The sequence below is a fragment of the Bidens hawaiensis genome, unplaced genomic scaffold (genome assembly GCF_021521415.1).
Source record: "Bidens hawaiensis isolate Kalapana, Puna unplaced genomic scaffold, B.hawaiensis_p1.1 tig00010472_1, whole genome shotgun sequence".
NCBI classification, from domain to species: Eukaryota; Viridiplantae; Streptophyta; class Magnoliopsida; order Asterales; family Asteraceae; genus Bidens; species Bidens hawaiensis.
Window position 1 is genome coordinate 644,760 of NW_027491800.1, and position 72,089 is coordinate 716,848.

The window sequence follows — 72,089 nt, forward strand, 5'->3', positions numbered from 1 at the left end:
AATATTATGAACATTGCAGATCCATCAGTAGTGACACATTCATTCATAAGAAGACCTTGATACTTCATGCCATGCATTGCTGCATAATAACACAACAATTTTTATACTTATTAATAGGAACATTCTAAACTCTTACAGGACAAACCGTAAGTAACCTACTTTCACTTCATTCATAAATTTGTCATTTCAGATATTTCTAGTAAAATTACCCAAAACAATCAATTTGAAAAGGTATAGTGATTTAGTAACAAATTTTGAAGTATAGCAGCCAAATTGTAAGATTGTAACAAAGTGACAACTGACGACACATTAAGGTGATAAGTTATGTACAACCTTCAGTCCACTCACTTTTCCAATGCATTGAGCAAGGCCCATTTTATTGATCTTCTTCACCTAAACATCAAACAAATATCTTTAGCTAAACATCGCACTAAAGAATATTGTTATCTCAGCAGGTTTGCTTGTAAAGGAGCTAATTTAACTTTATTTATGAATGGATGAAACCTCCTAAATCATTTTATTCAGAAAATCGATAACTGTTAGAAATAATAAAATATTTGGTAATCATATTTAACATAGTAAAGTTATCCGTTTTGCTCAAGCCCAATTTGGCCCAGATCTTTATCTAACACACCCGCTTCCCACCTCCAGCCAAAAGTTTCTTCATGAAAGTGTAGAAATCTAAACTTTAAATAATCGAAGTTTTATATAATTTACTATAAAACTTTAAATTACTCTTATCCATTCTTCTTGTAGCTCAAAATTCGATGCATATTCTCTGAGACGGGCTAAGAGGTTAATATTACAAATCTAAAATTCTATTCCGAGAATGCATTTGCTTACAACAATCAAACAATCCAACGAAGCCAAAGTGCAAAAAAAAAAATAAATAAATAATAATAATAATAATAATAATAATAATAATAAGTTTAGCCATTAGAATTATGCCAGCATATTAGCTATGATACAATTCGGAAAAAAAATCATATTAGCTATGGACTATTACCTCAGTTGCTCCATTCGTTTTGTAGTAAAATTTCTCAAGCCATAGCTCATAAAATTCCTGCAAAAAAACCATGAGTAGCAGTTTTCTTATTCACTAAACATTGATTTCTCAAAAACAACACTAACACATTAAGTTTCAATTCAAGAAGAAAAAAAGAACGCTGGCATTAACATTAATAGTTTCCATCTAATGACCAAGATATTGATGCCTTGTAAATTATGAGGCAGATTTAACAGCGGCGGTGACCGATTGTGTAGCTTCAATGGCCAATTGGACGATGTGATGGTATATTGGGCGGCGGCGATGGCTTCCCCGTTGGTGGCAGTGACCGATATATGAAGATTCAGGGAGTTGTGGTTCCTCATATTTAGGTAACTGCAGTATAATGGGAGAGAGAAGACTGAACTTCCACGAACCACCCCTTCTAGAAGGTTTTTTTAGTATTTTGAATGGTCAGGATCTAAAGTTGAAGACTTTAAACGAATGCGATGATCCAAAAATACAGTTAATATTAGGGGGAACAATATATTATATAATTAAAGAATAAGTTAGTTTCATTGTATTTTCAGGCGTGTACCTCCCAATTCATTTCCATCTCATTCTTTATAATTTAGAAAAGGGAAAAATTTCTAAAATAGTTATTTTTAAAAATAAATTTCAAGTTTTAGGTATTATTTGTAAATAATTACAAAAATAGGTATTTTAAACTAGTCGTGACGACTAGATTCTTGGTGTCAACGAATAGTTTACAAAACTAGTCGCGACGACTATTTTAGGCTAAGAAAAATTCAGGGGCGGGTATTTTGACGCCTTAAACTTGTCAGGACGACTAGTTTAGGTAAAAAATAGACTGTACGAGTTTATATGAATTTTTTTGTATTTTTCTTAATATTATATTATTATATTAATTAGTTTTCTTTTATAACTTTTAAAATATAAAGTTTTACTAAATTCAAATATACCATTGTTACGTGCTTTTTTTTATCTACCAACTTATTCGTTACCAACATTTATAATCATTGTTTTTCACTTTGGTATGAGCTTACGATTTTCTCATGCTTCGACCTCGGTGAAACATATTTTTTTAATATATATTATTAAGGTTTTTAGTTATATAATTACCATAATTAGACTATAGTTAATTGCAATTATGGTTCCTATGGTGAAACCTAAAAACCCAGGTTTTAACCCCGTGGTGGCATTTTCGTAAATATTGGCCCTGTGGTGGTCAATTTTTTTTTGCAGTAGGGGCTCTGCTAGTTTGTTTTTGTGTGAAAAGACCATAATACCCTTGCAATGTGTAACCCGGTGGTTTTAAATACATGCAATTTGGACCCTTGGTCTATTAAAAGATTTTCCTCCAAATAAAAATAATAACAAAACTGTGCATCATGGGTTCCGAACCCAGGTCTAGCCATACCAAGTATAACAAACGCAATCAAGTGAACTACAATGATTGTTGATAAAAGTTTGGTTATGTTTATTGAAATACACACACCACATATTCATCCCAAATTGAAATTAACAAGAAATTGAAACTTATTATCAATCAATCGAATATGAAACCACATATTCTAAACAAGCAGCAACGTTCTCACCAAAACTTCACCACAAATCAAACAATCTACAAACAAATTACCAATTCACACTGCTCATCAAAGAACTCAAGATCCGCTTCAGCTTTCGAAGCCCTAGAATGCTTCGTTTTCCGCACAGGATTCTCAACCTCTTTATTCTCTTCCTGCTTCGGTTCCAACTCTAGCTCTGGCTGCAGCTGCTGCTTTGGCTGTTCAGTAATGGTGGTGGTGGCGGCTGCGGTGGAGGTGGAAGCTTCATCCTTACGGCTTGATGCAGCGACGGCCTTACGCTTGGTACCTTTCTTGATTGGCATGAGTGATTTGATTGATTGAGCGTAGATCTTACAACACAAACCCAAATTCAAATTCCAATCAATAGCTCATTATCAAGAACGAAGGAAATTGGATTTGTTTTGAGAGATTTGGGGATTAAGGTTTTCTTTAAAGGTGGTGATCGGGTGGTGTTAATGTGGAGGTGGTGGCTTCTGGCTAGTGGGGTTAGGGTTTCAAAGGTTGAAGATTGAAGAAGAAGATGTGAGTTGCGGATTTGGGTGCATGGGGTCTTTCCTGCAAAATGTGTGACAATCGTCAATTTCAGGTTAACTCCGTTAACTCAATTCCGTCAATTCAAACTTAAGATCACTGAATCTATAACACACACTTCATTACATTTAAACTAGGGTTTAAATGACGCTTAACACTTACTACATGTGTAGTCTTTCGGGATTTGCACCGAAACGCAAACGAGTTGACGCAAACGATTGATGAATAAACGAAAAACGTCAACATAATAATTATGTGTTAACATATGTGTTACTTGATTATATTGTGTGTAATGGTAGACAAGAAACAAGAAATAAGTTAGTTAAGTTAGAAAAAAAACAACAATTGAAAGTAGAGGGACTTGAGTGTAACTTGTTGTGTTTATAAATAGATCATTAACAAGTAAACCCTAACTATTATTATTATTATCCCAACCCCGATCGCCCCCCCCCCCCTCCCTTGTAAACCCTTGCTGCCGTCGCCTTCACACACACATTCAACCAAGAAATCAAGCTTGTGATTGAAGAACTAGGTGCTAGGAAGGTATAATTGATTATCCTATACATTCTTGTTGCTTGATTTTGATGTTTGTTGGGTTAACCACAAACCCTAAGCTGCCGATTTTGTGTATGTATATAGCTAATATGATTGTGGTTGATTGAATGATGATTTGATAACTAGATTGAATCTTGTTGCATGTTGATTGTTGTGTATTTGATTTGAGTTCAAACACAAACCCTAATCAAGTATGTAATATGTAATTGATGTGCATGGATGGTGTCTATGGAGTCTAGAGGGTCATATGAATGCATGATAGTTCATAGATTGTTAATATGTTGAGTTTGGATGCAAACAGTTTCTGGACAGAATGTGTATTTGATGTTTAAGTGACTGTAACGAAGTGTAAACGTGAAAATTGGTTGAGATTATTGGTACTACAGTAAACTAGGTTGAGTCTAGTTTCTAAAGAATATAAACTTGTAATTTTTGGACAAGTAGAAGTTAACTTTTATGATTTTACAAAAACGTTGTGCAAAGCTGAGCTGTTAGACCTGCTGTTAGGTTGTTTTGTAAATGTTGTATCTCATGAACTACGAGACCAATTGGGTTGGTTCCACTTCTGGAAGTTGACTCATTGAGTTAGAAACCTAGTCCAAGTGGTCTTGCATTTATTGGAGTTTTCGTTTAACGGGAATTGCAAACAACATTCTGTTGCGCATGAATTTGACTGTTATGAGTTTGCTGTAATGATTTGATGATTGTGAGAAAATTATGTGGAATAAAAATATAATTAAATATGTTCTGGAAACCTAAGACATATATGCTTCTGTGAAGATTTTTGGTAAATTAATTGAGATGCTATGATCGGTGGAATAGTACAATCTTTCAAGTAGGATTTCTGTCTCTGTGAAACTAGCTGCTGAGTTTTGTGAAAATGCATGAAACATGATACTTGCTAATTTATTGTTGTGTTTTGACCAAATTGCCCCTGAGGGGAATGATTGCAAATTAATTGTCGTGTTCTGACCAAAATGCCCTTGCGGGGAATAATAGCTAATTGATTGTAATGATTTGACCAAATTGCCCTCGTGGGGAATAGTTGTTAGTTAATTGTTATGAGTTGACCAAATTGCCCTTACGGGGAGTAACTGCTAGTGATGTACTTTATGAATACACGACACGTATATGATTGCTTGCATATGTAATGTATCACAAATACCCTTGTTAAAGTCACACACGATTCACAAACGAAACACGAAACATGTTATGTGCATAGGTATTATGTGCCGGGTCTAGAGACTCGATAATATTCCGACACTTAGAAAAATCTCCTTGTTGTTTTAGAACGCTAGAGAGAGTTTTTCGGTGACGCGCATCTTAGTGATTTAAATTGGGAAATTCTTCGCAAACAGTGAGTTTCACTTTCCCCTCTTTAAACTGTTTTCAAACGTTTTTCACTTGGGGGAGATAACATACTCCACAACGCATTTAAGATTTTGTTATAAATTATATATCACTTGTAAAGGCTAAGTGGCAAACGAAACATTTGAAGTCCTACACATCGAACCGGTTAATATTTAGAATAGCGAGTCACTGTTGAGTAGTACTACTGGGTTTGACAAACCCCACCCAACGCTAAACTCGACTGGAGGTCGAGTGGGTGTAATTTTGGCTAACACGTACCATGGTCTGGAGGACCTGGTGACAAGGCACTTAATAAACGAGTCAGCTTCGGTGTCGAACACTTAGTAATACTTGTTGTATAGACTAGCTACCTATCGATATATAATTTGACATAACACTATCTGGTAACGCAAAACGCAAAACGCTGTAACGCAAAACGCTGTAACGCAAAACGCAAAACGCTGAACGCAAACGCTAAACGATTTATTTTTATATAATTTGTGAACTCACCAACCTTGTGTTGACACTTTTAGTATGTTATTCTCAGGTAGCCGAGGCGGACGCGCGGTTTAGGAACATGCATTGATTGAAAACGCTTTTATTATGCAAACTTATTTTTAACGGTTATCATTGGTTTTAAGTCGTCCTGCGTGACGCAACTTTAGATTAAAGGTTTTTACGCTTCCGCATTTATTTACTCGTAAACGTTTTCATGGTTTTGAAACTTTGTTTTATGGTTTGATTATAACTAATGATTCCGATCCTGTTAGTTCACACCCTCTGACGGTAAAACTCCGTTAGTGGATTTTGAGGGTGTGACAAAATGGGTCTCACCACAAGGGTCAAAACTGCAATTAAGTCTTACTATTATAATTATTTTTATTGTTAAGCATGAAAAGACAACTTTACCCTTGAATTTAACGGTCAACCAAACGTTTAACTGGACAGAAAACCCAAATTGCAAAAAAGGACCACCACTGGGCCCATATTTGCGAAAATGCCACCACGGGGTTGAAACCTGTGTTTTGGGTTTCATCACATGGACCATAAATGCAATTAACTCATTAGAATATATTTTTTAATTAGGTATACTTTAGAATTGTTATCATTATACTTCTATAAATGTTGAATAATAATACACAATATAGTACCTTACATGGTTTCATTATTCTATAGAGAGTGACATACCATTGTAAAACAAATTCACTTCTATCATATTCAATTGAGTTGGAAACATTTGGGAGTAATTAAAGAATCTCGCAGCAGTAGTACCCTTTATTTGTGGGTCGTCAATTCTTGATTGTTCATAGCTAATTAGGTTTCCGAGTCTAATTCTCAGTTGTTATCGTTTGGCGAGAATCATGTACGCCCGTTTGAACTTAATTGTGTTGATGAAGTCTTGTTTCATCTGGTGTAATAGCTTGGGTTTCCTGTTTGTTGAAAAAGAAGTTGTCACAGCCCCCGACCCCTATACCCCGGGAGGGGAGCCGTGAACGTTGAGTGGTGGTATCGATGTTTATTAAAATAATTTGTAGTGGAATATTTCATCAGAACCGTATTTAGGAAAATTAATCAGAGTTATAAAAACACCATAATTCTTATTTAATAAGCTGGGATAAAAACCCATTTTTATACAAACATAAGTTTTATAGGGATAAACCATACTTTACAAAACACGTTTCTTTATTCTGGTGACAAGCCACTTATTTAAGCTGGAAGCACGCAGACATCATTCATCTGTCTCTAACAAGTCACCTGAAACATGTTTAAAAATATTTGATCAGCAGGAAATACTGTGAGTATATTCATTTATAAATGACACATTTTACAGTTACAACATTAAGATGTTTTTACATCTGCTTACTTACAAATTACCGAAAGGTACTCGTCACTCGACCGTATCTGTGACTGTGGTCATATTACTTATTGGCTAACACTTGTCCAATAAGTAACGTGTAATAGCCCAGTAGGCAAGCCTTGTATACAAAACCCCACAATACCAGTAGTAATCATCCCGTAAGTCTATAGAGACTTAATCACTGTAATGTATTTAAAATCGTTTGAAAATATTTGGACTATCTGTCATGAGTTTAATGGATTTAGAAAAGTATCATGACAGCATTGGAAAATCAGTTGTTTCACGCAAATGTGAGTTGTGCAAAAACTCGAATGTCTCACCTTGCAAGTTTATTTTTAACAAGCCTTCTGATGTTAAGCACCTAGATTAAACACAATGTAGTATATCTTTATTAGTATAAACCCATAATTACAACGATAATCACGAGACATGAAACTTTACACGATGGCACAATGTCATACCTTGTTAAGGTAGAGCTTTTGGATACGTGATATAAGTTCCTTTCGATCAGAGAGGTACCGTTACAATTACTCGGGTATAATACTAGTTTTAATAAAACAGAAAATAGGAAATTTTTGAATGAGTTGTGAAGTATAGATTTCTGCCCTATTTATACTTGAAATTGAGCATCTTCGCGTATCGCGAAAGTGCGCCATAAAAGCGCCCGTCGCCCGAGCCCGTGCGCATCGGGACCCTCCGATAGGACTACTAGGTGTGATTTGGCACATAATAATATTATCATGTGAACTTTCTTCCTTATAAAGTGCTTACAAGTTTTGTAATCTAGCGATGTGGGACAAGAGTTAGAAATCCTATTTATACCATGGTGAAAGTCTTCCATTTTCTTCCCTCCACCAATGTGGGATGGAATTTTCCTTTATATTTTTCATTTTTCCTTTTACTTATTCTATTTTCTTTCTCATTTCTTCATTTCTTTCTTTGATTATTTTATTTTTTATTATGGTTTATTATAGAAGTATTTCACTTTATGGATTTTAATAGTAGACAATGGTTTTCCGTCATAGGAAGTTGTACAAGACGTGGAGAATTAGATGGGGCACAACTTTTATAAGTAATGAAAAGACGTAACTGATTTGAAGGTTTTGTGAATTCTGTTGATTTGTTCATATAAGAATAGAAACCAATTTGAATTTTTCTTTCTAGGGGTTTTAGAAAGATTTTCTCCCTTGAGACAATCATAGTATAACTACTGTTGATGATAGGAAAAAACAAATGTCAATTTCATGGTTAAATTAGTAGCCCTACAAGAAGAAAAACCATCACAATAATTGATCTAAATAATCAGCCCATCTACTCAACTTGTACATGCCAACTCTAAAGCTATTCGCTATGGGCGGCAAAGGGGACGGCTTAGGGGAGGAGTTGGGGGCAACACCGCCGAAGGGGGGGGGGGTGCAGAGGTGTTGGAATGGCCGGCGGTAACGAGAATGTTCAACACGCTCTCTCTGATACACACACACATATATGTGTGTGTGCGTATAACGGGGTGGTAAAATGGTTTCGAACCATAGCGGGGCAACATAGTAAGGGGCTTTAAAACTCCCGGTGCTTATGTGATGTACGGTGATGTGACACTATGAATGGACTTTAAAGCCCCCTTCACAATAAACAGCCAAATAATATGAACATGGGCAAAAGAGCAATGAGCCAAGTGGTCCATCTTTTTCTAGTGGAATGCCGTGAGAGCTTCCAATGATGGAAGATTTTGAGTGCAAAAGTCAAGTATGTTTTTTTTTTGGGTATATTTTGATTTTTTTTTTTACTTTTAAGAGTTTTATATAAAACAATTATTGACGAATTACTCAAGGATATTTTATGTGCAAAGGTTCCCATCGAAACCGACGAAGCTGAACTGTTTTGACTTTTTTTTTAATTCTAACGGGCTCCGTCGTCAGAAGTCTATCTGTAATTAATGATGGAATTTCACCATAGGTAATATTCAATTGTGAGACTGTGATACGCATTTGTACGATCTTGATAAACAATTCCAATACTTTAATAATATTATATATATATATATTAGATTTTATCCCCGTATTACGAAGATTGTTTTACATTATTCATTTTTAATATTTATATATGTATATTTGGATTTTAATTTTATTTATTATAAGAAAGTTAATAATTAATATACTTAAGGTTTGATGATGAAATAGTTTCATAAATAAATGATAAGTTATAATTCGGCTTAAAAGCTATCTAGGTTTGGTGATACCCATTACTCATTTATTTTATTTATTATAAAATTGTTTCTTAATTATAAATAATCTCTCTTTTTTTAAATAAAATAGGATATTACTTTTTAGCATATCCCTATTTAATAAGATTTTCATATCAAATTTTGATGAGATTAATTTTTAATATAATAAGATGTTATAACCCGTTTAAAAGCTATCTGGATTTGGTGAGACCTTTACCCGTGAATTCGGGTCAAATGCATGAGAAGCCTTCATTTATAAATAAAGCAATCTGATGGCTTGAGAGAATGATTGTTTTACATTTTTCGTTTTTTAATATTTATCTTTTGGATTTTAATTTTCTTTATTGTAAGAAAGTTAATAATATATTTGGGGTTTGATGATGAAAGGGTTTCATAAATAAATGATATGTTATAACCCGTTTAAAAGCTATCTGGATTTGGTGACTCATGACCCGCTTATGTATTTTACTATAAAATTCGAAATACCAGGTACATGGTATATATATGGACCTACACACGATAAAATATACGCATACACAATTCGAAATACCATCTACATAGTACATATATGAACTTACACAAGATAAAATTTACACATACACAATTCGAAATACCACATACACAGTACATATATGAACCTACACACTACAGAATAAATTTTTTTATTTTTTTATATTAAACTACATATAATAAATAACAGATCATGCTAATAACCTACACTTGTAAAATTTTCACATACACATTCGTGATATCACCTACACAGTACATCTATGAACTTACACAATATTATTTGTGTAAAATAGTTTGTAAAATGATTTCATGAATCACATTATTTATGATATGAAAAACAAAAGAAAAAAAAAAGAAAAAAACAACAAATTAAAGTTATATCGTGATGTATTTCAATATTTGAAACAAAAGAAAAAAAAAAGTCAAACCTTGGTATTAAATTCGGATATGAATATTATGTTAGTTTTAACCATTAAAAGATTTATTAGCAAATATTTAGAGAATTGATTGATTATAACCATTTATTATGGTAGAATAAGACCAAAGTATCCATATTCTAATAAAAGCCTTATAAATGAATTGCATATTTATTACAAGAATGCAATTATGATTATGAACCATAGATCAAACATAATATCAATAACTCATATTTATTTCTCGCAGTTTTTGCTATAATATCACTTCTTGCAAGATCCATCCCCTATATATATATATATATATATATATATATTTATTTATTTATTTATCTCAAATAGAGAGTTGCATCAGATAACCTCTGAGAAGGTGTGGCTACTAATGATTTCCTTTTCTTTGTCACTAGTCCAAACTCATCACAAAGCTCAAAATCATCATCTTTAGGCAAGTTCCATTCAAAAGAATGCAAAAGCGAAGCCAACATATACATTAACATCTTGTCACCTAGAGGGATTCCTGGGCATATTCTTCGTCCGGATCCAAAAGGCAAAAATTTCAAATTATTTCCATTGTAATCCCATTTTTCGTTTAAAAGCCTCTCAGGTTTGAACTCCAACGGGTTTGGCCAGTTGTTGGGATCGTGGTGGATAGCCCATACATTAATATATACGATTGTGTTTTTCGGGATTATGTAGCCTCCTACCTTGCAAGACTCACCCGGGCATCTCTGGATTAAAAGAGGAAGCGGAGGGTGTAATCTGAATGTCTCCTTGATCACTGCATCCAAATATGTTAATTTATGCAGATGTGATTCTTCGACAGTATTGTTCATACCAATAACCTCGGTTAATTCATCTTGAACCTTCCTTATTACAGTTGGATTATTCAAAATCTCCGCCATCACCCATTCCACCTGAAGAAACACTAATCGACCCCGGGCAGATTACGGATAATCTGGGGGTTAAATAGATGTTTCCCACGAGGGGTTAAACCCGGCAAAGATGGTTCTTCTGATAACCTGCAAAACAGACACCGTGAGCTCGTCACTGAGAAGGGGGGGTTCCTCCTTGTGACCACCCTACGGCGTGAGAATCAGACTAGATTGCTCTTGAATATAAGTATATATTAAGAGATTGCTAGAGCAGATATCAGGTATAATATGTAAGATACAAGATTGTATATGATAAGATGAGATGATCATACTATTTGGGGTATTTATAGCCGAAGGTAGGTTTCCAAGAGGGTATAGCCGGCTGAATAGTATTCCTGTTCTACCAACTGTGGCCTACGCACGTGCCATGCTGGTAGTTGGTGGGTAGGCAGCGGCTGACAGTGACCAGGCCTGCTGTGTACTATTCCTTTTCCACCAACTGCCGGCTATGCACGTGGTATGACAGGAGTTGGTGAGTAGGCAGCGGCTAATAGTGACATACAGTACAAGAGCATGCTGCTCGCCATACTGTTGTCAATGAGCTGTCGTATCTCTGGTCAGATCTTTTGCCCATACCTCGTCAGGTACAGTACAAAAGATCTTCCCGTATCGTACGGACTGGCTTATTTGGGCGGGAGTATTCCCCCTCCCGCCTTTGTGCGGGATTGTTCCCGGCTTTGCTCATTCCTTCAGGTGACAACTGAATTATTGAGAGCTAAGTGCCTTGTGCGTGTAGCCTTGCTGCGCGGGTGGCCTTCCCTGATGGCCGGTATCCGTAACTGCGGGAACAGGCGGAGTACCTGAGAACCATTGGTAGGCGTTTCCTGCGGGGACAGCTTGCGTACCACACGTGAGGACGTCACGTCTCTGAGCGTGGTGGGTCCTGCTGATCCAGTTGGTTTCTGCGCAGACGTCTCTCATCAAGGTGAGTCCTGCGGGTCCAACTGGGCTCTGCTGGGACCTACCTCTTCAAGTCCCCCCAGTCCAATGTTCTTCTCTTGAATGTTTAATAAAGTGAGGTGAACTTTTGGACTTAAGCAAAGGGTTTTGAAAAGGGTTTAGTTCTAAGGTTTTCCATGGGGATTCTTCCCGCGGAAGTCCTTATGTCACTTGCAGAAATTCCCGACTTTCCTGCTTGATCTTTGGGTATGATGCGGGTAGGTCTGTAACCTCCTCGCAAGTCAGGAGCGTTGAGTCCCACTTGTGTGGATTCTCCATGAGGTTTTGGTAGTTTTGAACATAGTGATCAATTATGTTAAAACCACCAATTCCATCTTGAAGCTTCAAACAATGTAGTTCTCGACGTTCCCGCTATGCGGGGATGTTATTCCCGTTTCCGCAAGCATTGCCCAGAAGATCCTTCTTGGTTTCAATTCCCTGCGAAGCGCTAGGTATGTGAAGGGTTTTGCCTTAACACTGTACCCGCACTCGTCTTACGGTTACTTTACTTCCAAGGTATTCCTGGCGTCAATTCCCTGCGGGTGCTAAGTATGTGAAGGGTTTTGCCTTGACACTGTACCCGCACCCGTCTTATGGTTACTTGGTCGCCGAGGTATTCTTGGCTTCAATTCCCTGCAGGTGCTAAGTATGTGAAGGGTTTTGCCTTAACACTGTACCCGCACCTGTCTTACAGTTACTTGGTTGCCAAGGTAAGGGGTATTTTCCCGCTTACTTTTGAATCTTTTTGATTTTTTTAAATTCGAAGAGTTGGTGAAAGGATAAGAACAGTCCAAACTGTTGAAACGTCGTGCGACGGTTTCTTCTGACTGTGTCAGGACGTGCAGGAAGTTATGGTGACGTGACAGTACATGGTCATTCCAGACGCTTTTTCAGGCGCGTGGGCGCGATTTTTCGGGCGCGTGGCCGTGAAATTAATGGTACGCGTCCTTTCAACAGCTGTTGCCAGCTTGCTTTTTGCCACGTGTCATAGTTTCATTGCACCTGCGATTTCTCTCTCTTCCGCATTAAATTCATCGCATTAATTGCGATTAGTATATAAAGGGGGGGAGGGTTCTTTGTAATCCACACTTTCACTTTTCTCTTCATCTTCAAAATGATTTCCGGCGAATACTCACCTTTTCAGTCGAGCATTCTCTTGAAATCGTTCTCTTTTTCATACGTGCAAGATGTCTTCTCACGATCTTGAGGCTACAGCCCAGGAGGCTGGGGTGTACGCCGATGACAAGAGTACTGCTGGCGAGTGCCAGTGTGCTCTGCCTGTCGATCTATATCAGTACATCGTCAGGAAGTTCATGCTCGAGTCTCTCGAGCCTGAGTTTCCTGAACCTCATCAGACGGTGTATGATGCCCCCAGAGGCAAGATCGGGGTATATGCGGCATTCTTTGTCTATGGGAATCTTAGGTTCCCCTTGACAAAGTTTGTGTACCGTGTCCTGGAGAGGCACGGTGTACACCTGACCGAGGTACACCCGATGGCAATCGCGAAGATTCGCCACTTCGAGTGGGTGTGCCGGATTCTGGGCGTTGAGCCCTTCGTCGACCGCCTGATGACCTTCTACTCTTGGAGGTGCATCCAGGGGTGGTATACTCTGATAACCCGTATCAAGGGTTTGAAGATTTGCGCAACCGAGCGCAGTCTTCGTTCGTGGAAGCGGGAGTTCTTTTATATCTCCGCTCGCGCCATCCCCCTTGCCATGAAATTTAAGAATGGGCAAGCTCTCCCCAGCCTTCACGCCTCCAACTACCAGGAGGCGGAGTCCAATCTCCAGTTTACCGGTTTGCGGAGTCCGGGATGGTGATGCTCGGGATGAGCCGGGTGTGGAAGGATGCGGAGGCGCAAAAGATCCCGATCGTCCTTGAATACGGTTTGAACTCTGTCCATTACGGTATGCTCTGTCTTCTTTGTTTGTATAGGTTTGTCTTATAACTGTTTTTCTTTTATTTCAGAGGGGAACGACTTGCGGTCGCTCTTGTATCCGCGGGAGGCTGATAGTCCCGCTCGGATGGGTACTCGTGATCTAGATGAGAACGAGTTGCCCATCCTTGAACAGACGGCGGATCGGTTCGTGGAGGTCTACCCGCCAGGCCACGAGATCCTGAGCGCCAGGCGGCCAGGTAAGGCGTTATTCAACCCTCGACCCCTCAATGCTGAAACCTCTGCTGGAATTCCTCTAATCTTGTGTTCTGATGAGGAATCCGCAGATGGTCCTCCGTTGGTGCGAAAGAAGAAGGCTGCCGGCGGGAAGGGGAAGGCGAAGGTGGCCTCCACTGCCGATCCGGTGCCTCGGTCTGATTCAGAGACCGAGAGCGAGGAGGTGGCGGGGAACCCTGGTGGTGATAGGACCACTGCTCCGGAGGCTGCGACGACTGTCACCTCCGGAGAGCCCAGGATGATGACGGTGAGCGGCGTAAAGAGGCCGGCTCCCTCGGTTCGTCCCCGCCTGTTCGCACTTTTAGGCTCAAGAAAACCCGTAAGTACAAACTTCCTTTATTTTTGACTTCATAGCTTTCCATCATTAATACTTATCTTCTTTGTGCAGGCGTGGATGCTACCGCATTCCAGGGTGGAGCGGGGAGGAATACCTCCGGACCCATGACGGTAGGCTTGGTCAGCCTACCTGAGGCGACGACCCAGGCGGCTGCGCCTGCTTCAGTTGGTTCAGTTGCTCATCCCGTTGAGCCAACTGTTCCAACTGTGATGACATCACCGCCGGCTGTCAGTGCCATATTTACAGCATCTTTCACTGAGCCGGCGGTTACTTTTTCTGCGCATTCCGCAGCGGCGACCACGGTTGTGAGTTCACCTCCGGTGAGTTCACCTCCGTTGGTTTCTACCGCGGCGGCCTCCATGCCTCCGACGTCGGCAGCTACAGCCGATCCTTCAGGTATGCTTGGGGCTTATCGCCAACCTCTGCCTCCTTCCCATCTGCCTGACCTCTTGGATGGATTTCCCTTGGGTTCAGGTGATGGGTTTGGCGGCTATCGGCCTGTTGTTGACCCTACAGGTGCGTAGGGTTCTTTTGGCCTCTTTTTTTTTTTTTTTATATATATCATCTTTTCCTAACTGCTTTTTGTTTTTTGCAGTGTCGGATTCCAATGAAGTGTATGTTCCACGATGGAACATCCGCCGAGGAACAACCCTTCGCAACCTGTGGAGTGCGTGGAGTGGGCTCGTCACGCAGCTCCCAGTGGTGCGTTGGGGGAAGCCATGGCTAGCTACCAGGAGGGTAGGCTAACCAATGAGCTTCGGGTTCTCCTGGCCCGGATGCAGCCGCGCGTCGAGCTGCTTTGTCGTGAAAACGACAAGTTAAAAGCAGCTCGCATTCAAGAAGTAGCTCAGGCGCGGGCTGTCCGGGAGGAGAACAAGAGACTTACCGCAGTGGCTGCGGAAAATGAGAAGGCCTTCAAGGCCCTCGAGGTTGAAGTTCAGGCCCGGCTCGAGGCCCGTTCCAAGGCTGCCCAAGCTGTTAACGAACAGCTTCGGCTGGCTAAGGAAACTGCACGGAACGCAACCGAGAGGGCCACCAAGGCTGAAGCTGTTGCTGAGCCTCTACGCCTCGAGAATGAGGAACTTAAAGCCAAACTAGAGGCGCTCCAACAGGCTCATGATGCCTTGGCGATGGAAGACGCCAAGAAGCTCCAAGAGATCTTGGACCAGAGGGGGGTGCTTGACCATACTGAGCGGAAGCTAAAGGGCGTTGAAGAGGCTGCGGCTAAAGAAGTGTTGCTTGCCAACCTCAACAAAAGTGAAGCCGAACGCGCCCGTAACCAAGCTCAAGCTGCCCTCCAGGAGGCTCTGGTTACCAAGGAATGGCTTCTTCGAGAAGCGTTGTCTCAGGTAAGCTTAACTTCATAATGTCTTTACGCTTTTCTTTGTAAATAGAAAAGGTTTTGATACTTGTATTTTCTTTTTTGTAGGTTGTGCATCGGGTCTTCACAGATACATCATACGACGATGCCATGAGCGCAGCCCTCAACGCTTCTCATGAGGATGGGGAAAAGGCCGGCTTCCTGCTTGGTCTAGGGTTCGTTGAGAAAGGCATCCCGCCTTCCAACTTCCCTTTATTTGATGTGGATACTGAATCTGTATACGACCAAGCAGTGAATCAGTATGCCGCCTTCCCGCATTCGGTGGTGGAGAAGGTGAACGAAGTTGCTGCTGCTGATGATGGGCTAGCTATGCTTAAAGCTTTCCTTGAACCGCCACGCTCTACTGATGGTGCTGGTCCAAGTGGAAGTGGTCCTGAAGCTTGATCCTGAAGATCCCTTCCCACTGTTAGGATAGGTTTAGCTTGTATAGATTTATATTCTTGTAGGCGGGTAGTTACCCTGCCATTCTTGTAATGAATATTATGAAATATAAATCTTTGTGCGGGTAAGACCGCTACTTCCACTGGATGACTTGCTTTATAAACGTTATATGACTTGCTCATGCATACTTTAGTTTAAATTAGCAATTTTCCAAGTGTTTAGAATAAGTTAACCTTTGAACGTGGTAGATAAGAGGTTGAAGTTTTGCTTCCTCTTTCGTGATTGTGCGGGTAGGACCGTCACTTGCACTTAGTAGGATGGCTAAACTTTACCTATATCTGACCTGCGTAGAGGTTTTCCTCATCTTTTTAGAAATTTTCTAAGTGTTTAGAATAAGTTAACATTTGAACGTGGTAGATAATAGGTTGAAGTTTTGCTTCCTCTTTCGTGATTGTGCGGGTAGGACCGTCACTTGCACTTAGTAGGATGGCTAAACTTTACTTACATCTAACCTGCGTGGAGGTTTTCCTCAACCTGTTAGAAATTTTCTAAAGTATTTTGAATAAGTTAACCGTTCGACGCGCGGTTGTCAATAGGTTCGGTTTCCTCTCATGATTTGTGCGGTTAAGACCGGCACTTTCATTTAGTTGGATGACCAAAGTTTACCTATGACTGACCTGCGTGAAGGTTTGCCGTTTTTTGGGTTTATGCGGGTTTCGCCGCCTTCCCCACGCAACGACTTTCCACGTAATTATGCGGTGAAAACCGGTATATCAGTGTTGAATAAATTATCCGTTCGACGCGCGGTTGTTAATAGGTTAGTGTTCAGTTTCCTCTATCATGATTCGTGCGGATAGACCGGCACTTTCATTTAGTGGGATGACTGAACTTTACCCTTAACTGACCTGCGTGAAGGTTTGCCGTTTTTTGGGTTTATGCGGGTTTTGCCGCCTTCCCCACGCAACGACTTTCCACGTAATTATGCGGTGAAAACCGGCATATCAGTGTTGAATAAATTAACCGTTCGACGCGCGGTTGTTAATAGGTTAGTGTTCAGTTTCCTCTATCATGATTCGTGCGGATAGACCGGCACTTTCATTTAGTGGGATGACTGAACTTTACCCTTAACTGACCTGCGTGAAGGTATGCCGTTTTTTGGGTTTATGCGGGTTTTGCCGCCTTCCCCACGCAACGACTTCTTTCACACTTATGTATGCGGTGAAGACCGGCATATCCGTGTGGAAAGTTCATAAGTATAAATGTAAAATCATCAGCGTCGATGTTCTAAGGAGAATCATTTCCATTAGAAGTGGCTCTGGGCCTTTTCTTTACAAATTTGGAATTGATCTACATGCAAACTGTGTAATTGAGCTCCCTTCCATGTTGTTGGGATGGGAGTGCCATCGAGCCGATATGCACCTGGTTCGGGATCTCGTTGTTTACGCAGTATGTAGTCTCCAACATTGAAGCTGCAATTTTATTCGTGTTTTCCCCAACTGGGGTTCTACACGCATCAGCCTGCTCAGCGTTCATTGCGCCACGAGGTGCGCGAGCGTCCCATCTCTGACAAATGCTTCGACCATGTCCTTTACGTCTGTGCATTCTTCAGTGTTGTGGCCTTTTGTCCTGTGAAAGTCACAGTATTTGCTCCGATCAGCATTGTGACGATGTCGGATTATTGGAGCCTTTGGCCATGGGAGCTCCTCAGTGGCGAATATCTCGGTGACGCTTTTGGTGAGTGGCGTCCATCTGGAGTTCTGGTTCGACTGTACGTTATCCCTTCTGCCTAACCGATGTTGCAAGCCGGATGAGGTGTCAAAGTTTACCCTTGACTGCCAAATGCCTAGCTTCCGCTTTTTGTTTAGTCGGGCGGTAAGGACGTTGTCTTCTCTTGTTTTCTGGGTGTAGAGGTTTGTGCTCTGGGGGAGATCTCTACCCAGTTGCTTCTCTGTTTCCGCAAAGCGTTTTGCTGCTGTCATGATGGCATCCCATGTGGATGGCATGCCATCTTTACCCGTTAAGGTGCGGATGAGCTCTGGGTCGTTCGCGCCCTGGATGAAAGCAGCGCGAACAAGATCTTCGCTGATATTACCCAGACTTAGCTTCTTTGAGTTGAAGCGAGTGATGAAGTTTGGCAAAGATTCATCTTCCTCTCGAATGCATTTGAGGATTGTCCATTGCTCTTCGGTATACTTTCTTTGTTGGCTGAAGTGTTGGCTAAACTTCTGTTGGAAGTCTGCCCAGTCGTAGATGTGGTTGACCGGTAGACGATCGAACCACGCTCTAGCTGGCCCAACAAGCGTCATTTGGAACATGTAACACCACGTAGGTTCCGTCCAATTACTGACGGTTGCCCCCGCTATGAATCTGTTTAAATGATCGTCTGGATCAGATATACCATCGTAAGTGCCGATGTTGGACATCTGTTTGGCACTTTTCGGGGCGATTGCTTCCGCAATGTCCCTTGCAAATTTGGACGTTCCCGAATTTGCCACAGTTGGTCTGAATGTTTTGGAGAAGTCACGTGGGTTTCCACCCGCGTTTTTTGGTTTGAAGGTTTCTCCAAAATTCCTTCTCGGTTGGGAGTCCGTTTCCTTACGCTTCCCTTTCGCCCTATGACGAGGGTTTGCGTCACTATCGGATTCCTCCGAATCATCGTCAAAGTATACAAATTCATCAGCCTGTTGGAGTAAACGTAAGCGTTCATCCAACTCAGCTTGGAATTCTTTTTGACGTGCTTCCGCCCACGCTTTAATTTCATCGAGTGTTTGGCGGGGGAGCCTCGTTCGTTCTCTCTCTAACCGGGTATCGGTGAATCCCAGTGAGCGATTATTTACTGCACTTGCCCCAGCTTGGGTAAATGGGGTAGTGTTCGTAAAATTTACTGCACTTGCCCCGGCTTGGGTAACCGGGGTAGTGTTCGTAAAAACTGTGTAGTCGCCGGTATCCCCCTGAGGAGCTGGGGTTGTGGTTACCGGAGTTTCTTTAACCATCTTTCCAAAAGTTTGAAAAAACTGAAAAGAAATGAAGTTCTAGCTTTTATGCACGGATGGCGCCAATGAAGAAACACTAATCGACCCCGGGCAGATTACGGATAATCTGGGGGTTAAATAGATGTTTCCCACGAGGGGTTAGACCCGGCAAAGATGGTTCTTCTGATAACCTCGTCACTGAGAAGGGGGGGGGGTTCCTCCTTGTGACCACCCTCCGGCGTGAGAATCAGACTAGATTGCTCTTGAATATAAGTATATATTAAGAGATTGCTAGAGCAGATATCAGGTATAATATGTAAGATACAAGATAGTATATGATAAGATGAGATGATCATACCAATTGGGGTATTTATAGCCGAAGGTAGGTTTCCAAGAGGGTATAGCCGGCTGAATAGTATTCCTGTTCTACCAACTGTGGCCTACGCACGTGCCATGCTGGTAGTTGGTGGGTAGGCAGCGGCTGACAGTGACCAGGCCTGCTGTGTACTATTCCTTTTCCACCAACTGCCGGCTATGCACGTGGTATGACAGGAGTTAGTGAGTAGGCAGCGGCTAATAGTGACATACAGTACAAGAGCATGCTGCTCGCCATACTGTTGTCAATGAGCTGTCGTATCTCTGGTCAGATCTTTTGCCCATACCTCGTCAGGTACAGTACAAAAGATCTTCCCGTATCGTGCGGACTGGCTTATTTGGGCGGGAGTATTCCCCCTCCCGCCTTTGTGCGGGATTGTTCCCGGCTTTGCTCATTCCTTCAGGTGACAACTGAATTATTGAGAGCTAAGTGCCTTGTGCGTGTAGCCTTGCTGCGCGGGTGGCCTTCCCTGATGGCTTGTATCCGCAGCTGCGGGAACAGGCGGAGTACTTCACCATTGGGAGGCATTTCCTGCGGGAACAGCTTGCGTACTGCGCGTAAGGACGTCACGTCTCTGAGCATGGTGGGTCCTGCGGATCCAGTTGGTTTCTGCGTAGACGTCTCTCTTCAAGGTGAGTCCTGCGGGTCCAACTGGGCTCTGCTGGGACCTACCTCTTCACCACCATTGTCGATGTTGTGTCTGTTGCGGCAATTATGATGTCCTGGTTTATTAAAGTTTCCATTTTATGTATCAGTATATTATGTGCTAGACAGAACAATAACTAAAAAAACGTACCATCAGTAAAGCCTTAATTAGAATAATGTCAAGTGACACATCTGTATCTTTCAGATCTTTAAGCTCTAACAGTATCTGAAGAAAATCCTTCCTTCCATCTTCTTCAACCGCCCCGTCGAGTTTGCTAGAGTTAACTTTGATTCTTTTTTCTATAATGTTTTCGAAAATCTGATCAACATATTCGAGTTGCCTCTGCATATCCCGTCGCCTTTTTTGTAGATCAAATCGCGCTAACCATGGAAGAAAATCCGAGATATTTGGTGCTCCTAGTAGCTCCATAATTTTAAATTCAACTTCACGGAACCCATCTCCAATATCGCTAGATTTGCTACAACCCCATAACATGCTTGTCACAACATTAAGCTCTGTGTTGAAAGCAATTTCATTAATATCAACACTTTCGCCTATTTTAGTATAAACTTCATTCACCGTCTTTCGAACTTCATGTGTTCGAAAACTCTGAGAAGCGTTTAGATTTGTGTTGCTCATCACATGGCTAACTAAAAGCTTACGCAAGTTACGCCATTTTTTCTTGTTGCTCCACACGATATCCAAACCACCATAAGTGAGCAATGACGCTGCTATTGGAGCTTTGCGGCCGTTAGCAAAGGTCTGGTCCATGTCATGAGCCACAACCTTTACTAGGTCCGTGGAGTTCACCACAACATGAAGCTTACTTCCGAGCTGAATACTAAAAATGGGTCCATATTTGTGAGCCATATCGGTGAATATTTCATGTAAGTTGGAACCGATAACCGGGAGGTAGCCTACGACTGGTAAGCCATAAGGACCTGGCGGTAAGGAAATTGCGCCCTTTGTTGTATAGAAGGATAACAATTTGTACCATAGAAATACTAGGGTCGGAACAGAAATGGTGAGAATTATGCGAGCGAGTTTGTCTCTCTCGCTGTCGACTTCCCACCACCATGACCAGTAGGTGATCATTTTGAGATAAATGTTGTATACAATTATAGATATCATTTCTACTAAGAATGATATGTTAGCAGTCTGCAGCTTGTTATATTTATGGTTGATTTGAAGTTTGGTTATCTTGACTAAATCACTAAATGATAAAAAACCGCCTAACTAGCTTTATATTGTGGTTGATTTGAAATTTGATATCATTTTTGCTATAAATGATATGTTAGCTATCTTTTTGTTTTATATTTATGGTTGATTTAGGAGTTTGTACCATGGACTTGCCACTAGCTTACGGCATTAAACTTTGAAGTATGGTTATTTAAAATTTCAAAAGAAGCTTTCTCATATAGAATAAAAACAAATATGATTTTTTTTCTTGAGACCATAAGAGTATAACTTTTTTTAGCAACTTTTGAAACTACATCCAATAATCGAGCTGAGTAAGCTTTTCTGAAACGAGATGCATGTTAACAATCCGTATTACTTTCTGAAACGAGATGCATGTTAACATGACTCACTCATTAGCACCATCAAGGAGAAAACCCAATACTATAGGAAAACCCTCTTGAGTTCGGTCTCGAACCTGAGACCTCAAAAATCTCAAACCTTAACCATCACCTCATGCCATTGGTCCAGAAGGACAATTGCACCGTAAGGGCATGACTGATCAAAGGGAAACAAAAGTATCGATGTCTAGACGAAACTAATTATGTGAATTCGAGCCCTACAAGAAACAAAAACCATTACAATAATTGATCTAAGTTTGAAAATATAATTTTTATTTTGAATAATCAGCCTACTCATCTTATACACTCCAAGTACCACGATACAATTTGTTAATATAAAAACAGGTCATGATATATCATTTTTTAATATTTAAAAAACAAAGCATGAAGAACCTATATGGATCAGTCATTCTTTGTAATATTAAAAATTTATAATTAAATAAATTCTGGTCTCATATCGTTTCACATAAATGTTCACGTGAAACCAAGAAAATAAATCTGAGTATCGAAATTAAATTGATTTAGTTTGGCATGATGAGTAAACCCATCTGATGAAAAAAATAAGAAATGAAAACTTACAAAGCCAAAAAACTTTGAATAAAAATAAATGAGAAAACAGCCGTCTAAACCAGTGGACTACAGCAACGCCAACCTAACCCCAGAGTGCGTGTAAAATTCTTTTCATAATTTATCGATGACTTTTTCTACCTAGAATTCATCTTACTGCACTATTAAAGCAATAAAAGGTTTTCATATGGCATAAATATTCGCATAAGCTTCTAATTCATCAATTTTTTATTTATATAATTTTCACATGTTAATTTAATCATTAATTTTAAACATTAACTCTTAAATTGAATAAAGTTTCAAAATAAATTGTTAAAATTATTATTTATTGAGTAATAAAGACAATTAATTGTTTTCATTGTAATTTTTTTAATTTTGAGACTTTGTTATTTTATTTTTTTTGGATTTTGGGAAATTATTTGTGAACGCTTAAAAAAGATGTTTGGATTGAAATTGTGGTTTAAGTCACGAGGTTTGCATTATATTGTTGTTTTATTAAACGCGCGGTTTAATTAAAATTATAATTGTATCTCATTGTTAAATTCATATTTTTAGCATTTTTTATGTTGTGTACTTAAATGTTTTGTAATTTCAATAAAAATAGTTTTTGTAACACACAACTTATGTCACAACATCTACATGTTTATGCTTCATAGTTTACAACATATGACTTCAATAGATGATGAAGTTTTAACTAATATATCTTTTTTATTTCATGGTATTGTGGTTTAAGTCACGAGGTTTGCATTATATTGTAACTTTATTAAACGCGCGGTTTAATAAAAAGTATAATTGTATTTCATTGTTAAATTCATATTTTTTGCATTTTTTATGTTGTGTACTTAAATGTTTTGTAATTTCAATAAAAATAGTTTTTGTAACACACAACTTATGTTACAACATCTATATATTTACGCTTTATAGTTTACAACATATGACTTCAGTAGATGATAAAGTTTTAACTAATATGTCTTTTTTGTTTCATGATATAAGTTAGAAATATACGATATAACTTAGAAATATGCTTTAAATTGTTGTTTTTTTTCTATTTGTCTTTGTATGTTGGGTTATTTTAGTTAAAATAACAATGTGATATCTTAAAATATTAATAATGCTAGATTATCAGATGTTTACATTTCATTAAAATGTATTTAACACGTGCGCGCACGCACGCGCACACACACACACAATATATATATATATATATGAAGTTTTATATATTTTTCGTCCGTGTGTAACACGAGATCCAACCTAGTTTATATCAATCCAACATCTCACTTGTAATCACTCAGCACCTAAAAACAACAAAAAAATTATTTAAAGTGGGCTCCGCTCCATCAAAAGCAAATGTTCCACAGAATAATAAGATACACATATGATAAGAATAATAAGATACACATATGATAAATGCATAATATGTGGTAAATATTAAGGGTATGTTTGGCAAAACTAGCTGGTAGCTGTAGCTTTTTAGATATATTTAGGTGTTTGGCAGAGTAGCCAGAGCTTTTTAGATATATTTAGGTATTTGGCAGAGTAGCTAGAGCTTTTAATAAAACTAATTGGGTGCCGGCGGGGTGCGGCGGAGTGTGCTCGCAACCTGACATCAACTGCATAATCAGTGTCGGTACGTGATTCACTTGATATTAGTGCACGCACAACCTGAATGCAGACGTGTAATTCATGCAAAGGAAGCAAGCGTGTAATCGGTGGTGAAAATCAAGAAACAAAGGTAAAATATACAGTAATTTCAATTAGATAATTTTTTAAACCAACCTCTTTTGATATGAAACCCTTTCCGACCCGACACCGTTTTAATCTGAAACATGTTCTGACTTAGCCCCTTTCGACCCAAAACCGTACCGACACGAACCGAAGTAAATTAACCCTTTTTTATCGACTTGTTCCGACCCTAATTTGATCTTACACATGACCCGAGCTCGTCTGACTCGACTTGTTGCCAATCATAACCGGTAAAGAAGTATAGCAATATCATACTCAAATTAAAGAGAATAAAATCCTCTTTTTTATGGTGTAATTTGTTTAAAAATATATTAACGTGTGAAAAAAGTTATGGACTTTTAAAGAGTCATGGGGGTAGTTAGTTTTGAATAAGGGTAAAATATGTAACTATTATATAAATTAACAAAAGTTAATGATAGTTCAAGTACCAAACTTGTAAATTCAAATATAAAAGCTTGTAGCGTTTTCTTTTCAAAAAAAAGTTTTTTCTCCAAACTTAAAAGTTTGAAGCTTCTTTAACCAAACAAAGCTTTTTATTGAGTGTAAGCTTTTTCTTAAAAACTTGAAGCTTAAAACTCCTAAAAGCTCCTAAAAGCTCTTTGCAAACATACCTTAAGTATGTTGAGGGCTATAAGTGCGTCTAGATATGAAATGAAAATTTATTGAACCTATAGATGATAAAATCATGTAAAGTCGATAAATAAAATTTTGTATGCATTTAAGTCTAATAACAATTCAAAAAAGCCAGAATTGTCTTGAAGCTCATACTTTACATTTTGGACTTGCATAAACAACATTGACAACCTAAAATTCCTAGACAACGTACTTTGTAACATATGAGATGTACAATACTCATGGTTTCTATCTCCTTTATTATACTCTCTCTAATTCCTTCAACCGCATTGACTCTTATGATGAGATATATGTTTTGTGATTCGTTCAGCATGCAAACACTTTGAGCCGACGAACAAAGTTATGTGTAACACAAGTTCGCTCCTTTTATAGATCTTATAGGCCCAAACCATCAAGCACAACCAAATAGCTCAGTTCAAGGCCTAACACAGAATGAATGGAATTGGGGCTCGGTGAAAGAAACACACATGATATAAAAGACGCAAGAATCAGAGAAGGGGATAACGAATGTGATGAATGTTTAGTAAATGGTGGTTCTTCTCTCATCTCAGATTCTAGCCTAATTTCTCATATCTTCTTGTAATTCTTAATTATTCATGATTTTATACGCTTTGGTTTATATAAGACTAGCTTTTAGCCCGCGTGTTACTCGGGTTTATTTAGAATTTTTTTTTAAATTGTTATGAATATATAGTTTTCAGTTATGATATGTTTAGATTTCAACTTAAACATAAATTTGAGGTGTAGATTTTGTATTAAAATCTAAGATTACAAGAATCTTTATTATGTTCATAATTTTTTTTAACCTTTGGGATCTTTCATTATATTTGTTTATGCTCGATTTTTGATGAAAATTAAACGAATAATATATTTAATGTTTTATATTTGTTCGTTTGTGTTTATTTAAGTGTGTCCATATATATTTGTTTATGCTTGTTTGTGTTCATCTACGTATGTTCATTTATGCCCGTTTAATTATCTTCGTTTACGTTCGATTATGTTCATGAATTCTTATTACGTGGGAGTTTTTGAAAATTTATTCATTGTATAATCAAATCATATATGGAGTCAAATTACATCTAAAGAGAATTACTCATTAAATCAAAATATATTTAAAGCGATCAGTTAACATCTAAACAAACAAACCTACCTTTGTTATTCACTTTAATTTTATCGACCCCGGCACGTAATTGTGTTCATTGTTATTGCATGACGTCTCATCTTGATCGTGTTAGTTGTTGGTACACGCAGGGCACATCAGATGTATTTTCATCTTTCACCGAATATTCCTTTCCTAACCACTGCTTAGACCGAGTGAACGTCTAAGACACTCGGCCTCATCAACCAGCAAATCACTCACTTCACTTTGCATCCGATTAGCCCGTCTTGAATTATATCCTTTATTAAATATAAAAATACACGTCGGGTCAAACGGGCCGTAGTCGTAATATTAACATATATAAGCATGCATACATACAATACATATTAAATATGTAAATGTACTTAACATAATCCAATACACATCAGGTTTGAGTGCACCAGGATGTTTTTGATTATTCTTGCCAACAAATTTAACTCTCAAAACGGATTTTAACCACTAAAAAGTCCATTTTCATTTTATAAACTTAGAACTTAAATTAAGTTTGCATAAATGTTTCTTATTGTCTATGCTGTGACCATGCTGCAATTAATCTCAAAAGTGAGTAGACCGAAAGCCGGTTTAGACCAGAAGCATGAGAAATCGACTAGTCAAATATGTTGACTTTCAAGCTTCAAGACCCTTTGACCTCGATTATATCTTGTTCCATTCATCGTTTGGGTAAATTGTCTTCTTCAATATTGTAGATTTTTATCTGTAGAACAAAAGCCCTCAATCAATTTTTCCGATTGAGAGATTCCCGGTGGTCAATTGACCCATCTAACAACATAATAGTCAACATATTTGACTAGTCGATTTCTCATGCTTCTGGTCCAAACCGGATTTCGGTCGAGAATACTTTTATTCTCATAACAAAATTTTAAGGCTACTGACCAAAAACCGAATTCCGAATCGCTGTTCGGATTTAGGTCAGTACCAGCTCGCTTAAATCTTTAATTCAAAATAACCGGAGTTCTAGACATCCGTTTGGATCGATTCCAGCGGCATTTAGTTCGTTTTTACTTATATTATCATATCTCAAAGTTTCAAGTTCTGATTTTTTATATCGTTTGACACGTAGTGGACGACTCGCTTATTCGTTAACTCATTTATTCGTAATTGTATTCACTTGCCTTTAATCTAAAGTGAGTTTTGTCATTCCCCTATTTTTACTAAGTTTTCTAAACGTTTTGGGGACATGCGTATTTCATATTATTTATATATATGCATACACACACACACACATATATATATCAAAACTTAGCAAACGTATAATTGTGTGTGATTGATAAAATATATTTGTTATGTGTTTACTTGTTTATGTACACATTCGCATTCGGAGAAGTCCAGCATATCCCCTTGCATAGGGTTCTCATTACTATTTACCCACGCGCCGATTCACTTGGTAATGGTTTAATTGACACCTTACTTGTTCATGGTTTGATTTACTTACCGCATTTATTACGTTTTACTTATTTCTTTTATTTATTATATTAACATTATTTTTAGTGTCATAAATTGGTGATAAACTCATCAACATGTGTTGTTGATAAACTTTGTTTTCTACGCATATGAAGGTTGCTTGAATTGAAGTTGAAGTATGGACACTTAGTAAGACCTTAGGGTTTTAATGAAGACAATTATTATTTAAAGACTTGTTTGGTTTACCTGTTTTAAATTATTCATTTGTATTTGGAATGTTTGTGCACTCTATTTGGAAATAATTAACTTAATAGATATTATCACATTTTATTTATGATAGTATCTTCGAACTGTGAGCAATCGGCTCACGTCCCGACATTTCCGCCTTAGATTGGGGTGTGACAGATTTTAGATTGTAAACCTTCAGTTTATCCATCTAATTGTGTGATTCTATTTATGTTTGGGTTGTGTTAATATCCACTTTTAGGCCTGTAAACGAATCGAACGTTCGGTGAACTATTCGTGAACCATTCGACGGGAAGTTCTTTTATGTTCGCTTATTTAATAAACGAACGAACATGAACAAAAAATTTGTGTTCGTTTAATTAAACGAACGAACATGAACACATGTCCCGTTCGTTCATTTATGTTCATGAACGTCTGTTTATGACCATTTATTTATGTTTGTTTATTTATGTTCGTTTATGTATTAATATAAAATAATTAAATATTATCTAGATTGACCATCTACTTAAAGGTTTTATATTTGTTAATTTGTGTTTATTTAAGTGTTTTCATTTAAGTTCATTTATGTTTGTTTGTGTTCATTTACATTTGTTCATGCATGTTCGTTTATCTTTGTTCAGTTATATTTGTTTAGATTTTAAACAAACGAATAGAAATGTCCCTTTTTAAATAAACGAACATGAACATAAATATTTGTTCAATTAAGTGTCCGTGTTCTTTTAAAGTTAAATGAACGAACACGAACATGCCTTGTTCGTGTTCATTCAATTCGTTTACAGGCTTTCATTATTCACATTGATGAATACGTCAGTCTCAATCTCTAGGCTCTGTCGATTTTATATGTGTTCGTTTGTGTTCGTGAACACATCAATTTCCTTAATGAACGAACACGAACATAAAATCTCGTTCGGTAAGTGTTCGTGAACCGTTCGTAAATACATTATTTTCTTAACGAACGAACATGAACAGGGCCTTGTTTGTGTTCGTTCGGTTCGTTTACAGCCCTATCCACTTCACAACAACTCCTAAAACAATGATTCATATAAACTAAATGCTTCCCGTATTTATGATGCTAAGATCAACCTCATTGAAAGATTCAAGTCTAAAGTCATGACTATAATAAAACGACAATTGTAAAGCACCAGTTTGCGGAGTCAAACCCCATGTTTCTAACTGTATGTTTTGTCGGACCTATGCTTTCCAAAAAACAGTTTGCAGATCTTATGTTAAGTTTCATGTTGTGATTGTTTCCGTACTAACACGAGTTGTAGTTACACACATAGATTATGACATAATATGTAGTTATAGAATTAAATGTGGAAGTCAGTTGACCGCAAGTCAAAGTAGATTAAAAAATGATTTACTCATTTAAACAAAAATTAGTCTTTTGATTATTTTTGTTGGATGGGTTATATTACTTTCATGGTCAAAAAAATCTTACAGTTGATCCCTTTTACTTTCTGACCCATTTTACAGTAATAGAAACAAAAATCACCAGCCAAGAAAACACGGCGGTAGAAAGGGTCATGATGGCAATAGTCAAGGACATGAAAATGTAATCACCAAGCAATAGCTAGTACTGTGTAACTATCGATTTCTACCTGATTCGAAGAGTATCCAGGTACAATTTATATTTCATAATCCCTACCTTCTGTTGATTTTTCTGCTCTTATGGTTGTGAACGAATTAGGGATTCTGCTTTTATTGTTTTATTGCATTAGAAATTAATCAACGTCTATAAATCTTTGAGGTTGTGAGCTAATTCGATTCTTCCGATTGAGCTATGCCTGCGTTTATTAAAGGTTTTTGTCTTCTGCAAGTGCTATTCACTTAGCAGCCATTGACGTCTCACTCGTCATTCCAACAGGTTCTAGTCATCAAACAAATATAATTTGCACAAGACATGTAGCTTGGCCAACTAACATTATCTACCTTTTAGTTTATGAAGTACCTAATAGTATATTATGACACTTTCTTATAAACAAAAGTATTATGGATATTGGTTAATCGGTTATTCGGTTACAATTACTTTTCTTGATCATGATTAATTTCTAAATTTCTATTGTAATTTCAGGTGAGCAAAACTTTGATGTTTTTAGGGTAATGGAACCCACTATCATGGGCCATGAAAATTGCTGAAATTGTGTTCATTGCACTTGCCAATAGAGGAGTGAGTACTAAGTAATATTTATTGCATCTAACTATACATGTGGTATTATGTTGATGTTTCTTTCAGATAAGTTTATAGAACTTGGTTATCGTGTAGGGTAAACAACTTGTCGGGTGGTGATTTTGACCCAAGCGATTCTTCTAAGGTAATAAGTGTTGTTTTAAGAGCTGCTAATCAATTTTGTGTGGTCTATCTTGTTCAGCATTTTCATGTTTTAGTTTTGGCTTTTTGTTTTAGGTTCGTCTCATTTTGGTTCGGTTTAGATTTTTTCGGTCTTACCATTCGGGCACAAAATTAAAAAAATTAGGCCCAAAAGGTCACTAACACTCTTTTTAAAACTTGCATTAAGATGAGAGTATGGAGTGAACGAGAAAGACAAAGGTAAAGTGGTCATATCTAATAGGGTTGTTCACGGTTTGGTTCGAAACCGTGAAACCGCCCAAACCGGTTATCAGTTTGGTTTCATGGCTGGTTTTTCCTTTACTTTCGGTCGGTCAGTTTTTAAAATTTCAAACCGTAGCGAATAGTTTGGTTTGGTTTGGTTTACGGTTTATATCAAAAACCAACCGTATAAAACCGGACCGGACCGTATAATTTTATTATATTTAATTTTAGAAATTGTTTATATTATACATACATATAATATATATTACTAAACATAACTAAGTTAAAAAAGATGTATGAACTACAATTGAAATATATATTCATGCAGTGAAGATAAAATGCTAAACTCAATCACACAACATTTCAATCCAACTCTATGCAACTTTTCTTAATTAAAACCTTAAAACATTATTCAAAATCCTAGCATTCCAGCTTGTTTTTCTGCAACTTCTGGCAACTTGTATTTTAATTGTTTCTACACAACATAGTTAATTTTTAATTAATAACTTGTGTTTAACTGGTTGAATTCTACATAAATGTATGAACCTTTTCGGACATCTTGCATAAAAGCCCAACGAGCCCAAACTGTGAAACTAAACCGGAACCAAACTGTTACTAACGGTTTCGTTCGTGGTTTGACATAAGAACTGCGAAAACCGGACCATGAACACCCCTAATATCTAATGACACTTGTGCCTTCCTCTTAAAACTTGTATTAAGATATCAGAAGAGTGAATGAGACAGATAAGGGTAAACTTGCCGTATTTTAAGATGCTTTTTACTCACGTTAAAATGAGTATTTTTTTTAGTATGAGTGAAAATGGGTTTGTGTCAAAACGATAAATTTTAGTACAAGTGAAAATGGGCCTCGCTGACTTGCAAGCAATAATTCTACGTTTCAGTTGACAAGTTGACTTTTTGGATAAGTGAATACTTCTTTTTGGATAATTTCAGGTTAGACGAACCCAAATATGCGAGGATGTTACAAAATTTTGTTCCAAACACAGCAGAAAACAAACACAACAGACCTGTTGGATTTTGTTGTTGACCATATTAAAGAGCTTCGGAAAGAAGCTAAGGTATGACAAGAACAAAAAATAAGGATAACTTACCTTTTTTAAAGGACATTGGTTTACACATTACTAATTGTTGTTTTGTTATTTGAAGACTTGCAGACACTTTCACGTCAGTATGCAAATTGTATATGCTCATATAAAACAGAAGCTGTAACACAAGTTTAAGTAGTTATGATAAATGAGAGTTGTTATCAGATAATCAGAATAATATTATGCAAATGTATTGGTGTGTATAGTTTGGGAATTAGAAACTCCATTGATGTTGTAACTATATTAATTACCATAATTGAATTATGTTATCTTGATGATTTGATGCAATTAGCCAATTAAATATCTTTATAATCGTGTGTTATTTTAATGTCACACATAGTGTACTCGAAACTGGGCCGGAATGGCTTACATAATTAGAGTGCTCTCGGTCCAGCTTAAAACTATAAACCATCCAAATTTGTCGTCGTCCATGTAACAACTAAACGAATTTAGCTTGTCTTAAATTTGGATTTTAAGTTCTTTTGGTGAAGATGTTAACACCATTGAGGTTGGTTGCTAAGATACTTCAATCTTGTTGAAGTTAACAAGAGGTTAAAATTTGGAGAATATTGGATTGGTGTTCCTAATAATCACATGCCTTTTATTCAAAACTAGCGTTGAATATCATATTATATTGATAAAACTAACGGTCACGGGCATCGCGTTGAAATGAATGCCGTTACCAGTGTTGCATAGTTTAACCGTTCGACGCGCGGTTGTTGATAGGTTATTGTTCAGTTTCCTCATTATGATTCGTGCGGATAGACCGGCACTTTCATTTTTGGGTGCTGAACCTTTTCCCTTCAACTGACCTGCGTGAAGGTTTTTTCACATTATTGGGTTTGTGCGGGTAGGACCGCCTTCCCACGCAACGACTTCACGTAATTATGCGGTGAAAGCCGGCATACTAGTGTTCAGAAAAGTAAAATCATCAGCTTCGATGTTCTAAAGAAAATCATTTCCATTAGAAGTGGCTCTTGGCCTTTTCTTTACAAATTGGAATTGATTTACATGCAAATTGTGTAAATGAGCTCCCTTCCATGTTGGGATGGGAGTGCCATCGAGCCGATACGCACCTGGTTCGGGATCTCGTTCTTTACGCAGCATGTAGTCTCGACATTGAAGCTGGAACTTTTATTCGTGTTTTCCCCAGCTGAGGTTCTACACGCACCCGCCTGCTCAGCTTTTATTGCGCCACGAGGTGCGCGAGCGTCCCATCTCTGACAAATGCTTCGACCATGTCTTTTACGTCTATGCATTCTTCAGTGTTGTGGCCTTTTGTCTTGTGAAAGTCACAGTATTTGCTCCGATCAGCATCATGACGATGTCGGATTATTGGAGGCTTTGGCCATGGGAGCTCTTCAGTAGCGAATATCTCAGTGACGCTCTTGGTGAGTGGCGTCCATCTGGAGTTCCGGTGCGGATGTACATTATCCCTTCTGCCCAATCGATGTTGCAAGCCGGATGAGGTGTCAAAGTTTACCCTTGACTGCCAAATGCCTAGCTTCCGCTTTTTATTTAATCGGGCGGTGAGGACGTTGTCTTCTCTCATTTTCTGAGTGTAGAGGTTTGTGCTCTGGGGGAGATCTCTACCCAGTTGCTTCTCCGTTTCCGCATAGCGTTTTGCTGCTGTCATGATGGCATCCCATGTGGATGGTATGCCATCTTTACCCGTTAGGGTGCGGATGAGCTCTGGGTCATGCGCGCCCTGGATGAAGGCAGCGCGAACAAGATCTTCGCTGATATTGCCCAAACTTAGCTTCTTTGAGTTGAAGCGAGTGATGAAGTTTGGCAGAGATTCATCTTCTTCTCGTATGCATTTGAGGATTGTCCATTGCTCCTCGGTATACTTCCGTTGCTGGCTGAAGTGTTGGCTAAACTTCTGCTGGAAGTCTGCCCAGTCGTAGATGTGGTTGACCGGTAGACGATCAAACCAAGCTCTAGCAGCCCCAACAAGCGTCATTTGGAACATGTAGCACCAGGTGGGTTCCGTCCAATTGCTGACGGTTGCCCCCGCTATGAACCTGTTCAAATGATCGTCTGGATCAGATATACCGTCATATGTGCCTATGTTAGGCATTTGTTTGGCACTCTTTGGGGCGATTGCTTCCGCAATGTCCCTTGCAAACTTGGACGTTCCTGCATTTGCAATGTTTGGTCTGAACGTTTTGGAGAAGTCTCGTGGACTTCCATCTGTGCTTTTTGGTTTGAAGGCTTGTCCAAAATGCCTTTTCGGTTGGGATTCCATTTCCTTACGCTTCCCTTTTGCCCTATGGCGAGGGTTCGCGTCGGAGTCGGATTCCTCCTAGTCATCCTCCCAGTATTCGAATTCTTCGGCCTGTTGTATGGAACGCAAGCGTTCGTCCAACTCAGCCTGGAATTCCTTTTGTCGTGCCTCCGCCCATGCCTTAACTTCATCGAGAGTTTGGCGGGGGAGTCTTCGTTTCTCAAACTGGGTATCAGTGGATCCCAGTAGGCGATCATTTACTGCACTTGCCCCAGCTTGAGTAACTGGGGTAGTGTTCGTAAAATTTACTTCACTTGCCCCGGCTTGGGTAACCGGGGTAGTGTTTGTAAAAACTGTGTTACCGGTATTCACCCCAGTAGCTGGGGTTGTGGTTACCGGAATTTCTCTAACCATCTTTGAAGTTTGAAAAAACTGGAGAAAAATAAAGTTCTAGCTTTATGCACGGATGGCGCCAATGAAGAAACACTAACCGGACCCCGGGCAGATTACTGGTAACCTGGGGGTTAGATAGATGTTTCCCACGAGGGGTTAGACCCTTGGAAGATGGTTCTTCTGATAACCTGCAAAACAGACACCGTGAGCTCGTCACTGAGAAGGGGGGGGGGGGGGGTTCCTCCTTGTGACCACCCTCCGGCGTGAGAATCAGACTAGATTGCTCTTTAAATATAAAAGTATATTAAGAGATTGCTAGAGCAGATATCAGGTATAATATGATGATAATGTGGTAAGATATGATAAGATGAGATGGTCATACCATTTGTGGTATTTATAGCCGAAGGTAGGTTTCCAAAGAGGTATGGCCGGCTGCAACAGTGTTCCTGTTCCACCAACAGTAGCCTACGCACGTGCCCTGCTGGTAGTTGGTGGGTAGGTAGCGGCTGATAGCGACCAGGCCTGCTGTATACTATTCCTGTTCCACCAACTGACGGCTACGCACGTGGTATGGCGGTAGTTGGTGAGTAGGCAGCGGCTAATAGTGACATACAGTGCAGGAGCATGCTGCTCGCCATACTGTTGTCAATAAGCTGTCGTATCTTTAGTCAGATCTTTTTCCCATACCTCGTCAGGTACAGTACAGAAGATCTTCCTGTATCGTACGGACTGGCTTATTTGGGCGGGAGTATTCCCTCTCCCGCCCTTGTGCGGGATTGTTCCCGGCTTCGCTCATTCCTTCAGGTGACACTGAGTGAGAGCTAAGTGCCTTGTGCGTGTAGCCTTGCTGCGCGGGTGGCCTTCCCTGATGGCTTGTATCCGAGGCTGCGGGAACAGGCGGAGTCCTTCACCATCGGGAGGCATTTCCTGCGGGACCAGCTTGCGTACTGCGCGTAAGGACGTCACGTCTCTGAGCATGGTTGGTCCTGCGGATCCAGTTGGTTTCTGCGCAGACGTCCCTCTTTTAGGTGAGTCTTGCGGGTCCAACTGGGCTTTGCAGGGACCTACCTCTTCAAATATCATATTATATTGATAAAACTAACGGTCACGGGCATCGCGTTGAAAATTGTCGTCATCGTCGCATCGTGCGAGTTTCCTACTAGTTGTATATAACTTTTAGTTTTAAACACGCATATATTTGTGGTACTTTGAGTGTTTTTATATATTTGAAACCTTTTTGTATATTGTTTTATTTTTAGGTATGTATATTTGTGTATTGCGTATATTGGGTTACAATAAAAATGAAAAAAAAAAAAAAAGAAAAAATTTGGCAGTTCATTCTACACGAAATAGTTCATAGGGGTAAAATAGTTATTCTGCACAGTCATTCAGATGTCCAACCAAACAACACTTACTGGTTCAGTACTTACTGGTTCAGAGTCTCTTAATCATTCAGACCTCTTACCGGTTCAGCACTTAATGGTTCAGCACTTGCCAAACAGCCCCGTAGTTGGCAGCAAACATTTTGTATGAGGCATGGATGCCGATGAAATGCTACAATTACTTAGTAAAACAAAGAAAGTAGGGCTGCAAGCCTGTAAACGAACCGAACGAACTCGAACAAGACCTTGTTCATGTTTGTTCGTTAAGAAAATAATGTGTTCACGAACGGTTCATGAACACTTACGAATGAGATTTTATGTTCGTGTTCGTTCATTAAGGAAATTAATGTGTTCACGAACGGTTCATGAACACAAACGAACAAAAATAAAATCGGCAAAGCCTAGAGATTGAGACCAATGTATTCATCAATGTGAATAATGAAAGCCTGTAAACGAATCGAATGGACACGAACAAGGGCATACCCGTGTTCGTTCATTTAACTTTAAAAGAACACGGGCGCTTAATCGAACAAATATTTATGTTCATGCCCGTTTATTTAAAAATTGACATTTGTGTTCGTTTGTTTAAAATCTAAACGAGCATAACTAAACAAAGATAAACGAGCATGCATGAACAAATGTAAATGAACACAAATATAAACGGACTTAAATGAAAACACTTAAATAAACATAAATTAACAAATGTAAGACCTTTAAGCAAACGACATATCCAGATAATATTTAATTATTTTCTATTAACACATAAACTAACATAAATAAACAGACATAAACGAACGTTCATGAACATAAATGAACGAACGGAACATATGTTCATGTTCATTTGTTTAATTAAACGAACACAAATTTTTTGTTCATGTTTTTTCATTTATTAATTAAACGAGCATAAACGAACTTCTCACCAAACGGTTCACGAATAGTTCGCCAAGCGTTCGGTTCGTTTACATGCCTAAAAAGAAAGTGTCAACAAAAGGCAAACATCCGTATGTAAACGTAAAAAAATAACACACTATTTTTCATGATTTTTCCTTTTAACTTGCAAATTTGAAGCATGAAGTGAGACTATTATTATATCTCCCACTTGAAAATATTGTTCACTTCAAGAAAAGTCAATAAACCGTGGGTTATATACTCGCTTGCAGGCCCTTACTTTCGATCATTAATTAATTCTAACAAGTCTATTGCTTAACTTAAACTTCTAATACAGTTGCCAATGAACAGCTGTTTAAACAAGTGCTAATTGTTAGTTTCTTTAACTAATCGCCATTGACCTTCTGGTCCGATGCCATTGGAGTGATAGTTAAGGCTTGGGATCCTTGAGGTCTCAGGTTCGAAACCTTATTCAAGAGGGTTTCCCACAGTGGTGGGATTCCTCCTTAACGGTGTTCTTGGGTTTGGGTGAGACCTGAAGTGTCAAGATCAATATGGACGGTTGGCATCCCTTCTTAGAAAAAGTTACTCATGTATTGGGAGTTGTGACATTTGTCAATTTCAGATATTTCATACTTGTATTCTTAATGTAAACCCAACCCGTTTTGTATCCCGAACCTTTCGATATTATCAAAATGATGAATTTTATGTTACATATTTGTTTTATAGTTGTCGGGTATAAAAAAAAGAACACCCTTTTCGGTTCTTAAAATGCCCAAAAAACACTCAAAACAAACTCAAGGGACAAAAACTACCATAATGGAGACTTGAAGGACCCATTTGTAGTTTGTGCTTCTTGGGTCTATAACCAACCCATTTTCATGTAACACCCTTTATGAAAGACCCATTCAACTTACTCTATATATACACACCCATCTTCTTCATTTGTGCTTGCTCATTTCCTCATTTTCTCTCTCAAATTCTTGAATTCTAAGATTGTTCTTTATAAGCTAATCTTTCATTTTAACTAACTTCTCAATACTTAAAGCTTGATGTTACAACATATATATAATATACACTCCTTGTTTACCTTCGGTCTTTCATTTCTCCGATCTCGGCCGGTTGAAATGTCGGGCTAGTAAGGCAAGGTTACATGGAGGACTTTGTAGTCCTTGTTTATATATTTAACAAATCTAACCATATAACTTGTTATACTTGCTTAACTTCTACATATTTTAGTTTATTGTTCATATTTGTCAAGTTCCATGGTTATGGGTTTGTAGAGACTAGCCTCGGTTATTCCGTAAATAGCTCCAAACCGGAAGCCGAACTCTTGTTTACTAGTTTGTTTAAATAGTTGTATAAACATGTTTTATGTAAGATTTGAGTTTCTAAAATCATTTTAATTAGTTCCATGGTTATGGGTTTGTAGAATCTAACCTCGGTCTTATCCCGAAACAAGATCCGAACCGGAAACCGAACTTTCGTTTAAAGACTTTGTGGTTGACTTTTTGTATGTAAAACTTTGGTATTATTATTTATAAATTATTTTACAAGTTCTATGATGTTTGGACATGTGGTAACCATTCTTGACCTTATTTCAAGATGAAAACCGAACCAAACCGAACTAAACCAAGTTTACTCGCTTAAGATACACAAGTGTGTTTTTAACCATTAAAGCTTATATATTTCTTTAAAAATACTTTATAAACTAATTTTAATTATTTTCATAAAGTACTCGGAATGTTGAATCCAACTTGATCTTATAACAAAGTTTGGACCGATTAAACCGAACACTCGCTTAACGGACGTTGTTAGTTCTAAAACAATAGAACTACATACTTGGTTAAGTCTCTTTAAGATTTATTGAGTTATCTCATACATTTATTATTTTGGGAAAGTTGACTTTGGGTTTGGTCAAGTCACCAAGACCCGAACCGACCACCCGAACACTCGTAAAACCCGTTTTAGTGTCTATATTATAAAGGGACTTGTTTTTCTTGCATTTTTACCCACCTTATTACTTAACATAGGTTGAGTAAAATTAAGGGCTAGATACTTTAACCCGATTTCGAGCAAACTTACATTTTAAAGGACTATTATTATAATTTCTTAAATATTTACATTTTAAACCTTAAACTTTAAATTGTTTACATTTCTTATCATTTATTTTCATTTAAAGACTTCCAAGACTACCTACTAACACAAGACCTGTTTAATATAGGTCTTGCTCGTTAAACCGATCTCTCCGATTATTCACGACACTATCTTTCAAGTTACTTGTTAATGTGAGTACTTTTTTCATCCCCCGTTTTCCATCTTTCGTTTTGGGGGTGGCATTGCATACTTATTCAAATTCAAATGATTTATACTTGAGTCTTAAACCACAACACTTATTGTATATGTTACTTAAATAAATGCTCGATTTGGTGTTATATGTTTTACATGATTATGTGCAAATTCTTGAATGCTAAGGCGGGTAGCCTCTTGAATGCTAAGGCGGGTAGCCTCATCAAAGTATGATCATACGTTAAATTCCGAGTATATATGGTATCCCCATATAGAAATGTGTCGTCAATGTATTCTTATTGACGATTTCATTATTGTCGTCAATGTATTCTTATTGACGGTTTTATTATCTAAATTGTTGCTATTATTTATTGTTTTCATATACTAGTTGTGGATTTCATACTATATACTTATTGTCCAAAACTATGAAAATTGTTCACCAACCTTTGTGTTGACAAACTCTATTTTATGCAATGTTACAGGTTTGATGTTAGCTTGATTGGATTACTTGAAGAAACTTATCATCTTGGCTTTAGGATATTAGAAAATGAAAGAACAAGTTATTTGTTTATCTATCTATTTGGCATTTTGTATGAACAATTGTTGTGTTATTTATGATGATATGGATTTAAATAAGTTGTTTAAATATTGTCACTTTATAGTGTCGTTGTGCAATGAGCAATCATGTCGCGCCTCGATGTTTCCGCCTTCATTGGTCGGGGTGTGACAGGAGTAGTTCAAACAGTGATAAAAAAAAGATTTTCTTTTACTAATCTCATTTATTGTTTGGCTCGTTGACTGGTATTGAACACTTGCCTCACTCCTTGCCTTCTTGGTGATTTCCTTCTTGTTATCGTTAGATAGATATTAAAAATATAGCATGTGGCTACCGCCTACTTTAACTTCATGTAGTTTTTTAAATGTCTATAAACTTGAATTGAGTTGCACACTTCTAAGGGTTTAAAGTAACAACTTTTTACCAAGTATATAAACCCCTCAACTCCTCTCACTTTCTTCATCCAAATCCAACTCCACTTCAAAATTTTTTTTTCATATAACTAATATTCCAAAATCTCCCTTAATAATTCTTAACCATGGATAAACTTCTGTTTTACTTGCTAATTCTTCTAATCAACTTCCAATACACCACTTGTGCCATTACCAACCACCCTACCCCTCTAGACTTTGTTAAAACCTCATGCAAAACTACCCGGTTCCCCGCTCTCTGCATCAACTCTCTCTCGAATTATGCTGGTGCGATCCAACAAAACGATCAGCAGCTAGCTAAAGCCGCCATAGCCGTCAGCTTGAACACCGCCAAGTCAGCGGCAGCATATGTTTCCAAACTGGCTGGTGTTAGGATTAAACGCACACACGAAACTGAACACGACACGAAAGCAATAAACGAACACGAGGATTTAACGTGGTTCGGTCTAAACTGGCCTACGTCCACGGGTGGCAACTAGGTATATCTTTATTGAGTGACCAAATATTACAAGTACATAATGTTGTTTATATAGAGACTGAACTAGGGTTAGTAAATTATTATGCAAGAAATCTAAACCGGGCCGGGCTTGGGCCCGACCGCCCACACCCGTCTCCTCTTTTGACTTCATATAATAAACCGGGCCAACAAGGCCTACGAACCCAACAATCTCCCACTCGGAGGCCTTGAATACTCTCGTCTGCACTCCTGATTATACTTCTATAATCTGAACATTAAACTTCTTCTAGTTGCCACCGCCTTCTCATCAATTAACCAGAAGGCCCGTTGAAGCTCCCCGGAGCTCCAACACGTCAGTCACGGCTGAAACTGCCCCTGACCCATTCTCTGTCCCTACCGGCTCCTACTGTAACGAACTACCGGATCCTGAGATAACCTGAGAACAAACACTCTCCATATTCAGCAAGTAATTCATTGGAGAGACTTTTACAGCTGGAATACTGGTTTTCTTAATCCACTGTCGACCTGGAACTGTAACTGAAACACGACCTGTGCTTCCACTGTCACGATGTCCCCCAACTGATTTAACCTTCCTAGCTCGTTCATCCTGAATCTTCACTTTGGCTCTGGGTTTGTTACTTGCAAAACGAACCTTCTTCTGCCCACGAGATTCTGTGAACCGGATTTTGTCTTTCACCAAAACTGGATCCACTCCTTTCGATGACATATCGACCATATACAACGAACCCATTTTCTTGCCACGAGCAACAACGAGATTCCCTTTGACTACTTTCCACTGCCCATTCCCGAACTTAACATCGTGCCCCTGGTCATCCAACTGCCCAACTGATATCAAACGTTTCTTCAAACTTGGAATAACCCTCACGTCTTTCAAAGTCCAAGAAGTACCGGCTGAAGTTATCAAATCAACGTCTCCCATACCCGTAACCTCTAAAATATCATCATTCGCTAGTCGAACCTTTCCAAAATCCCCAAATTTAAGATTCTTCATCGTTTCACTACAGTGAGTGGCATGAAACGATGCACCAGAATCCATCACCCAAGCATCAACGCTACTCTCAACTAGACATGTTCAAAAAAACCGGTTCCCGAACCGGTTTGGCGGTTTAAACCGGAAACCGGTTTTTAAAAAAACCGGTTTTTTAAAAACCGGTTTGACCGGTTTACAAACCGCCGGTTTGTATATCGGTTTTAAGTTTTAGAGGCAAAACCGGTTTTGAAACCGGTTATAAAAAAAACCGGTTTTTTTTTCTAACCGGTTACAAAAAAACCGGTTAACCGGTTTTTTTATAAACCGGTTTATTACCGTTATAAAAAAACCGGTTAACCGGTTTTTTTATAACCGGTTAACCGGTTAAAACCGGTTTTTGAACGTTGGCAAACGGCTTTATAGCCGTTTTTTTTCATTTTTGACCGTTTTTTTTTCTTTTTTTTACCATTTTACCCCCACAAACATCTATATATAGTTTAGGTTGGGTATTGGTTAGATCACACTTGATTATACAACTCCAAACGCTCTAAACGTTTATTTCATACGCGATTATTTTGTTATCTCACGCTCAATTATACCACATTACCACTCCATACGCTCTTATTTCGTAGTCGTTTATTTCATACTCCAGTATACCACTCTTAATTCGTAGTCGATTATCATGGCCTCCCAAAGTGCTGCTTCATCGGTCAACATGGGTGCCTCGAACACGGGAGAAACGGTCGTTCGGGTCATCCCCACGAAACGAAACCAAGATGTTTGGCAACATTTCGACCTATGCGAAATGTCTAACGGTAGCCAAAAAGCTCGATGCAAACATTGTTTGAAGTTTTATGGCAAAGATGCAAACTCCACTTTAAGAGCGCATGTACAAAGGCCCTTTTGCAAGGCCTTGAAGGACGAATCGGGAAGTAGTTCGCAGCCGGAGATGACGAATCAAGGAACGGTGTTTACGTACGACCTTGAAGCGGTACGTCAAAAGTTTTCAAACTTTGTGATTCAAAATACACTTCCTTTCAACCACTTCGACAACCCTCAATTCACGGAGATGATGCAAAAGTATGTTCAACCACGCTACCAACACGTAAGTCGTTCGACCCTTAGAAGAGATTGTCTTAAAGCTTGGAAAAACGCTAAATCCGAACTAATTTCATACTTTTCGAACTTACAAACTGGTGTAAACTTAACAACGGATGTGTGGTCGGTACCTAATGGTTCGCCCGACTCATACATTTGTGTGACGGCTCATTGGGTTGACCCCGGGTCGTGGCAAATGATGAAACGAACCGTTGCGTTTCAATTGTTTGATTACCCGCACACGGGTAGAAATATTTTTAAACTCTTGGATAAAGTCATTCGACAATACAAGATTGAAGATAAAATCTTTTCAATTTCGTTTGATAACGCGTCCAACAATACGGCCGCGGTTGGCCATTTAAAATTAAAGTATAAACCTATTTGTGATGGAGCGTTTTTTCATAGCCGATGCATTGCACATATTATCAACTTGGCCGTGCAAGATGGGTTAAACGTGATCGAAACGCAAAGAAACAATTTTAAAAGAATGTTACGAGATGTTTTTAGCAACAATAAAACATTTTCAAGATACAAAAAATTTTGTGATGAAGCTAATTGTCAATGGTTGGGGCCCAATTGGGATTGTCCAACAAGATGGAACTCGACTTGTGATATGTTTGAGAAAGCCATCCAACAAAAAGAATCACTAATTGCGTTTCATCAAATAATGTCAAATAGGGGTAAATGTGCACCGTACGATCCTAGAAACTGGTTGTTGATTGAGATCGTTACGGAGGTCCTTCAAATTTTTAAATCTTGCACAACTAGTTTATCCGGGGTTTACTATCCAACAAGCCCCATTGCTTTACCAAAAATTGCTGTCATGTGCACAAAGTTGGGTGAACTTCATTGCAGGGGTGCACCTTATTTTGATATGGGTGTAAAAATGAAAGAAAAATTTAGAAAATATTTTCAACAACTACCCGCTGTTTTGACATGTGCTGCTGCGTTAAACCCATGCATAAATGTTGGTGGTGTTGAAGCTTTAATAGAAAAAATTTGTGACGAGCTAGAGTTAAACGACGATCAAAACCCCTATTATAACCAAACTTTAAAGAATGCTTTCAACACCACCTTGGCAAACATGTATGATGTTTACCTTACAAAATACGGGTCGTCTTCCCAAATTCATGACTCGTTAAGAGCTGTTGCCCAATCCCAATCCCAAACCGACCTTGAAATGGGGATGTACTACATGATTTGGGAAGACGCCGGTAAACGTCAAAAGGTAAACACCCCAAGCAGTGAACTTGGAAGGTATGGTGGTACCAACTTTGTGAAACACATGACTCCAGATGAATTTAGAAGTCTTGATTTGCTGGCTTGGTGGAGAGGTAAGGAGGATGAGTTTCCGATCCTCGCCGCCATGGCCAAAGATTTACTAACGGTCCAAGCTTCCACGGTAGCTTCGGAGTCTGCTTTTTCTGTTTCTGGCAGGGTTATATCGATTAGGAGGACTCGACTCACTCCACCAGCTGTAGAGATGTCTATTTGCTACAAGGATTACTTGGACTCTTTAGATAGGGCACAACATCAACGCTCACTCGAGGGGGAAATGGACTATGAGGCGGGCTTGTATGAAGACGAGGTCAATCAAGGACACACTCAACCAATGACCGATGAAGAAGCCGCGTACGACGATTACCTAAGGAATAGCTCGGGATCGGGTAGCGATGAAAATAATGAGTAAGAAACAGCAAGTTGTTAATGTAATCGTGTCTAAGCATTCTTTAATGTTTGTATTTTTGAGTTACGAATATGCGATAACGATTTAATGTTTGTATTTTTAATGTAAAGGCTATAAATGAAAGTTATGTATTTTTGAGTTACGAATATGCGATAACGATTTAATGCTTGTAGTTACCGGTTTGTTTATACTGTGAAAAAATAATGGTTATTTAAAAAAAAAAAAAAAAAAAAACCGGTTAACCGGTTAGACCGGTTATTAAAAAACCGGTTAATAAAAAAACCGGTTTATTAACCGGTTCTAACCGGTTCCTAAACCGGTCCAAACCGGTTTGACCGGTTATGGTTTTCTTACAAAAAAACCGGTTATTAACCGGTCCGGTTATTAACCGAACCGGTTTTTTTCCTGGACGAAAAAAACCGGTCCGGTTAATAACCGAACCGGTTTTTAAAAAAAAACCGATTTGTGCACCTCTACTCTCAACACTACAAACCAAAGCCTCATCACTACTGACCCCGTCATCTGTGTCGTCTTCTGTAACGTTCACCTCTTTCTTACCATTCGGACACTGATTCCTGAAGTGTCCTTTCTCTTTACAACTCCAACATTCAATATCCTTACGAGTCTTAGACTGACTCCTCTTCCTGCTCCCGCTGCCTCGCTGTTTTCCCCTACCTCTACCTTCTGTGACTAGCATATTGCCTGATGATTCACCTGAACTTCTGCGTCTTGAATCTTCTCCCAGAATCAGATCTCGAATCCCATCGAAAGTAATATTTGTAGACGAACTACAAACTGCAGTCACTGTTTGCGACCAACTGTCGGGCAAAGAGGATAATAACAAGAGGCCTTGAACTTCATCATCAAACTTAATGTCAACTGACACTAAGCGGGACAAGATCGAATTAAGATTATTGATATGAGTTGTAACTGACCCACCCTCTTTCATTCTTGTTGTCACTAGCTCTCGGATAAGATAGACCTTATTCGCTGCCGAAGGCTTCTCATACATGTTGGATAGTGCGTCCATCATACCACGGGCTGTGGTTTCTTTCATGAAGTTAAACGCCACATCTTCCGACAACGACAATGTAATACAAGCCCTAGCTTTCTTGTCTAACTTCTTCCAATCTGCTTCTGACAACTTTTCTGGTTTTTCATCCTCAAACACTACATCCAAGTCTTTCTGACAAAGTAGTGCCTCAATCTGCATCTTCCACCAACCAAACTTCTGTCCGTCAAACTTCTGTATCGAAACCTTTCCGTCTTCTGCCATAACAATGACTAAAACGAAAAACTGGATAAAAACAGAGACAGACACAACAATGGCACGAGCCTGAACTTAACATCTGTTCAACTGAACTCTGTTAAACAATCAACCTATTTAACGCAACGGAAATACGAACTGTAAATCAGAAACCGAAACTTTAAACTGAAACGATAAACCTGACAAACGCGGTTGGCACTGGTTCTGGCTTCTATAACGCTTCTTCTGATTGACAAGGGTTCTTCAATAAAAATAGGATCTTGATTCAACTATTTTTGGCTCGTATTTTGCAACTATGATCTTGACCCAATATTATTTATGGGCTAAACTACCCAAACTTTGGTCCACACAATTAATCAAATTAGGGCCTGCTGCCCTTATAATTTAAAAGCCCAAAAAAAACTGATCTGGTCTAACTCCTAAGCCCAAACACAACTTCAATTGAACGTGGCTAAATGAAAATAAATATGTGGTTCAAACAAAAAACTAGGTCAACACTTATCTTGATGGCGGCTGTGGACACTATGGTATTTCACCAAACTCAATTGTTTATTCTTCTTCAATAACCCGTCGACTACAACGACGAACAAGTCTAGAAACAGTAAAGAAAAAATATCGACGGAACTGCCGATTTATTTATTTTTCTTTCTTTTTACTCCGATCGGCGGTTGGTAGCGGCGGTACACGTTGGTGATGCGGTGGACCTGCTTTCGAACAGTAACAAAACCTTCAATCGACGGCGGAAACCCTAACGGCGATCGGAAAACCGTAGGCGGCGGCGGAACCCTAGCGCAGTAGGGTGGCGGCGGCTGGATGGTTTGGCGGCGACTCGGCTGGTTCAACGTGTTCTTCGCGTGATCTGAACCTAAGCTCTAGATACCACTTGTTAGGATTAAACGCACACACGAAACTGAACACGATACGAAAGCAATAAACGAACACGAGGATTTAACGTGGTTCGGTCTAAACTGACCTACGTCCACGGGTGGCAACTAGGTATATCTTTATTGAGTGACCAAATATTACAAGTACATAATGTTGTTTATATAGAGACTGAACTAGGGTTAGTAAATTATTATGCAAGAAATCTAAACCGGGCCGGGCTTGGGCCCGACCGCCCACACCCGTCTCCTCTTTTGACTTCATATAATAAACCGGGCCAACAAGGCCTACGAACCCAACAGCTGGAACCGCAAAGATGAAGCCAAGGGAGTCCCAAGCCCTGAAGGACTGTGTCAATAGCATGAGTAGCTGCATCGCTAGTCTGACACAGTCCGTTCAGGAGCTCGGGAAGATTGCTCAATATAAGGGCCAAAATTTTGTTTGGCACATGAACAATGCCCAAACATGGGTCAGCTCTGCACTTACTAACCAAAACACTTGTGTTGGAGGGTTCTCTGATAGTTCCATGAATGGACAACTAAAGGATGCTATTAATAAAAAGATGAGTTCTGTTTCACAAAGCACCAGCAATGCACTTGCTTTGCTCAACAGGTTTTCTGTGAGACATAAAGATACTCATAAGCCTTGATGTTTCATGCTTCACCGCTATTGGTTTTTGCTTGTTCCTCATCCAACAAGGGCTATACATATATAGTAGTATATATAAAGTATTATAGTGTGCCATAAGTTTTTGTATCCTTAAGGATATATTGTTTTTGGGACTAGTCTATTGTACTGGTTTTTGTGGCTAAAGTTATGACTTGTTCAGGTTTTGCTGGCCTTGTACTATATGTTATAATATTAATGAAATAAATATGGCAACTAATATGATATATTGTCTTCCTTGTAACTTCAGGATGGCTTTTGTAGTTTGTACTGGTGCATGTCTAATTGCATTGAGTTAATAACATTTTAACTTTAACCTATAGAAAATCAATATTGACCGATTAAGAATCAATATACTTCATAAATTCATTCAAATTTTTATCCTCAAAACTTAAGGACAATAAAATGTTGATCATATATTCTGATATTCATATACTTCATAAGAGGTTTTATAACCTTATGGTTGTGAATCTATGGATCCAAAGCAGTTTTTAATTTGTTGTCTAATAGCTATGGTGTGAAGTTAATCCCGTTCATTGCTGGATTTAAAAAGCCTAAATGTCGTAGTCGTAGTGTAATTATTATATACGATGTTTATTATGTATTTAATATCTATGTAAAGTTTAGGGTCCGGTTGTAATAGATCAAGCTTGATAACGTACTACGAAATTTTAATGTGGTGATCACATACAAATGTTTGAATTGTTCTAACACTACGAACACATTGGTTCGATGGATATCTGAGGGCCGATCAACATCATCAACAACCACATCATTATCAATCAAATTCTTGTTTCATTCAATCTTGTTCTTCAGTTTCAATTTCAATTGTTGTGTGCAACTAAAGTTTTGGGCAACATATATAGGGAGACAAAAGGATTTAAAGTTTTTGAAAGTGATTATTAAATTTTTTGTTTACAACCCATGATTGAGGTCCTCGGTTCATACTTGTGTCTGATGTCATTGTCTTGTTTGCCATGTTTGGTATACAGTTTTTGATCACTAATTTGCGCGTTGTCAAAGAAGTTGCTTTCGTAACGTATAGGATCAGAAAAGGGCTTTGCGAAAGTTTTAACAGACGCACACGGTTGCTTTTGCGTTGGTGATATATCATGCTTAGTAGACACCAATTAATAATTAAAGACGTCTTTAGTCTGTCGGTAATTACCTAAGGGTTTCTATGGTGGGAACTCATTGCCGAAATGGATACCTTCGGCAATTGAGGATAAGATTTCCGATATGATTACCACACAGGCTTTTCAAAGATTGTTGGGGTGGGGCATTAGCGATTAACGTAGGGTCTAGTGCCATTACCACCCAGGCTTTTCATCAGAGATGGCTCATCATTCGCTAACATGTCCGCAAGTTCAATATACCGTTGGTAATAGTGTCTAGTGCCAACGGAAAAGACTTGTTAGCAACCGGAAAGACTAAGTTAGCCTTGGTAATCTGTTGGTAATATCCTTCTTTAATGCATCAATAGTTAAATATACTGTGGGTAAGAGTGTCAAGTGCCACTGGGGAAGACCTTTGGCCACCAAAGAAGACCCGTCGGTAATTCATCTCTAATCTAACAGTCAGCAGTATCCTTCGCTAATCTTTCAGAAATCAAATTACCCACACTCACATTCCTGACAGAGTATCACCGACCACTTTTATCTGCAGATTTCTGACGAAAAGGTCAGGCGGTGATACTCATTTATTTAGTAGTGAGAATACACATTCATTCAGTAATTTTTTTAATTCCAGGTTTTAAACCACAAATTTGTATTGTGACGGCACGCAGGAAACAAGACAACGGCATCCAACACAAGTATGAATTTGACACGTTAGTATTAAATAGTTAGACCTTCTAGCTAGGTATCAATAATTGCTAGTCCCAAGCAATAGTTAAAGACTTAAAGGCGAGAAGGTCCTTAATGTTGAATGTTGATCATGATTCATGAAGGACTGACAGCTAATATGGTTAATCATGGAAGTGGTGGATCCTGCCAAGATATTCTACTAGTGATCTTATCATACGTTTATGATGGGAAAGTTTCAAAATGACACATAAATTAAATTTGGTCAATATGATCATAGACTTGGTCCGATACTTGCACAAAATTACTCATGGAAATCAAGATCATTCACTTGTTGATTAAATTTATTAATGGAAATGGTTTTGTTACACTGACATGGGGTTTTCACTTCAGTTTTATTTATGAGACTGTTTCCACTTTCCGCCGACCTAAATAATAAAATAATTTTGATTTCAAACGTTAATTATTTAACAATTTTCATGGAAGAATGGAGCCATCTTGATCTGGAGCTGCTTATGGGAAAGCGGTTAATGAACTGGAGTCTTTCAAACATGTTGGTATTTTATTCTTTCGAACAGCTCGTGTGCTTCTGTTTATGTCTAATGAAAGTTTACCACACATATCCCCCTCCCCCCTTTTTTTAACGATCAACGAATCCTTCAAGTAAGCTGCTAGCTAAATTCACCACATCAGGATACATCGCCAACACAAGTGAACACTCGCCCAAAAACACGACAGTACGATTAAATAAAACATGTGCAGTTCAAGAATCCAACTTATGAATGCACCTACTCGCTTAATCAGCCATCATCACCCAGTGACGTCAAAACTAAATGATGGGGCAGGAATCGAACTTAGGTCACATGACACCACCAGATCATTGACACGCATAACCTTTTTAAAGACACGTCTTGTATCTTTTATCAACGAAACTCGATTTGAAGGTCACAAATTTTTAAAAAGTTTCAATTGAGGTACGTATTTCCTTTACGCCAAAAAACTTTCGATGCAATCAGATTCATTTACGTTAAAATTTTAAGCCAGAAAAGGTAAAAACTTTAATTAATTATGCCTTAGTTTTAATGTATATTTTTAAAAAATGAAATACTTCCAAAGAGCTGTGGGCATTATCTAATATATATAAAGGATAACTTTGGTGCCGCTAAGTCGTCGTTGGGCTATTTGGCGGCACCTTACTTGTTTAAGAAATTTTGTTTTTATTTCTTTTTTGTTTTTGGTTTTAGTACCGTAACGATCATAATGGAAGCCGACCGGATGACAATTTTTTTGTTTGTTTTAATTCCGATTATCTAATATATATAAAGGATAACTTTGGTGCCGCTAAGTCGTCGTTGGGCCACTTGGCGGCACCTTACTTGTTCATGGAATTTTTTTTTCTTTTTTGTTTTTCTTTTTTTGGTATCGTAACGATCATAATGGAAGCCGGCCGAATGACAATTCTTTTGTTTGTTTAATTTCGATAATGTAACGGAAGTGATGGAAACCGACCGAATTTGCATAAACTTACTACCTCAACTCTCAGGACCGACAACGCTCAGGTTTTACCAACACATGAGTTTATTGACCGACGTTGCCCTTTGGTCCACTCAATTTTTATATTTTTCCCTTTTGTAGCATTGGTACCATAAGGAACATAGCCAAAACCGACCGAATTCATGTCCAGTTACCGTCTCAATGCCCGCGAATGACAACGCTTGGATTTTACCATCGCCCGGGTTTACCGACCAAACAAACGTCGTGTTAAATAATTTATTTTTTTATATATTTTAATTTGACGAATATATTTTTTTGGTTTAACACTAAGGTTTTGCCAACGGTGTCTATACCATAACGAACATAAACGATACCGACTGAATTCGCGTCAAGTCGCTGACGTAACATCGGGTTTTACCAACATCTGGTTTCAACGTTAAGGTTTTACCAGCTGCCCCGGCGCAACGCGCCGGGTACAATACTAGTCGGAGAATAAAATACACATTCAATCATATTTATGTGAATGAAATCTTGAAGTTAGGGCTATCACTTTTACCCGAAACCTGAAACCCAACCCGAAAAAACCCGTATTCGAACCTGAACTAACCTGACCCGAAAAACCCGAACACGAGAAAAGACTAACCCGAACCCGAAGCGAAGTAATTCGGCTTCGTTCTCGGGATTGATTTATAAGTTTTGGGTCAACCCGAAAAACCCGAATAAACTTTTAGTTTTAAAATTAAATATATTTTTAGGTATAATAGGGTTAGTCTTAGTCACTAAAGTTATCAGAATATGAGTCTAATCGACAGTTGTCATTCCAACTATTGTGGATCGATTGTTTATTGTTAATATATGTTTTCTGTTTATTACTAATAGCAATTGTATCGAACAACCAAATCATGTCTGATTGAAGACGATTATGGTTCGAATTAGTTACTTAGTTTTACTTTTCTTTTGAATTTTTTTATGAGTTTATCAAGTTATGTTGGTTTATAATTTGGTTATTTGCATTACAAGCAAAGGAGAATATGTTGTTTCAGTTTTAGCATTGAAGGATTTTAATTTTTTTTGTTTTTTGTTTCATTTTCTAGGATACTCGAAACCCGATTAACCCAACCCGAAAAAACCCGAACCCGAAAAACACGTGAGAGATTTGGGTTGGGTTTCGGGTTAAGATTTAAAACTTTGAAACCGAAAAACCCGACCCGAAACCCGAAAAACGAACCCGAAAAACTCCCCTACTTGAAGTTATTAATTGAAAGCACACAATTCTTAAACTTGCACCCTTGTCAACTTCACCTAACAGCATGCATCTCCAATGTTGAACGTTCATAAACCGTCATCAGTTTCACATCTGATTTCAAACATCCACAAATCACATTAATAACCATTATTACTATTAGTATTAGTCTATCATCATCATCATTTCAGTTTTGATCAGACCTCCACAGACCTATGCGTTGGAGATGCTGTAATTGGCATCCCTCCTTGTGTGATAAATACTTATTGATGTTACATAATATTAAAGTCAGGTTATTAGATTATTTGTTGTGATTTGGTTGTAAAAGCATCACACAGGTAATGGGTTATATCTAACCAGCCCAAAACACAAGTGTGCAGAAATTAGATTTGGTTGGACGGGGTTGAATAGTTTTTCTTTAATTATAATCGGACTTTAGTGGGCTAATGACTTTGTTAAAATTTTGTCACAACTTATAAAATAAACACAAATAAATACAGAGTTTAAGGTTTAGAGATGACACAACTGGATTTATAGAGGTTAGGTAAATGTTAATTAATTCACTCTGCATCCTCTCCCCGATCCACCGATCTCAATACTATTCGTCTCCCTAAAATGGTAGGGATTATCGATACAAACGTCTCACTCTTCAAAATATTAAAGTTTATTAAAGTTCAAACCATTATTTTCCTAACAAAGTGTAATGGAGTTAGTTAATCATGATGATGGTGATGGCTGGAACAATAAAGCTAGTCAAAATATGTAATGATGGTGGGGATGAGGCAAGCGTCATTGCTCTGGCATGGGGTGTGGCGCCCGGTTTTCTTGGTGGTGTTGTGGTGTGTGGCGCCTATCTTGTCTACATGGAATGTGGGTGTGGCGATCACAATACTTCGTCTTAACACTTGGTCTTAGGAGCTGAAAAAATATTTGAATTTTTAAGTTAATTTTAGATAAGAATTATAAAGAGTAGACTTTGATGATAATAATAATAGTAATAATAACAATAATATTTACATCGATCCACATGGAGTAATACTTTAATAAACGTCAACGGTTGTCTCTCCCCCTATGCCTTGGTATTCAATACCGACCAATTCTTGTCAATAGTATCCCTATTGCTTAGTTTAAACTTTTGATAGTTGTTTACAGTCTTAAAATACAATATATGTTATTAGTGATCCACTTTATATGTAGATCTTTGACCACCTCACTTGCCTTGTAATTTCTTTCACATCTTCATATGCTGTTTTTATATTTGTTAACAGGGTTGAGTAGAAAGGTTACTTCTTGGTTGTTCAACCTTAAAACTCGTACCTGAAACTCTAATTAAATAAAGTAAACCGATTAACTTCATTAGGTTGTGGTGTTAACATTCTTTTCCTTTCTTTTGCATTCATAAGTAATCATTCTGTTCTTATGTGATTGGAAGTTATTATGCGACTGGTTTGCAACCACCGGTTCTGCGACAAGTCATGTGCAACCCAACTCTTTTGTGAGTGGATTATTTTTGCAATTGTTATTATGAAATAACCAAATATGGTCTCAACTCTTGCACGATGCTGGTTACTTTGGTTTGGAATAATATCTGTCGTCGGTAAAATATTCCTCCGATCTATGCCTTTTTTATTCATAACTTGCTTTCTATTCACCGTAACTTGCAAAGTAGGGTGGTTAAAAGGTAGGCGGTCCACACTCCACACGGTGATACTTTCGGCTTGTTTATGTATTTGAAAAATCCACAACTCATCAGTCAATAGAAATATAGGATGGTGAGGGAAATAAAGAACATTAGCTAGCTACTTGTGGATAAAAATAGAGCCAAAACATAAACTTAGATTGGAAAGAAATTAGTGTCGTTTTAAAATTTAGCTCGTCACAAAAAGTTATAAGGCTAAATATTTATCGTGATAAGCATCACAAAGTCAAAACATGAGAGAAAGCTAGTGGCTAATAGACATGGGTATTAAATAAGCGCACGTGACTACTGTCTCCCTCTTTATTAGATCTCATTGGTTGTTTTATATTCGATAAAAAGAAGTAGGTGACTGGCTCTTGATTAAATCTTATACAGTAAATGGTTTCTAATTTGTTTAATTATAACTTACAAGTCAACCTTACTAAAAGAATTTTGAAAGCAGTATATAAACTCGTTAACCCATCTCAATTCTCCGTTCAAACCCACTTCATATCTTCTTTATTAATATTTAATATTCCTACATAATATACAACTTGTTACACTCTAATAAGTTATGGTCAAGCTAGATTTTTACTTGCTAGTTCTTCTAATCACCCACCACTATACCACCAGCAATGCCGCCACCGACCCCGCCGCTACCAACTACGTCAACGCTTCATGCAGAAACACCCGCTATCCCATTCTGTGCGTTCGTTGTCTCTCACCTTACGCGGGTTCCATTCAAGGAAACGATCAGCAGCTCGCAAAAGCAGCCATTTCAGTCAGTCTAAACAATGCCAAGTCAACCGCGGCATACATTTCCAAACTGGCCGTGTCATCAGGACTAAAACCAAGTGTGCGCCAAGCCGTGAAAGATTGTATCAACAACATGAACAGTTGTGTCCCGAGCCTAAACCAATCGGTTCTGGAGTTTGGGAAAATGGCTCGGTTTAGGGGTCAGAATTTCGTATGGCACATGAGTAACGTCGAAACGTGGGTGAGTTCGGCGCTAACTAATCAAAACACTTGTGCTAGTGGATTCTATGATGGATCCATGAATGGACCCGTGAAGGATGCTGTGCTTAGGAGGATGAAGTATTTAGCACAACTCACTAGCAATGCACTTGCGTTGATTAATAGGTTTGCTTTGAGGCATAAAGCCGGTGCTCACATGCCTTGAGGATTAATGGTTTCTAACAAGAAAAATGTTATAGAAATCAATCTGATTTTTGTGTTAGATACTAGATTAAAATCAGGTTATTCAGTTTGTCTAGGTCAATAATTTGTAGTCATGCGACAAACTCTATAGAGTTGTTTTGTTTTGATTATGAGAAATGAGAATAATTAATGTCCACATGTCTAGAAGCTAGTTTCATCACCGGTGTTTGAAAGTGTTCTTTTTTCCATTAGTTTTAATGCAAAATGGTTACAAATTTCGAATGCCTTGTTCCTAAGTTTTCTTAGCATTACTCCTCTTCAAAACATTACCTTCTACCTTGATATATTCTAAATAATTTTTCATTTTAACACGCATAATGGATTAATTTCCCATCACAAAAATGTTAGGCTTACAAAACATGCATATATAAAACTATCCAAATGAGAATTTTTTTTCTAGTAGTGGGGCTATTTTCAAGCATTTAATCACAAGGGGTGTTGGGTATTATTTTTAATCACAAGAGGGGTTTTTGGGGTTAGTATTAGCGAATAAGAGAGTAATAAAAGAATGAAAAGCTTTATGTCAGATCAAGAGTTAATTACCATTGTTAGTGGCGAATAAGAGTTAATTGTCATTGCTAGTGGCGAATAAGAGCTAATTGCCATTACTAGTGGCGAATAAGAGTTAAATTGCCGTTGCTAGTGACGAATAAGAGTTAAATTGCGATTGCTAGTGGCGAATAAGTGGTTTACAATTATGATCTCTCCTACACCCCTATTATTCCCTTATTCGCCAATATTAACCCCGAAAACCCCTCTTGTGATTAAAAACAATACCCAACACCCCTTGTGATCAATTGTTTGTAAAAAGCACCACTTTTAAAAAAAATTCTCCAAATAATGAGAGAGATAGTGAAGAAGGGAATTCGGGTACGGATTATACAATATCAAGAACCGTTCAACAATGCGACCTTCCTAATGAGAACGTTAGCAAATTTCAACATCTGATCCTGCAAAACAACCATCGTTAGCCTCGTTGCGTGAAGGGTGTTCTTCATGTAACCACCATCTGACATGAGAATTATTATTTTTGTTTTTTAAGAATAGTACAAGAGTATAATTAAGTGTCAGTGAGTAAAACCATACTTGAACCTTTTCTTTTCTATTGTATTTATAGTGATGTAGAGTATGGTTGATGTACTGATTACGTCCATTGGTCTCCACTTTGTGGTAACCGTCTATCAAAATGTAATAGTGAAATCGATGGTCTAATTGGTTGAGGTCTTGAGGAGATATATTCCTTTTGCCCTTTGGGGTCCACAACGGATAGTGGTGCTAAATGTTGTCGAATCTAAGTATTTTTTTATATGAATCGGGTCGATATAAGTTTTGTGATTAATCCGTCTCATTCCTCTTCATTTAGGGTGCACACCTCCGCCACCCCTCACTTCCACCACAACCAATACCAACTGATTTGAATGGTTGATATTAAACTTGTTATAAGTTAATGTTGATTATGTTTAATTGAATATCATTGAGTACTATACTATTTTGCGGTATGCTGCGTATTCGACGCAAATGAAGTACGATCTTATTGTGTACCTCCATGAATTCCCACATGTTAGCATAGACACGGATAAGGCAATTGATCGGGCAGTACCATAATATATAAACATATTTTTATTTCGTATGCATTATGTGTTTGATCAAGTGAAATGCTTAGAAGATCACAAAATCAGAAGGAAATTTTTATTCACAACAATGTAACATGGTTTAGAAGATCACAAAATCGGATAGTGTGCTTGTTAGTTATTGTTTTGCTTAGACTTTTGTATAGTCGTTCTCGAAGAAGACAAAATATCATGGTATTAAACATGGCCGGTGAAGAAACACTAAGTGAACCCACGGGCAGATTATAGATAATCTGGGGGTTAAGTAATGTTTCCCACGAGGATGAGGTCCAGCAGAGAAGGTTGTTCTTCAGGGGACCTGCAAAACAGACACCGTAAGCTCGTCACTGAGAAGGGGGGGTTCCTCCTTGTGACCACCCTCCGGCGTGAGAATCAGACTAGATTGCTCTGAATATAAGTGTATATTAAGAGATTGCTAGATAAGATTGAGATATCAGATGATGTCCTTACCATTCCAAGGTGTTGGAGTATTTATAGCCGAAGGTAGGTTTCCCAGAAGGTACAGCCGGCTGAATAGTATTCCTGTTCTACCAACAGTGGACTACGCACAGGCCATGCTGGTTGGTGGATAGGCTACGGCCAATAGTAAAGGTCGGCTGTATACTGTTCCTTTACTGCCGGCTACGCACTGTTCCACCAACTGTAGGCTGCGCACATCCCATCGTAAGGGTTGGTGAGTAGGCAGCGGCTAATAGTGACAAACAGTACTAGAGGGTGCTCCTCCTCGTATTGTTGTCGGTGAGCTGTCACCCTGTGATTGGTTCATGGGCTGCTCTGGTCAAATTGTCTGTTCCGCCCATACCTTAGTAGGTATAGTACGAAAGACCTTCCAGAAGCATACGGACTGGCTCATTTAGGCGGGAGTATTCCCGCCTTGCTCATTCCTTCATGTGACTACTGAAGTAGCGAATGCCTTGTGCGTGTAGCCTTGCTGTTAGTGCGGGTAGCCTTCCCTGATGGCTTGTATCCGCAGCTGCGGGAACAGGCGGGGTACTTCACCATTGGGAGGCTTTCCCTGCGGGTACAGCTGGCGTACTGCGCGTAAGGTTCTCTGAGCATGGTGGGTCCTGCTGGAGCAGTTGGTCATTGCGCAGACGTCCCTATTCAAGGTGAGTCTTGCGGGTCCAACTGGGCTCTGCTGGGACCTACCTCTTCAAGTCCCCCCAGTCCAATGTTCTTCTCATGAATTATTAATAAGTGAGGTGAACTTTTGGACTTAGCTAGGGGTTTTTGAAAAGGGTTTAGTTTTTATGTTTTCCGTGGTGATTCTTCCCGCGGTTTTCCTGATGTCACGCAGAAATTCCCGACTTTTCTGCTTGATCTTTGGGTGTGAAGCGGGTAGGTTTGTAACCTCCTCGTACATCAGGAGCGTTGAGTCCCACTTGTGTGGATTCTCCATGGGGTTTTGGTAGTTTTCAACATACTGATCAATTATGCTAAAACCATCAATCCCACCATGGAGTTTCGAACAATATAGTTCTCGACGTTCCCGTCATGCGGGGATGTTATTCCCGTTTCCGCAAGCATGGCCCAGAAGATCCTTCTTGGTTTGAATTCCCTGCAGAGTGCTAAGTATGTGAAGGGTTTTGCCTTGACACTGTACCCGCACTTGTCTTACGGTTACTTTACTTCCAAGGTATTCCTGGCGTCAATTCCCTGCGGGTGCTAAGTATGTGAAGGGTTTTGCCTTAACACTGTACCCGCATCCGTCTTACGGTTACTTGGTTGCCAAGGTAAGGGGTATTTTCCCGCTTACTTTTGAATCTTTTTGAATTTTGAATTTTGAAATTCGAAGAGTTGGTGGAAGGATAAGAACAGTCCAAACCTCTGAAACGTCGTGCGACGGTTTCTTCTGACTGTGTCAGGACGTGCAGGAAGTTATGGTGACGTGACAGTACATGGTCATTCCAGACGCTTTTTCAGGCGCGTGGGCGCGATTTTTCGGGCGCGTGGCCGCGAAATTAATGGTATGCGTCCTGTCAACAGCTGTTGCCAGCTTGCTTTTTGCCACGTGTCATAGTTTCATTGCACCTTCGTTTTCTCTCTCTTCCGCATTAATTTCATCGCATTAATTGCGATTAGTATATAAAGGGGGAGAGGGTTCTTTGTAACCCACACTTTCACTCTTCATCTTCTTTGCGATTTCCGGCGAATACTCACCTTTTCAGGCAAGCATTCTCCCGAAATCGTTTTCTTCTTCTTTTACAAGATGTCTCGTGATCTCGAATCTACAGCTGATGACAAGAGTACTGCTGGCGAGTGCCAGTGTGCTCTGCCCGGCGATCTGTATCGGTACGTCGTCAGGAAGTTCATGCTCGAGTCTCTCGAGCTTGAGTTTCCTGAACCCCATCAGACGGTATACGATGCCCCCAGAGGCAAGATCAGGGTTTATGCTGCATTCTTTGTTTATGGGAATCTTAGGTTCCCATTGACAAAGTTTGTTTACCGTGTCCTTGAGAGGCACGGTGTTCATTTGACCGAGTTGCACCCCATGGCGATCGCCAAGATTCGCCACTTCGAGTGGGTGTGCCGGATTTTGGGCATTGAGCCCTATGTTGACCGCCTGATGACCTTCTACACTTGGAGGTGCATCCAGGGGTGGTACACGTTGATAACCCGGATCAAGGGTTTGAAGATTTGCGCAACCGAGCGCAGTCTTCGCGCGTGGAAGCGGGAGTTCTTCTACATCTCCGCTCGCGCCATCCCCCTTGCCATGAAGTTTAAGAATGGGCAAGTACTTCCCAGCCTTCACGCCTCCAACTACGAGGAGGCGGAATGGTTTTCGAAGATATCCCGAGTCCAATCTCCGGTTTACCGGTTTGCGGAGTCCGGGATGGTGATGCTGGGGATGAGCCGGGTGTGGAAGGCTGCGGATGCGCATAAGATCCCAATCGTCCTCGAATACGGTTCGAACTCTGTTCCTTACGGTATGCTTTCTTTCTTTTTGTTGATTTAGAATCTCTTCTAACTTTTTTCCTGTTTATTTCAGAGGGGAACGACTTGCAGTTGCTCCTGAACCCGCGGGAGGCTGACGGTCCCGCTCGGATGGGTACTCGCGCTCTAGACGAGAACGAGTTGCCCATCCTAGAACAAACGGCGGATCGGTTCGTGGAGGTCTATCCGCTAGGCCATGAGATCCTTAGCGCCCTTCGGCCAGGTAAGGCGCTATTCGACCCTCGACCCCTCAATGTTGAAACCTCTGCTGGAATTCCTCTAATCGTATGTTCTGATGAGGAATCCGCAGATGGTCCTCCGTTGGTGCGGAAGAAGAAGGCTGCCGGCGGGAAGGGGAAGGAGAAGGTGGCCTCCACTGCCGATCCAGCGCCTCGGTCTGACTCGGAGACCGAGAGCGAAGAGGTGGCGGGGAATCCCGGTGGTGATAAGATCACCATTCCGGAGGCTGTGACAACTGTCACCGAAGAGCCCAGGATGACGACGGTGACCGGCGTGAAGAGGCCGGCTCCATCGGGTTCGTCCCCGCCTCTCCGTACCTTTAGGCTCAAGAAAACCCGTAAGTACAAACTTCCTTCATCTTTAGCTTCATAGTTTAATGTCCTTTAACACTTATCTTCTTTACGCAGGCGTGGATGTTGACGCATTCCAGGGTGGAGCGCAGAGGAGTACCTCTCCGCCAATGACGGTAGGCTTGGTCAGCCTACCTGAGGCGTCGACCCAGGCGCCTGCGCCTGCATCCGCTGGTTCAGTCGCTCACTCCTTTGAGCCGACTGTTCCAGCTGTGATGACGTCACCGCCGGCTGTGAGTGCTATTTTTACAGCATCTTTCACCGAGCCGGCGGTTACTATTGCTGCGGATTCTGCAGCGGCCACCGCGGCGGCCGCCACCATGCCTCCTCCGTCATCGGCAACGACGACCGATCCTTCAGGTATGCATGGGGCGTATCGCCAAACTCTGCCACCTTCCCATCTGCCTGACCTCTTGGATGGATTTCCCTTGGGTTCAGGTGATGGGTTTGGCGGCTATCGGCCTGTTATTGACCCTACAGGTGCGTAGGGTTCTTTTGGCCTATTTTATATTTTTCAATCATCTTTTCCTAACTGCTCTTTGTTTTTTGCAGTGTCGGATTCCAATGAAGTGTATGTTCCACGATGGAACATTCGCCGAGGAACAACCCTTCGCACACCTGTGGAGTGCGTGGAGTGGGCTCGTCACGCTGCTCCCAGTGGTGCGTTGGGGGAAGCCATGGCTAGCTACCAGGAGGGTAGGCTAAGCAATGAGCTTCGGGTTCTCCTGGCCCGGATGCAGCCGCGCGTCGAGCTGCTTTTTCGTGAAAACGACAAGTTAAAAGCAGCTCGCATTCAGGAAGTAGCTCAGGCGCGGGCTGTCCGGGAGGAGAATAGGAGGCTCTCCGCCGCGGCTGCGGAGAAGGAGAAGGCGTTCAAGGCCCTTGAAGTTGAGGTTCAGGCCCGTCTCGAGGCTCGCTCCAAGGCTGCCCAAGCTGTTAATGAACAGCTTCGGCTGGCTAAGGAGACTGCTAGGAACGCAACTGAAAGGGCCACCAAGGCTGAAGCTGTTGCCGAGCCTCTACGCGTGGAGAATGAAGAGCTTAAGGCCAAATTAGAGGCTCTCCAGCAGGCTCATGATGCCTTGGCGATGGAGGACGCGAAGAAGCTCCAAGAGATCCTGGACCAGAGGGGCGTGCTTGACCACACTGAGCGGAAGCTAAAGGGCGTCGAAGAGGCTGCTGCAAAGGAAGTGTTGCTTGCCAACCTTAATAAAAGTGAAGCCGAACGCGCCTGTACCCAAGCTCAAGCCGCCCTCCAAGAAGCTCTGGTTGCCAAGGAATGGCTTCTTCGAGAAGCGTTGTCTCGGGTAAGTCTAGCTTCATGTCTTCACGCTTTTCTTTGTGAATAGAAAAGGTTCTGATACTTGTACTTTTTCTTTGTAGGTTGTGCATCGGGTCTTCTCAGAGACGTCTTATGACGATGCTATGAGCGCAGCCCTCAACGCTTCTCATGAGGATGGGGAAAAGGCCGGCTTCCTGCTTGGTCTAGGGTTCGTTGAGAAAGGCATCCCGCCTTCCAACTTCCCTTTGTACGATGTGGATACTGAAGCTATTTACGACCAAGCAGTGAACCAGTATGCCGCCTTCCCGCATCCTGTGGTGGAGAAGGTGAACGAAGTCGCTGCTGCTGATGATGGGCTAGCTATTCTTAAAGCCTTCCTTGAACCACCACGCTCTACTGATGGAGCGGGTCCAAGTGGAAGTGGTCCTGAAGCCTGATTCTGAAGATCCCTTTCCACTATTAGCGTAGATTTTTGCTTTTGTATAGCTATCTTTGTAATATTTGAATTTGATGAAATAAAGATTGTGTTTGTTCTTTGCCTTGTTTATTTTACGCATGTTTTTATCTAACTTAGTAATTTCTTTAGTACTTGGATAAGTTAACTTTTTAACGTGGTAAATTATAAGTTTGTTTCGCTTCCTCTTTCATGATTGTGCGGGTATGACCGTCACTTACACTTAGTAGGATGGCTTAACTTTACTTATATCTGACCTGCGTGGAAGTTTTCCTCATCTTTTCCTTTGAAATTTTCTAAGTGTTCAGAATAAGTTAACCTTTGAACGTGGTAGATGATAGGTTGAAGTTTTGCTTCCTTGTTCGTGATTGTGCGGGTAAGACCGTCACTTGCACTTACAAGGATGGCTAAACTTTACTTACATCTGACCTGCGTGTAGGTTTTCCTTATTTTTAGCGTTGTGTTTATGCGGGTTTTGCCGCCTTCCACACGTAACGACTTACTTCTTCCCCCATTTATGCGGTGAATACCGGCACCAGTGTGGGAAGTTCATAAGTATAAAGGTAAGGCTATCAACACATTGTGAAAGGAGAATCATTTCCATTAGAAGTGGCTCTAGGCCTTTTCTTTACAAGTTTGGAATTGATCTACATATAACATTTGCGTAATTGAGCTCCGTTCCATGTTCTTGGGATGGGAGTGCCATCGAGCCTTTCGAGCCGGTATGCGCCCTTTCCCAGGATTTCTTTGATAATGTATGGCCCTTCCCAGACCGGGGCCAGCTTTCCTGGGCGTTCTTGGTTCGAAGCCTCGTTGTTACGCAGTATGTAGTCTCCTACATTGAAGTTGCAGAGTTTTACCCGCGTGTTGTAGTACTTTTGCATTTGTCGCTTGTAGTTCTCTTCACGCACTGCGGCTAAGTCTCTGCGTTCCTCGGCTAGCATAAGGTCCAACCGTCTTTCCGCATCATTGTCTTCTGGCTGAATCAAGACCCTTGGTGAGGGTAAACCAATTTCGACCGGGACCATAGCTTCAGTGCCATAAGTGAGACTGAACGGGGTTTCTCCCGTACTGGCCTTCTTCAGCGTTCTGTTTGCCCAAAGGACGTGCGGAAGCTCGTCCACCCAGCCGGATCTGTGTTCCAAGAGTCTTTTCTTTATGCCTTCGACGATGCTCTTATTTGCTCTTTCCACCTCACCATTACCTTGCGGGTGTGCCACTGAGGTAAAGGTGTGGGTGATTTGAAGTTCTTTCAGCCACTGTTGTAGCTTCTTGTCAGCAAAGTTGGTGCCGTTATCGCTCACCAAATTCTGTGGAAGTCCAAAACGACAAATAATAAATTCTCAAATAAATTTTTTGATATGTTTCGCGGTTGTTTGGGCTAAAGGTTTTGCTTCTATCCACTTGGTGAAGTAGTCGATGGCTACCACTAGGAACTGAACATTTCCTGCTGCTGTAGGAAATGGGCCTGTCACATCGATGGCCCACTTCTGAAATGGCCATGAAGAAGTGACTGGAACAAGTTCATTCTTCGGGCGGTGCGTGTTGGGTGCGTAAAGCTGGCAAGACCTGCATTTTCTGATGTATGCCAGTGCATCCGTATGCATCCCCGGCCAAAAGTATCCCGCGTTGTTTAGCTTAGCTACAACAGCGCGGGGACCTGCGTGTACTCCACAGATGCCTTCGTGTACTTCCCTTAGGAGGTAGTCAGCATCTTGGTTGTCCACGCATCTTAAGAGTGGGCCAAGAAAGTTACGTCTGTAAAGGATGTCATCGATGAGTTGATAATTCAGTGCTTTACAGCGTAGTTTTCTTGCCTGTGTTTTGGATTCTGGTAGTGTACCTGCCGCAAGGTATTTTATTATTGGTGTCATCCACGTTTCCGTGCCGGTTTGGATGACACAAATTTCCTTGTGCGGGACCGAAGGTGTCTCGAGGAGTTCAATGCGGATATCATTTCCTAAGTGGGTGAAGGCTAATGATGCAAGCTTGCTTAACGCATCCGCAGATTTGTTTTCACTTCGCTTGACGTGTATGACTTTGCAGTCATTGAAATCGCGCATAAGGGATTTTGCTTGTGCGAGGTACAGGGCCATTGTGTCGTTCACGGCCGTGTACGTCCCGTTGATTTGATTGGCTACTAACATGGAATCCACGTGGGCTTCCAAGTTTTTCACTCCCATCTTACGCGCAATTCTCAGCCCAGCCAAGAATGCCTCATACTCGGCTTCGTTATGCGTACTTGGAAAATCCAGTCGAATAGCGTTAGTGTATTCTTGGCCCGCTGGGTTGGTTAGCTTTAGCCCTGCGCCTGAACCCTCGTTATTGGCTGCCCCATCAGTGTAGAGTCGCCAGACATCATTGATGTCTTGTGCTGGAGAGGGTTGAGCCTCTTCCTGGCACTCTTTTTCCCGCGATGCAGGCACTTCTGCAATAAAGTCGGCCAGAACCTGGCCTTTTATGGCTGGTCTTGGCTTATACTTTTTCGCGTATTCTCCCAACTCAATTGCCCATTTGGCTAGGCGTCCCGATAACTCGGGTTTGCCTAGAACGTTTGCAAGTTTGAAGTTGGAGAGAATGGTGATTGGGTGACCCTGGAAATATCGTCTTAACCTGCGTGAAGCGTGTATAAGTGCTAAGACTAATTTTTCAAGGGTAGAGTACCGGGTTTCTACGTCTGTTAGGATACGGCTGACATAATAGATTGGCATCTGGATGCCCTTTCGCTCTACTAGCAGGACTGCCCCGGTTGCTCTATCTGTTGCGGAAAGGTATAGGATTAACTCCTCTCCCGCTTCTGGTGCTGTGAGTGTTGGGAGTTCGATCAAGCGTGACCGAATCTCATGAAAAGCTGCTTCCGCTTCTGGTGTCCAGCGGAAGTGCGTTTTCTTTAAACAGTTTCTCAACGTTGACACGAAGGGAAACGACTTATCCGCGTGGTTTGCCAAAAAGTGATTAAGTGCCACTAGTCGTCCATTCAGTGTCTGAGCCTGTTTGATGGTAGTAGGTGATTCCATTTTGATAATGGCTTCGACCTTTTCAGGGTTCGCTCTGAAGCCATCTTTAGTGACGATGACCCCCAAGAACTTCCCTTCTTCCATTCCAAAGGCACACTTGCTCGGGTTGAGCTTCATGTTTATCTTCCTGAGCGTGTTGAAAGTTTCTTCGATGTCTTTCAACATCGCTTCTGGGTCAGGGCTTTTGATGACCAAGTCATCCATGTAGACTTCCAAGTTCCTCCCAATTTGGGTATGAAACTGGTTGTCCATCAGGCGTTGGTATGTGGACCCGGCATTCTTAAGTCCGAATGGCATCATTTGGTAACAAAATGTGCCATCGGGCGTCCGAAAAGCGGTTTTGTCCTGATCATCAACGGCCATGTGGATTTGATGGTACCCCTTATACGCTTCCAGGAAGCATTTAAGGCGGAATGGTGCCAACGAGTCCACCTTAAGATCAATTTCAGGTAACGGATAACAATCTTTGGGGCATGCTTTTTTCAAGTCTTTGAAATCTATGCACATGCGCCATTGTTTGTTATTCTTCGGTACCATAACGGGATTTGCAACCCAAGTTTGATATCTACTAACGCGTACGATGCCTGCGTCAAGGAGTTCCTTGATTTGGGTTCTACACGCGTTAGTTTGTTCTGGCCCCATTACTCTGCGCTTTTGTACGATCGGCGTAACAGCCGGATCGCATTTGAGCTTATGCTCTGCCTTACTTCGGGGTACACCAGTCATGTCAGCTGGTGTCCACGCGAAGATGTCAGCGTTCTTTTGTAATAAACACTTGAGTAAGGTGCGTGTGGGATCAACAATTGTTGGGCCAATTGAGACGGCCTGGTCCGGGTACTTGCCGTTGAAGGCCCATCTTTCTGGTTCGGTGATGGTTGGTTTAGCCATCTTTGGTTTGGGTTTAGATGAGACAGATGCGATGCATACCTGGGGAATGCCGGTGATCATCGCTACACCCACAGCTGTTGGCCATCCCATCATGCCCTGGACTGAGGATACCACGGCGTTGAATCTTGCCATCCCGTCTCTCCCGAAGAGAATGTCGTATGTGTGGTGTGGCTTCCTCATCACGACAAAGTCCACATCTTCTGTGCGGGAGTGTTTCCCATCCGTAAGAGTGACGGGGAAAGATAGGATACCCAGGGGGTGTTTGTGCTGCCATCAAACCCTTCCATCGAGGCGCAGATCATTTCCAGGCGTTCCTTGTCTTCGTCATCTAGCTTGTCGAAGAACTGCCTGTACATCACCGTTGACGAGGCGCCGTTGTCAGCAAGAGTGCGAGAAGTGATGTAGTGCCCCAGCTGGCTTTTGATGACGATAGGGCCTTCTTTGCTGGGTCCTCCTGGCACTCGCGGGAAGCGCACCTCAGCTTCCTTCCACGCACATGGTTCTGGCGTTCGCCTTTTTCTTCTTCTGATGTTGCCATGAACCATGTTGATGCTGATGTCCACGGGCTTTCGTCCGTTGCCTCGGTACCGGTTGTCGTTCCTTCCTCCCTTCTTGATTGATGCCACCAGGTGTGCCAGTCTTCCATCCTTGACGAATGCTTCAACAATATCCTTCAAGGATGTACACTCTTCTGTACCATGACCTTTTGTCCCGTGGAAGTCACAGGATTTGCTCTGATCTGCATTAGGTCGCTGTCGGATCATTGGAGGTTTTGGCCATGGTAGCTTTTCAGTGGCAAATATCTCCGTGACGCTTTTGGTGAGTGGCGTCCACCGGTGCTTTTGGCTTGAAGGGTGTGTGTGATTTCTTCCGCCAACAAGAGGGTGAGAGCTGGATGAGGTGTCAAAGTTTACCCTTGACTGCCAGATACCTAGCTTCCTCTTTTTGTTCTGCCGGGCGATCCAAACATTGTTCTCTCTTGTTCTCTGCGTATAGAGGTGTGTACTCTGGGGAAGATCCCTTCCCAGTTGCTTCTCCGTCTCGGCAAAGCGCTTGGCCGCCGTCATGATGGCATCCCATGTTGACGGCATGCCATCCTTACCCGTCAATGTGCGGATAAGCTCTGGGTATTCGGCGCCTTGGATGAAAGCGGCGCGAACCAGATCTTCACTTATGTTGCCGAGACTTAGCTTTTTGGAGTTGAAGCGGGTGATGAAGTCTAGTAAAGATTCATCCTCCTCTCTAACGCAGTTGAGGATCGTCCACTGTTCTTCAGTATATTTCCTCTGTTGGCTGAAGTGCTGGCTGAACTTGTTCTGAAAGTCCGCCGTGGACCGGTAAACGATCGAACCATGCCCTGGCCGCTCCAACCAGAGTCATCTGGAACATATAACACCACGTGGGTTCCGTCCAGTTACTGACGGTTGCCCCCGCAATGAATCTGTTCAAGTGGTCGTCTGGGTCGGATAGACCATCATAAGTGCCAATGTTGGACATTTGTTTGGCACTTCTCGGGGCGATTGCTTCCGCAATGTCCCTTGCGAACTTTGACTTTCCTGCATTTGTAGCAGTTGGCCTAAAGGTTTTGGAGAAGTCACGCGGGTTTCTCTCCGCATTCGTTGGTTTAAAAGCTTCCCCAAAATTCCTTTTCGGCTGGAAGTCCGTTTCCTTACGCTTCCCTTTCGCCTTATGGCGAGGGTTTGCGTCGGTATCGGATTCTTCCCTGTCGTCGTCTGAGTACTCGCCCTCGCTGTTCATATTGAGATGTTGGCGAGTACTGCCGAATTCGTCAGCCTGTTGAACTGAACGCAAGCGTTCATCCAATTCAGCTTGGAACTCTCTCTGACGTGCTTCGGCCCACGCCTTCACTTGATCTAGTGTTTGGCGAGGGACCCTCGTTCGTTTTTCCAACTGGGCATCGGTGAACCCCAGTGGAATATTTACTGCACTTGCCCCGGCTTGGGTAGTCGGGGTAGTGTTCGTAAGATTTGTATAACCGCCGGTGTTCCCCCCAGTTGCTGGGGTTGTGGTTACCGGGGTTTCTTGGTCGGTTACTGGCCTTGGGACCGGAGTAACGTTAACCATTTCTTCAGAAATTTTGAAAAAACTAAATTAGTTCTAGCTTTTATGCACGGATGGCGCCAATGAAGAAACAATAAGTGAACCCACGGGCAGATTATAGATAATCTGGGGGTTAAGTAATGTTTCCCACGAGGATGAGGTCCAGCAGAGAAGGTTGTTCTTCAGGGGACCTGCAAAACAGACACCGTAAGCTCGTCACTGAGAAGGGGGGGGGGGGTTCCTCCTTGTGACCACCCTCCGGCATGAGAATCAGACTAGATTGCTCTGAATATAAGTGTATATTAAGAGATTGCTAGATAAGATTGAGATATCAGATGATGTCCTTACCATTCCAAGGTGTTGGAGTATTTATAGCCGAAGGTAGGTTTCCCAGAAGGTACAGCCGGCTGAATAGTATTCCTGTTCTACCAACAGTGGACTACGCACAGGCCATGCTGGTTGGTGGATAGGCTACGGCCAATAGTAAAGGTCGGCTGTATACTGTTCCTTTACTGCCGGCTACGCACTGTTCCACCAACTGTAGGCTGCGCACATCCCATCGTAAGGGTTGGTGAGTAGGCAGCGGCTAATAGTGACAAACAGTACTAGAGGGTGCTCCTCCTCGTATTGTTGTCGGTGAGCTGTCACCCTGTGATTGGTTCATGGGCTGCTCTGGTCAAATTGTCTGTTCCGCCCATACCTTAGTAGGTATAGTACGAAAGACCTTCCAGAAGCATACGGACTGGCTCATTTAGGCGGGAGTATTCCCGCCTTGCTCATTCCTTCATGTGACTACTGAAGTAGCGAATGCCTTGTGCGTGTAGCCTTGCTGTTAGTGCGGGTAGCCTTCCCTGATGGCTTGTATCCGCAGCTGCGGGAACAGGCGGGGTACTTCACCATTGGGAGGCTTTCCCTGCGGGTACAGCTGGCGTACTGCGCGTAAGGTTCTCTGAGCATGGTGGGTCCTGCTGGAGCAGTTGGTCATTGCGCAGACGTCCCTATTCAAGGTGAGTCTTGCGGGTCCAACTGGGCTCTGCTGGGACCTACCTCTTCAGCCGGTTTAGAGATTTCATGCATGTAAACTATGTGCATGTTTCTTGTTATCATGATTACATGTTATAGTTATCTAGTGTATGGTTAAGACTTTGGATCTTTAAGGTCTCAAGTTCGAAATCTGACTCGATCTTTGATGGTGTTCTTGGATGAGTTAGACCTGGAGCATAAAAATCAGTATGAACAGTTGATATTTTGTGTCAAGAAAACTTGCTCGGGTATTGAGGGTACTTTCAAAAGCTGTAAAAAGAAAAGGTTATCTAGTGTATGGTAACATGCATGCATATGTTCTAGTGCATGTATGTAAACTATTTGATTTATGATTGTTAATGTGCGCTTAGAGGGTAGTTAACGGGTCCCTATACGTTTCTCTGTTTTCATTTTGCCTTCATGTATGCAAGTCCTATTTAATTGATCAGAAAATTGAAACATACTAAGGCCGGTTGTTATGTATTAACGCTTGAGGGCGTTAACTCCTTTCACGTTGGCCACCCACCATAGCGCCGTCCCATCAACCCCTTTCACCGTTAATTCAATATCGCCCACCATAACGATGCCCCTGCAATGTCTAATAACGCCACTCCAACACGGTGTTTGAGCGTTTTTCTCTTCCACGTCAGACTGGCTAACGTCATCGACGTTATACCACAACTTTTAGCCTAAGGAAGACATATACTATAGAGGTTTGTATATATATAATTTAGGATTAATTTATAGAGGTTAGTATATATATAATTTAGGATTAATTTATATTTTAAATTATTATATTTATAGGAGATATTATTTTATATTATTTTTTAGTATTATAAAATTTTATATTATATATATGGATTAATATTTAACATGTGGTTATCCTTGATGTCTCTTCATTACTTCACGTTGCATTAGAAGTTGGTTTGATCTAAGGCTCTTGGGTTGTCATCGTTGTCCCCTCTATCTTGTACGTTTACCTACCTTACCTCAAGACGTCATTTTCTTTTCTATTTTTGTTGATGGCGTTACACACTATTACAATCTTTTGCCTACATCTATCATGTGTCGTTCAAACAATTGATTGTTGTTCAAACCGTCACGACTTTTCTCCTACGACTCATTTGTCAACGCGTTCAATCATGATGATTTTGTTTCTCATATAGACTTTCCAAATATTGTTTTTATTTCTTTTTCTGGTTATGTGATTCATATATTACATACATACTAACCATAATTGATTAGCCATCCTTTTTCATAGTAGTATTTTAAGTAGAATATATCTGTCTCGTGAGTAACACATATCAATTATCTATCTGTCTATTATAATAAAATACTACATAAATATGCCACTTATCAATCTCATAGCTTTCTTCATTTTTTTTTCAACCTATTTTAATATATTGTCCTTTATCTTTAAGTCATTTCAATATATGACTTCAAGTTTATTTTTATTAAAGGTAAATTCTAACCGATTCATTCATTAGCATTAATTGTGAAATAAGAAAATAATGAAATTTTAACATTGATTTTGCAGGCCTGTTAGAATAAAATTTTCAAGTAACAGGTAATACAAATTAAATAAAATAAAGACGTATCATTGTCGAAGAATTTGGATTTGTATGGTAATAAACTACAAATTGTTTTTAAACTAGGAGTCGGGCAACAGTGCATAACATTTATATAAGGTTGGTTTCAGATTTGGATTTACAATTTTCTCATATGCATTTAAACTCAGGAAAATATGTATTTTCTTAATTTTCTCTAAACATTTTGTATAAATATTGCATACATAGAAAATACCTATTACATAAATCTTGTTGTTTAGCTTAATTAATTCATTAAAGTTGAATATTATAATTACAATCCATCTGTATAATGATTTACTATATGAACTTTGTGTCATTTATTTATTTGACTTTTTATGTAATATAAAATCAATTAAAATTTTGTCATACACAGAATATTAATAACAATAAATTTATCATGATCAATCAATTTCATAATCTAAAGAATCTAAGTATGATTATATCATCAAAGTTCATGTAATATGGTTTTTGGGATAATCATTTTTTTTATAAACATGAACAGGTATGATATTTTATGTGTTTGAATATTTTTTTTGTTATGATATTTTAAAAGGTATGATATTTTATGTGTTTGAGTATTTTTTTGTTAGTTTCATGGATATATTTATCATTATTTATGGTTGATATGTACTTGAAAGAACCTTATTTGTCACATGGACAACTATTTGTCACACCCCGGCTCAGGGCCTGGACGTGTGACCCAACGTTGGTACCTGTTTTGTAAATATATCAGAGTTTAAGGTTATAAAGCGGAAGACTTAATAAAATATTATTATATTCAAAAAACGGGATTTTAAAACACCCGTTAGTATGTACAAAAAGTATTTGGATTACAAAACCATGTTTTACATTATTTTAATAACAAAACATCTATTGAGCCATCAGATTGTCTAACGGCTATCCTTTGTCTCCAAACACCTATTCTTCATTACCTGTAAAACAGTTATAAAAATACGTTAGCAACACATGCTGGTGAATACGCTGACACAAAACATTTAAGTTACTTAGTTATCCCCTCGGGTATCTTATGACCCGGCCCATCGTGGCTTAGGAAACAACCAAGTTAAATTTACTATTATAAACCTCCAGTTATACTTGAAACCTCTCAGCGATACCGTAGCATCGAGGTCTTACCAACTATCAATATACACGAGATAATCCCCTCTCGGACATTACTTAGGTCCGGCCCAACGCATTAGCAAGTGTGGTGCGGTGTGCCCACCGTCTACCCACATATGTAAGGATCCAGACAAACGTATACAATAGCCTGAGGGCCAGCATTGCTTTTGTTTATAAAGTTTTAGGGATATAATCCCATGCAAACATTCACAGACTTGTTTTATAAAAAGTTGGACGTGTTCACCTTTCTTCTTGGTTGGTGTTTCTCACCAAGTTGTATAGCCTTGTTACCTCGGACCTATAGTACGAGAATAACGTTTTATAAGTACAAGATCAACGATCTAGCTTCAGACCTTTAGTCCGATTGCATAACCTTTACCTTGACATTTTATCTCTTTATACATATAAGGACCTCTAGTCCTTACTTTTGTTAATCATTTATAAACCTTTGTTTCTTCTTCGTGAAGAAACGTTTATTTCAAATTTCTTTTATTATAAGAAATATTTAATAAATTCTTTATATATAATAAAGAAGTATTATTTTATCTATAATCTCGACTTTATAAAATCTTATTTTTACTTTATAAAATCAAGGTACGGGCTATATTCCCGACTAGGGTCTAAGCCATTTATAATATAATAATCGGGCAGAACCCCTACCTTAAATGGCTTATTACTCGAAATACCTATGCTCTACTTGGACCGCACTTTTATTTGGACAGCACTTCTACTTGGAGGGAGGTCGAGAGAGTAACTAGGTAGAGTTATGGCACGCACTTCGAGACAAAACTTTGTGGGGATATCGGCATATCGGGGTGATGGCACGCTTTTCGAGGTAATATATGTGTTGGGAGTGTGTTGGATGAATGAGGAACACCCCCATGGCCGTTCTATTTGTAGAAGTTTTTCTGCAACTTCGTGTATCGCGAAGCTGCTTCGCGTATCGCGAAGCTGCACTAGCTTCGCTGAGTCACCGCGTAGGCTTGCCACGTGTCGCTACTGTCTTGCCACGTGTACTGCATCTTCCTGTATCGCGAAGATGCAACTCAGATTCTTCGCGTATCACGAAGATGCAAAACTTCCATTCTGTTCGTTTTTAGTCCCTAATCTTTTGGTAACTTGCCATATCTTGATTTCGTCTCACCATCCAAAAATACAAAGGCGGCTCTTGGCGATGCGAGCGTGCGAAGTGCAAAGTGCTCCATCAAAGTGTAACATCTCGGATTTTTCGTTTACGTTTAAGCCGACCAGGAATAATTTAGGTTTTCATTATTAAACAAAAATAATATATTTAAGTTACTAATGTTCAATTTATACCCCTCATACTTTATATAATGTCTAAATCCTTATTTAAAACATAAAAAGTTCAATAATGGATCAAATATCAAACTACATGGACTAAAAATGCAAAAAATGAAACTTTCCCCATTATGGCCCAGGGAGCTGCGCGATGGGACCACCCTAGGTGGCCGCGTGGCGCGACGGGGTACCTGCACAGATCTTTTAAGCCTTAGTTCGTTTTCTAGTTCGTTTAAGGTATAAAATCGTTTATTTTAGGCATGTTAAAGTGAATTAAGGTCCAAGTAAACATCATACAACTAAAATACCATTTCTTAATTCGTTTTCCTTTGTCCAATATCAGATCTTTGTGAATAAATCGAAGATTCTTTTCTTAAATCGCATATACTTGCTTTAA

The 72,089-nt window shown here is 40.0% G+C and overlaps 1 protein-coding gene and 2 pseudogenes across 1 annotated transcript; 2 read left to right on the top strand and 1 right to left on the bottom strand.

The window, feature by feature from the left end:
- Positions 1 to 10,362: 10,362 nt before the first annotated feature.
- On the bottom strand, positions 10,363 to 21,301 carry LOC143535413 (cytochrome P450 monooxygenase 76AD131 pseudogene; annotated as a pseudogene).
- Positions 21,302 to 39,303: 18,002 nt separating this feature from the next.
- Positions 39,304 to 46,763, top strand: LOC143535434 (pectinesterase inhibitor 9-like). Its single transcript, XM_077029689.1, has 2 exons — positions 39,304 to 39,688; positions 46,007 to 46,763. The coding sequence occupies exons 1-2, from the start codon at positions 39,430 to 39,432 to the stop codon at positions 46,351 to 46,353; spliced, it is 606 nt and encodes a 201-aa protein (XP_076885804.1). The 5' UTR covers positions 39,304 to 39,429; the 3' UTR covers positions 46,354 to 46,763.
- Positions 46,764 to 53,161: 6,398 nt separating this feature from the next.
- Positions 53,162 to 53,882, top strand: LOC143535435 (21 kDa protein pseudogene; annotated as a pseudogene).
- Positions 53,883 to 72,089: the final 18,207 nt, after the last annotated feature.

Bases quoted from the DNA above. Each gene is read 5' to 3' on its own strand.
- LOC143535434 (XM_077029689.1), top strand. From the start codon at position 39,430: ATGGATAAACTTCTGTTTTACTTGCTAATTCTTCTAATCAACTTCCAA. The intron at 39,689-46,006 runs GTGTTAGGATTA...CGAACCCAACAG, and splicing joins ATATGTTTCCAAACTGGCTG to CTGGAACCGCAAAGATGAAG.